Here is a 72,089-nt window from a genome sequence, read left to right as displayed (position 1 = left end):
CTAATTATTTTATATCCATGAGATCTTACAATATGTATCTTATTGTGTCTGCTTATTTCAACATGATATCTTCTAGGTTCAGCCATGTTGTCACCTGTATCACACTTCATTCCTTTTTGCAGCTGAATAATATTCCATTGTGCTTATATACCGGATTCTATTTATCCATTCATCAGCTGATGGACATGAGTTGCTTCCATCTTTTGGCAATTGTGAATAATGCCCCTATGAGCATCAGTGTGAATCTGTTCTAATCCCTGCTTTCAATTTTTTTGGTATATACTGGATTATATGGTAGTTGTATACTTTGTGAGAAACTGCCAAACTGTCATCCATGGTGACTGCACCATTTATCTTGCCAGTAGTAATAAATCAGTGTTCCTATTTCTCCACATCCTCTCCATTGGTCTTGTCTTTATTGGTCTTTTCTTTATAGGAAGGTTTTGATTATTGATTCAATCTCTTCAGTAGTAATTTGCTTGTTGATATCTTCTATTTCTTCTGGAGTAAATGTAACTAGTTTGTGTGTTTTGAAAAATTTGTCCATTAGATCTAGATTATTTCATTTGTTGGCATATAGTTGTTCAAAGTATCCATTTATAGTCCTTTATATTTCAACAAGGTCAGTAATAATGTCCCCCTTTCCATTTCTGCTATTTTTTTATTTGCATCCTATGTCTTTTTACCTTTGTCAGTCTAGCTAAAGATTTGTCAATTTTATTGACATTTTCAAAGAACCAATTTTTGGTTTAACTTACTCTCTTTTTTTTATAATCCAATCTTTGCAATTTCCTTATTTCTGAAGGTTTTGGGTTTAGTTTGTTCCTCTCTTTCTAGTTCCTCCAGATTTGAGATTAGGTCTCTGATTTGAAGTCTTTCCTCTTTTATAATGTAAGTATTTGGAGCTATAGATTTCCCTCTCACCACTGCCTGTACTGCATCCTATAAGTTTTGGTATGTTCTATTTTCATTTGCTTCAAGATATTTCCTGATTTTGCTTCTGATTTCTTTCTATTTTTATTATTATTATTTTTTGCATGGACAGGGACTAGGAATTGAACCTGAGTCTCTGGCATGGCTGGTGAGAACTCTGCCTGCTGAGCCACCGTAGCCCACCCCTGATTTCCTTTTTAACCAGTTGGTTGTTTAAGAGTATGTTGTTTAATTTCCAGATAGTTGTGAATTTTCCCATTTTCCCTCCATGATAGACATTTGCTTCATTCTGTTGTGGTCAGAGAATATACATTGCATGTTTTCATTGTTTTTAAATGTATTGAGACTGAATGACCCAACATATGGTCTATCTTGGAAAATGATCCATGTGCACTGGGTGCAGTATTCTATATATATCTTATATCCAGTTGATTTAGTGTATCATTTAAGTCCTTACCTCCTACTTGATTTCTAACTAGATGTTTTATCCATTATGGAGAGTCATGTGTCAGGTCACCTAGTATTAATGTAGAATCATCAATTTCTTCCTTAAAATATGTCAGTATTTGCTTCTGCCATATTGCCGTTGCAAATTTTATACATTTTTTTGTCCCTCACTTCTGTTAAAGTCTAATTTTGTAACTATTTGCTTTCTTGTGATGTGCCATATTGAACGTCTTCTCATTTCTATTCTAGATATATTTTCATCTGTTTTCCTTGTCATCATCATAGGTTAAGATTTATCATTTTAAATATGTAATAATTGTTTTTGGTTTGATGTCAACTTAAATTCAATAGCATGCATGTATACTTCTCCTATCCTCTGCCCTTGCACCATTTTTTCACTTGTTACCACTAATATCTTCATCCATTCTGCATGCCAAAATGTAGATTTATCACTACTTTTATGCCTTTATATTTCAGTATCTCTAAGAAGTAGGAAATGGTGTTGCATGCCATGCAATACAATACGGTAATACTGGCACTTAAAATTACCCAAATGATTGCCTTTAACTCCAGGCTTTATTTCCTTATGCTGCTTTGAATTACTGTCTAGTGTCTTTTTGTTTCATTCTGAAGAATTCCCTTTAGCATTACTTGTGGTGAATTCTTTCAGTTTTGATTACCTTAGAATGTCTTAATCTCTCTCTAATCTTTGAAGCAGGGTCTCACTATATATAAAATTATTGCCTGGCATATGTTTTCTTTCTGCACTTTAAGAATTTCAACCCACTATCTTCTTGCCTCCATGATTTCTAATGAAAAATCAGTGCTCAATCTTACCGGAATGCCTTTAAATGTAACACATTGCTTTTCTTTTGCAGCTTTCAGAATTCCCTCTTTTCCTTCAATTTCACCAATTCATACTTCTGCCACCTCCATTCTGTTCTTAAAGCCCTCCTAGGCATTTTTCATTTTATTGTGGCTTTCAACTCCAGTCATTCTCTTTACTTCCTTGGTAAAATTTCTATCTCTTTATTAGGCTCTCATATTGCTCATTCACTGTTTTCCAGTTATCTTGAAGTTCTTCCTCTGTACTTTCAATCATCTTATTAAGCATTTTAAAGATAATTTTTAAAATGTTTTCTTCGGCATGTACACATTCTCATGTTCTTCATTGGTGTTTTCTGTAGATTTAGCTTCTTCCTTTGGATGGATCATCATATCCTATTTCTTTGTTTGCCTTGTACTCTTTTGTTGAACACTGTATGTTATAATATTTTAAAATGTTATCTCTGGGTTTTACTCACTGGGATGTCTGTTTCTTGGTTTTGTAACCAGCCAGTGATTAGAAAAAGATTCTGCTGAGTTTCAAACTTCCTATCAGAAAGATCTGTCCAAGGCGAATGCACTGTGCAGGCTTTTCCACATCCTACCGTGCCAGTGTCTTGACCTGGGCTTCTGTTTGTTAGTTGTTTTGGAATTCCCCTCTACAAGCATCTGGTTGTCCCCTCTGTTTCCTAGTTGACAGACTTCTCTTTTCTGTCCATTTGAAACCAGTGTGCCTTAGTTCCAGCGTGTTCCACCTCTATAGTTTTTTATACTCCTTTCACTGTCTCAAGCTGCTCTTGCATGGAGGGCAAATTCTGCAAAGAGAGGCATTCTGGAGAAGACTTTCCCACATCAGACTTTCCCATCAAAAACAAGGCCATAAAGGGAGCACAGATTAGTTCCAAAGTATCCTGGCAAAGGGACCAGGAAGGGCACCATGATCTTCTCTGATGATTCCCATAAGGTGAGCTCTCGTGGCCTTCCCAGCAAATGCAGCTATTAAAAAAGCCCTGTATCTTTAAATCTCCACTACCTATGCACTTGTCTGGGAACTGTTGAAACAATGGCTGTCACCACCTTTGTCAGGGGTGGGTTGAAACATTAACTTCCTCTGTGCTGAGACCCAGCAATCCATATTCATGAATCAAAAGCCATGATTAGTCCCCAGCCATGTACAACCCTGTTCTTAGGGAAGAGGATTGTTATGTCTCTTTATGTTAGTAGCAGATTTCTAGGGACTGGACCCTGTGGTGGCTTGCAGTGAAAATGGGGGATGGGCACTTTAGCCACCATGTGGAGAGAACACTTTACAGTTCTTTACCATAATTAATCAGATTTTTCTTCCCACTCTTTCCTGGATACTGTGGATCATTCTTCTGATCTGACTGCACCTGGAGCTCCCTACTCTGCCATCTTGCCTGGAAGTTTCCTATTAATTTTGCTGTTCTAGTTTCTTTAGTTATGAAGTTACACTAGTGATTTGTGATCTTTCTTCTTTTTTAGTATAGGCATTTAAAGCTATAATTTTTCCTGTGAGCTCCACTCTCACTGCACCTTAAAAATTTTGGTATGATGTGTGTTTATTTACATTTCATTTCAAGATATTTCCTAAGATCCTTTACACTTTCATTTTTGAACGACTGTTTTTTTTTTTTTTTACTAGTGTGTTGTTTAGTTTACACGTATTTGTAAATTTTCCAGGTTTCTTTCTGTTATTGATTTCTATTTTTTTCCCATTGTGGTTCAGGAAGATACTTTGTCTGATATCAATATTATAACATTTATTAACGTTTTCATTTGTGGCCTAACATTGGTTTATGGATAGTGTTCCATGTGCACTGATAAAAATGTATATTCTGATGTTGTTGATTAATAGTATTTTTAAAGTCCTAGATTTAGTTATTACTCTTCTGTTTAGATGTTCTATCAGTTAATGAAGAGAGGTATTGAAGTCTACCAACCATTATTGTATAACAATTTCTCCCTTCTAAACTGCCAGATTTTATACAGTATATTATTTTGTATGGTACTGTGCCAATACTGTTATGTACAGAAAAGCCATGTTCTTTAATCCTCATTCAGTATTTCTGGATGAGATCTTTTTTATTGTTTCCATAGAGATATGATTCACCTAATTGTGTAAGGTAATTTTGGATTAGATGGTTTCCATGGAGATGTGTCTTTACCCATTCAAGGTGGGGTTGCTTACTGGAATGCTATAAAAGGGAACCATTTTGGAAAAAAAACGTTAAAACCATTAGAGTCACAAGAACCAACAGAACCCAAACAACCTGAGACCTTTGGAGCAGAAAGAAAATGTCCCTGGGGAAACTTTATGAACAGAGGAGAAAGAGCTACCAAACACGGGCTTCTGTCCTCCTAGCTGAGGAAGAAACCCAAACTTCATTAGCCCTTTCTTTGGAATTAAGGTATCTTTCCCTCAAAGTCTTAATTTGAACATTTTCAAAGCTTAGAACTCTGACTTAGCAACTTAATAAGTTCCATTTCTAAAAGCCACTCCATTTCTAGTATTTAACATTCCAGCAGCTTTTGGAAACTAAAAAATGTACAACATCCTTATAATTCTTATAAATTCTTGCTGGATTTTACTTTTTATCAATACATAACAAAATCTTTGTCTCTTGTAATATATACAATTTTTTACTTAAAATCTATTTTGTCTGAAAAGAATATAGCCCCTCTGGCTCTGTCTTTTTTTTTTTTTTTTTTATGTTGTATAGTGAGGTCACATTTCATTATTTTTCCATGTTAGTATCCCATTATTGCAGCATGATTTGTTGAATTTTTGTTTGGTTGATTTTCCTTTTTTGTGTGTGTGTGTTTGTTTGTTTTCAGGAACTGTGTGGACCGGGAATCAAACCCAGGTCTCCCGCATAGCGTGCAAGAATTCTCCCACTGAACGACCCTTGCACCCTCTCTGGCTCTCTTTTTATTACTATTTGAATGGAAAGTCAGTTCTCCGTGTTTGTATTTTCAACGTCTTTATGTCTTTGCACCTAGAATTGTTTTTTATAGCGAGCATAGATATGGATCATGCTTTCTCATCTAGTTTACCATCTCTGCCTAATACCTGAGGAGTTTACACCGCTGATATTTAAGAAATTACTGAGGAGGAAGTATTTACTTCTTTCATTTAGCTATTTATTTTCTGTATGATCAATTGAGTTTTGATCAGAGTCACAAGACAAAATAATAAAGAAAGAATATTCTTTTCAACAAATGGTTCTGGGATGATTCATATGCAAAAGAATGACATTGAATTCCTAACTATACTATATATAAAAATCTTACTCAAACTAGATCAAGTCCTTAAATATAAGAGGTAAAACTAAAAAACTCTTCAAATAAACAAAGGCATAAGTCTTTGTGACTGTGTATTTGGCAATGTTTCTTAGATATGGTATCAAAATCACTAGCAACAAAAGAAAAAATAAATGGGACTTTATAAAAACAAAAACAAACAAACAAACAACTGTTGCTTTGCATTTGATACCAGAAAGAAAATGAAAAAACAGCCTACAAAATGTGAACATAAATTTCCTAATCATATATGTGATAAGAGAATTGCATGAAGAATATACAAAGAACTCTTACAACTCAACAATAAAAAGACACATAGTCCAATTTTAAAATGGTGAAATGTTCTACATAAACATTCAAAGATTCAAAGCAGATGATAAAATCACATGTGGAGATGCACAGCATTAGTTATTTTGGAAGTGAAATATTCAATTCAAAATGAAATACTCTAAACTCAGTAGGATGGCTACCATGAAAAAGACAAACAGTAACAAGTTTTGATGATAAAGAGAAATTGGAACCTTCATACACTGCTGGTTCAAATATAAAGTGAAACAACTTTGTAAACCATGTTGGCAGTTTCTCCAAAAGTTAAACATAGAATTCCCACATGACTTAGCAATTCAGCTCCAGGGAACTGAATATATATGTTCATAGAAAAATTTGCACGTCAATGTTGATGTCAATTTTGTTCACCATAGCCAAGAAATGGAAATAATCAGTGTCCATTAATTGATGAATATAAGAAATACAATCTTGTATTTTCATAAATGGAATGTCATTTCACCCTAAAAAGAAATGAAGTATTGATATATGCTGCAATATGGATGGATCTTGACAACATGTTAAGTGAAAGAGTGTAGGCATTAAAGGCCAAGTATTACATAAACCACTTGCACAAAATACCTAGAATGAACAAATCCCTAGAGACAGAAAGTAGATTAGTGATTTCCAAGAGCTGGGCAGAGAAGGAAAATGGAAAGAAACTGTTAGTTTAGGATTTCTTTTTGAACAGATAAAATGCTATGGAATTAAATAGCAATGATGGTTATATAACTTTATAAATATTCAAAATCCATAATTGTATTATTTAAACATAAAATAAAATTTTAAAAGATTTTCTATTCTTCATCCATATCTCTGAAATTAGTTAAAATCAAAAGAAACTTGCAAACTGGTATAGTACCCTTCTACAGGTATTGGTGATTTTTTTTATATGACAGCACTATTTTGGGTATTTTGCATCCCACTTCCTCTCATTATTAAGAGTAGAATGACATTACACACCTGGGTGTAGAATTGGGCTGGTGGTTCCTGATAGAACATGGCATCTAAATAATTATTTTTTTAGCGATGTTTAACATACAGTTAAAGAAAAATTCAAGGAAGAGTCTTATTAACAATACATGCTTGGGATTATATTTTTATACATTTCATTTGTTCTGCATAATAGAAAAATCAACAGTGAGAAGAGAAACAGAATATTGTTTATTTCAGAATAGTCTCAATAATAAAAAACCCTGCTCAAAACTGATAATTAAATTGGGACAAGCACATGTTGGCATCAACCAAGTCTGCATGTTGTAATTTGAATATGCTCTGAAATATCACTTAACTTGAAAGTGAGTAGAGTCAAAGATAATCTACAGCAATTTAGCATAGTAGCAAATATTGTGTTGGGATATCCTCATTTTCAAAACCATGAGAGAGGGAAAAAACAAAATAATTCATACAAAAGAATAAATAATGCAAAACAAAGAGAACAGGATGGTTCTGCAAATGAAAAGTGTTTTCTGAGACTGTTAAAGAATCTGAAAGCCGTTTTGATGTCTTCTGGTATATGAATAATACTGCATAAGGAACTTCATAAAAAACGCTATCAGGAGAGGAACTGAAGTATAAAAAACAAGGAGCAGGGTGGTGCAAGGGTAGTTCAGTGGTAGAATTCTTGCCTGCTGTGCAGAGACCTGGGTTTGATTCCCAGGGCATGTACCGCTTCCCCCAAAATAAGGTATAATGTATGCATTTTTCAAAAAATAATTATTTGAGTATACAATATATGACAAGTACAATTCTAGACACTAAAACGCAGAAATGTGTTCATTTCTTTTGGTTTTGTTTTGATTTCTGGTATATAGATAATATAGAAAGTACATAAGTAAAATTCATAGCATATTAAATGGTATTTAAACCTTTGAAGCTCAAAAGGAGAGCTGGAAGAGATTGGAAAGGTGACTATTATACTGAGGGATATTTAAGAAAGCCTTCATTGAAGTGACATTTGAGCAAACAACTGAGGAAGCAGGGTTATGCATGGGTAACTATCATTAGAACATTCTACTCAGAAGCATGAATTAGTGCAAAGACCTGAGCTGGAAGTATGGCTGTGTTTTCAAGGAATAACAATTGGCTAGAGCAATTTAAGCAAGGGGACACTGGAGCATAAAAAGGGAAAATGTAAGAAAGTTGGTGGAACAAGATCATATATATCCTTCTAGCTCTCAGAAGTATATCGTCTACTGTTACTCTCAAGGACTTTGTCTGTCTGAGTGAAGCTGTCAGAGGCTTTTGAGTAGTGCAGCATAACAATTGCATTACGTATTAACAGAATTACTCTGGCTACTGCGCCAGTAATTCCTTACATGATCTCTGTGTTCTCTCAGTGTTTCTCTGAGAGCTGAAGCTCAGCCCTTATGGCATCAAATGTCATGAGCAGGATAGTATGTTTGCTGTTTCAGGGCATAATGAGGAGTTTATATATTAATAATTAGGCAAATGTTTAACTGGTTTGAAGCAATATAGGAAATTCAGTCAATTCCGAATTTTTATCCAAAATGATAAAATAGCTAATTGATTACCTGGACTTCCAGGAAGTATGAAAAATCAAGTATACCCTTTAATATTCTTTAAGGTATCACATTAGTTTATGAATTGTTCTGTTAAACAATAAATCACTACCATTAAATGATTAAATGCATGTCATATACTACATGTATTATTAACATACAGTCTATGTAATCTTACAAGTAAACTTCTTTATGTTCTTCATATATTGAATGTTTGTTAATAATTTGAGAAATGGAATTTAAAAAAATGGAAGTTAAATGTGAAAAGAGATAAAGTAATGGACATTTATGTAAATAAACTAGTCACTAATTTTTACATTTATATATTTAAACATTCTCTTATCCCCCTGAATATGATTATAGCTTAATTATTTCCAAGTCTGACTTCCCTAGATCAATGTAACCATCTTCTTGATTATACTGCACATTAGATGAATAAAAATCTTTCACACATTAAGGTTAAAATCTTAAAAAAAATCTCCTCCATTTTGCCACTCACTTGTAGCAAAGAAACTTTCTCTATACTCTTGAATAATGCCTTTAAATATCAAGATAAAGTATCTTGCTGCATTAACTTATTTTTCCAAAAATTAACTTCTTTTCTGTAATCCTCTCTGTTTTTAACTTATTTGTCCTCTCTGTGACATTTTAGCGGTTGACTTCTGCTTCTGTTTGAAACTCCACATTCCAATGGATTCCATGAAACTATTTTCTCCCTATTCTAATTTTTGACTTCTCTCTTGTTTGAAGCTTACCTTTTTCTACTGCTCCTTAAATATTAGTTATATTTGAAATTTCCTCTGGAAATTTTTTTGCTCTCACTCTTCACTTACTTTTTAGGCAAACTTAACAATGTTTATCTTTATTTGCTACAAATGTGTCTGCAATTCTTAAATCCAAAGCATCTGAGCAGAAATTTATGTTGAACTTTAAGCTTTTAGCTACATGTGTAAATGCACTAAAAATGCAAATTTAGACTGAACTCTTTCCAATCATTGCTTCTCTAAATCTAATGCGCATGCTTTATTTATAATTCAATAAATTGTGCTGCTTAGTTCCCCAAACTAAGTTCTAGAAATTTTCCTTAATACCTCCCATTTTATATCAATTTAATCCCTGGTCATATAAATTATTTCCTCTTAGAGCTTTCATCTTCACCCTTCTCCTCTCTACTCTCCCATAGCTACTCTAGATTGAAATCATAACATCTCTCTCCTTTATTTGTACTAATATATATGATATATAGATTCTATATTGGCTAGGATGGAAGAGTAAGGTAAATGAAGAAAGATACCCAATGATTCAGTTGCTTAAAGAACAAAGATATTTCTCTTTTTTTCTCACATACAAATTCCAAAGCAGGCAATGATATCTACAAGTCAGCCTGTTTTCTTTCCAAATTTCCTTTCTTCATACCTTAAGATCTTTTGTTATTTACATAGATGATGCCTGTCCATTTCCAGTTTCACCCAGAGGATAGGAACTAAAAACCAAAACAGGAAGAAGACATACCCTGAGACTTAAGCCTAAGCTTCCAAAGTGGCATTCATTGCTTCTGCTCACATCTTATTGGCAAGAACTTAACACACCACATTTAATGCAAAGAAAACCAGAAAATGTAGTTAGGTACACAGGAAGAAAGGAGAACGTATTTTGGAAACAACCAAAAATATTTACCACTCAACCCATTGTTTCAACACAGTATCTTTCATCCTTACCAAACCATCCTACACCCATAAAATCTTCAAAGTTTTTTAGTGGCTCTCTATAAATTACAGGGGAAATATCAGACTTAATATATTATATTAGTACTTGATATTCATGCTTGCATTCAAATCAAGCCTAACTATATCTCATTCTACTTGAATTTGTACTCCCAAAATTCTGAAGTATGTATGATTCATGAAGTGAGATGCTCTTATTCGTGCTGCTTCTTCGCTTCCTCCTCCCCATTACTCCATATTCTTTTAATTCTTCACCTTATTGTTCTATCCATTTTTTTTTTCAAAACTGATTACCAGATGTTGGAATGTCTGCTCCAACTTTGGCAATATAAAACATTCTATCCATCCTTCAAGTTTCAGTTATTCTAATATTTCTTCAAGAAGAATTAAAGACATTTAAGTTTCCATTTAATTTGCATAGACTCTAATTATCATTCTTTTTAATATTTAGTATTGACACATCAAATTCTGTAGCAGGCTATAAACTCTTTGATATTAGGACCCATGTCTGTTCATATTGATAGTGTAGGCTCATTTAATAAATAATGCTGAGCAACTACTTCAATCAATGAAATACTGTTCTATGGGGAGCAAAACATTTAATATGCATTTTATTCAATCTCAGTAGGATTATACATAAAAATCCTAACAATGAAATATGATATCAGCATAAAAAGTCCACAGAAAGTTTGACAATATTAAGCATTTTTCGCTGTGTAAAATTATATGTTTTTTTCATATTTTCAAATTGAATTGCATTAGCTAGTATTTGTTTTGTTTCATACATAAGCTACTTGTGTTAGATTTACAAAGATTCCCAGTATTTATTCATAACAATAGTCTTATGTTTGGTATTCTTGCATATTTTAATATTTTTTTAAAATCAGCAATATATTTGCATGTCCTTGCACACACATTTAAAATAATAGCAATGATAAAATGTATCTCACAATCTCATTTTACTAGTACTGTTCATTGATTCCATGCTTTTTCCATTACTCCACATATTATGCATAGTTTCCTGATTGTGAGAGATCTACATGAAGATACATTTCCAGGCAATCCGAACAAGTCATTAATTTTCACTTATGACTAAAAGTGCTAATGTCCCATCAAGTGTAGTTCCCTAGTTGTGATCGCTGAACACAATATTTGCTTTCAGCAGTTTCAATGCTTACCACTAAATATATAAATCAGAGAAATGCCAGACATATCAATCTCCAAGTATAAATTTCCACTGCATAAGTTTGAAATGCAACCTGAGTAATAACTTGCCAAAAAAAAAATTATAATAAATAAAGGGAGGTAGGAGAATTGCATCATTCAGTTAATGAGGATTTAAGGGAAGTTCCCTGGGTAGATGAAAGTTTATGCAATATTTTGATTAGGAAATAAGTATGGATGATATAAACTTCATTCATTTCAGTTTGCATTTTGTGTATTGTCTGTTTAAAGCCTTGACTTATTTGCTACTTGATTTGGGATTTTCCCTGTCCAGAAAGATTTTAAAAATATCTAATTAGATAATGATAGACAAAATACTTTGCCCCCAAATTTTCTGTGAACATCAAAATGCCCAGTAAATATCATTGGTTTATCTCCCACTTGACTATGGGTTTTTTGAGAGGTATTGTGTCATACTAGAAACATAGATGATTCTTGTTGAAGAATGAATGCTAGTTATTTTATTTTTTTTTTATTGGCATCTTTTCTATTAACCCAATACTCCTAATGTTTTTGCTCTGCTTTGGTTTGGATGATAACTCTCTAAAGATTGGCTATGAGTCCAAAACAGAATATGCAAGTCTGGTATTTATTAACAATTGTCCTCAAAACTGTCTGTCATCTGGATTTCTGAACATTGTTTTTAGAATTGTCATCGTGCCTGTCATCTTATCCTTTAGTTTCCATTGGAAAATCTTAACACAAACTACTGAAATTTTTTGACAGCTCCCAGTTTTTTGTGCTTCTTCAGTCATAATCTGTGTGCTGTATCCTGGTGCTGGTTCTTCCCTACAACCTGACATAATTTTGTCTTTTAGACAACAGGCTTTCCCATTCCATTCAGTGTATCGCTATTCCTTTGCCCCGGGAACTAGGTTCCTTTATGATGTCTCATTTATCGCTGACCAAATTTTGAGTGGTGCTTATTTATTTGTGTAAAATATCTTTAAATATCTTATTTATACGATATTGTAATTTACAAATATCATTAAAATTAGAAGGAAAAATGAAAAATTACTAGGCTATTAGATTTCAACTATTAGAAAGTTTAACTTCTAGAGTGCAGATTGTTTAAAAGGTCCTCTATTGGAAAACCTCAGGTTATAAATTGAATTTAATATACAGAAAGTCAGTGGGCTGGGCCATGCGATCTTGGCTCAGTGGCAGAATTCTCAGCTGCCATGTCCGAGATCCGGGTTTGATTCCTGGTGCCTGCCCATGCAAACAACAACAACGAAAAAGTCAGTGGACTGTCAGTATGGTATATTCCAAATAAAAATGATGACAAGGAAAATAAGTTTCTGATTCAGAAGATACTCAGTATGAGTTGGATTCTAATTAGAGTCCACTTATTACAATTGAGGCCTTGTGATTAAAATAAGTTTGCTTGAATATGGGCAAAAAAACCCACCCCATTTCGTATAAAAGTGGACTGATATGGCATTAGTTAATGAAATTTTTAAAATGAGAATTAATGGCGAAATGGCAACTCAGATTAAACATTGCAACATTTCTCTGGAAATTTTTTCTAGACTATTTTTACCAAAATTTAAAAGTATCTGCTTAAGTAGATACATTTCATAACATAAACATCTATATCCAAAGGATGAATTCTGAATGGCAAATCCGAAACAACTAGTAACAAGCACCTATCAGAGATTAGAAAGCCCAGTGTCCTATTAGAAAGGAATCAGCATTTTAGTACGATAATAGAATAATTTCCTTACGTGATAATTCTTTAAATAACTGTGATAGTTATCCATTGATGCATTAGTAATTTTTCCAATATTGAGAGTTTTAAATACACATTTATTATCTCACAGTTTCTGTGACTCAGGAATCTGGCCACATATTAGCTGGGTCATCTACTTCAGGATGCCTCACATTCTGCAATCCAGATGTCACCTGAGGCTGGTCATCTCAAGACTTGACTGAAGCAGCATCCATTTCCGAGCTTATTTATGTAGCTGTTGACGGGATTCAATTCTTCACATACTCTTAGACTGAGAGACTCAGTATCTCTCCGGCTGTTGCTAAGAGCCTGTTCTCAGTTCCCTGCTATTTGGGCTTCATCAACACGTGAGCCTGCTTCCTCAAAGCTGCCAAATCAAGAAGGCAAGACAGAGAATGCCATTGATCTAAAGTCACAGTCTTTTGTCATCTGATTATGGGTGCTGCCCTTCATCACTTTCACTATATTTTATTCATCACAAGCAAATCACTAGATTTAGCCCACACTCAAAAGGAGATGATTACATAAGGCATCAAAAACAGGAAGTGGAAATTATGGGAGCCATAACATTAACTGACTTATGCAATGACCTTGCCACTTTAGTATTAGCTCTCTTCTCAGAAGAGAGCTTCCTTTTCAAGCCCTCTCATGAACAAAAGCATGACTCTTCAGTATTACTAGAGGTGCTCTCCTCCTCCCTTCAAATTTCTAAAATTGTGCATTTTTGTCATTCGCTTTATAATAAATTTTATGTTTCTGTAAGAAATAAGCCAAATAAAGAACTGTTTACTAAATAAGCCAAAAATTGAATTAAATAGATCAGTAATTTCATATAAAATCACAATTAATATTAAAATTGTATGAATCAAGATAGATCATTAAAAATTAAACTCTACATATTCACTATAAATATGAGGTTTAATAAATGCTCTTAATGATAGAATTTAAATGTTTAAAAATAGCTACAAAGCAGGATTGTATTATGTATTTACTCTGCAATATCATATTATAAATATGTTGAGACAAATTAAAACTTAACTTCCAATATATTCATTATTAAACACTTTCTTTTAATAATAATAAAATAATAATGAAAAGCAGTATATATTATGCAGTTTTTAAAAAGGTAGAAATAACTATATCAATTTCCTAATCATTTACTCTATCCTTGGCTCTCTAAAATCAAATTCCTTTCTATAGGATATTACAGAGAATTAATAAGTAAATGAGAAAAACTATTTTACAGTGGAACTATAAACATTTCTCTTTGCCGTAGAACAATTTCCTGAGTTCAGTGGAATAAACTGGAGTCCACACAAAGAATGGAATTCCTGCTGAATCAAGGAGGCAGAGATCGGAAATATGGAGTAGGTAGTAAAAATTGCAGAGAAGAAGTCCGATGAGGATGAAGATTTGCAGAGAGAATCTCTGACACCTTATGAAGATCCCCTGTGAGGCCCTATTGAATGCCTGTCCTGCATATGATAAGCATCAGACTACCCAAGGACTACCAGTGGGTTAGCAACACAGATTTAAGATAAAGAAATACTGAAAGACTTTGGAGTTCCTGTGCAGATAGAAAGGAAAGACATCATGATTCCTTTCATAACATCTTGAGATTTAACTGAGGTCTAGGAAAGTTGTCTTCTTAGGCATAAAGACTAAGCCTTTAGAAAAGCTTCCTGAAAACCCTACCCAAATGAGGAATAAAATCAAGCTTTGGCTTGATGCATAGAGGAGACAGAATTTGGAAGTGGACTATTGCCTAGACATAAAAGCCCTGGAAAGCCTTGTGTGATCTACAGATTGACTTCATAAAACGTAAAATTAAGTCTGTATTAATTGAAGATGTATCATCAGCATTCAATCTGCCTAGAAGAACAAAAATCAATACTTTTCAAAAGAAGGTAATGAACAAAGCCACTTTAATGCATCATATATGTCAAATATAAAATATACAAAATCTGATGATATGCAAAGAAATAGGACTTCATCAAAAGCCACAGAAAAATGCCAATAGAAACTTACCTTGAGTTAGGCTATAATATTCAAAAATATATAGATGTTGACTCTTAATAAGTGAGGAAATAAAATAAAAACTTAGGAAAATAAAAACAAAGAAGCTTCTAGATTCACATCTAACATTTAAAGAGCTAGAAGTTGCTATTCTTATCTCTGCCATAAGAAAAAACTGAACAAACTGAAATTCAGTGATTTTTGTTGGACCCATTAGAGAGCTGAAGTTGGGGAGGCAACCTCTACAGTGATTTCCCAAGAAGCAGGTACACCAGAGATAAAGACAGGGTCTGCTGATCTTGAGCAAGTCCTCTGGAGCCATACTAAAAGGAACACTCCAACAGTAAGTTTGATGATTTACTAAGGCTGAATATGGATTAGCATGAGAGTGAGAAACTCCTGCAGCCTCAACGTCAGAGAGGCCCCCAGACTTTCATAGGGTTTCACCTCCAGGACCCGCCATTCCCTCGCGTGGGATTTGGGATTTGGCTGCCAGGCACAGCAGTAAGAGAGCTTGCAGAGCAGTCTGTTGAAGACAAGGTTGAGAAAGAAGGGTGAGACTCCAGGGTCAGTGTCCATAAGCAAAACGGACCATTTGACCCCTTTTGATTTTGTGCTCTTTTTTTTTTGGAATGGGCAGGCTCCAGGAATCTCTGGCATGCAGGCAAGAACTCTGCCACTAAGCCACCCTTTGTTACTTATTTTTAAATCCTGGAAGAGATGGGAATGGACAGATAGAGCACCTCAGAATTAATTCTCCTCTATAGTCTCAGAACGTATTTCAGTGTTCCTTAATTTATTAAAATAAAATATAATAGTATTTAAGTAGCTCAATTTATGAAATATGCAGTTTCTTCTCCTACATAATACCTTTTTCCATTTTTTTTTCAAACAGATCTCTGGAAAAATCCCTTTAAAAAGGTAAAAACAGACATGGTAAATTTACACTAGCACCATGACGATGTCCGTGGATAAGGAATGTGGAAAATGCATTAAAATAAAAATGATCATTTAGCAGGATGCAATGGATTAGAAAATTATTGAATATTTGAATGGATATACTATTGCATTTAAAATTTTTGTTTAATTAATTGTATTTACCGTAAGTACAAATATGGTTACCTATAAAATAATACAAATTAATTGCATCTCCAAATACTAGCAGCAGACAGGAAAAATAATATGAGGTAAAAAAAAAAAAAACTTACAATATCACCAAAACATGAAATAACAATTGAGAATATTGAAACTGGTGTGAAAAAACTTTAAGATATTAAAGAAGAAATTAAAGAAGACCTGCATAAATGAGTTAATGCTATGAATTTATAAATTTGAGTATTCAACACTTAAAGATTTCATTCCTACCTATATTAGTTTATAGATTTTGTGTCATCTTAGTTAAAATCACACAAGTGGGCATGCTTGCATGTATTTGGATATGTATTCATATGAATTTTGATAAACAGAATATAAAATTTATAGATAAAGGACTACAAATAGGCAAAAGCAACACAGTGGGTGAAATAACAGGATAATCAGAGCAATGGACAAGCACAGGAAATGACCAACACATGCATGGATATTTAATTTATGAGAAAAAAAAATGGTACTGCAAAGCAGCAGTGAGAAAAGAACCAGTGTTTCAACAAATGGCTTTAGTCCAATCAAACACAAGAAAAAAAGTGAAATTTGCTCATTCTGAAACTATTCTTATAATTATTTCCTCAAAAGGGAAAAAAGACATAAAAAGAAGAGCAATAAAATGTATAGAGAATAATAAACAAGATATACTGTTTTAGTATAGATTTCAATTGAAAACCTTGACTATATTAAATCTACCATGTATTAGAAAACACAATTAAATGACTAAAAAGTCAAGGCACAGTATGAGGAGAATGCTGACATTGCATATATTTGTATATTGGAAAAAGCACTCATAACTTGAACATGAAAGTACCCACTATAAAGCAAAAAAGAAAAAAAAAAAACTCAATGGAAACCATTGGATTCCTAAGAAATTCAAACAGCACTTCAGAAAGATACTGAATGGCCAATAAATATATGAAAAAGACTCACAACCTTAACAGGACATAGGAAAATGCAAAAGAAAACCATAGCGAGATATAACACACATCCTCCTGTCAGCTAATAACAAAAACATATTCAAAATGCTGTGATTGGAAGACCCTCATGTCCCCGGCACCTTCCCCAGCTTTTGTGGACTGAGGCTCTTTGAATATCTTGATTCCATCTGTACTTCTTCTTCCTTAGACCCTGAAACTCAGCTCTCTCAGCTGCTGATTCATCACAACAGAACCCGAGGTCTCAGCATCCTAAAGTCTGGGACACCATCCCATAACCTGGTTACCCACTTTGCCTCCATTTCCAGATGTTTCAGTTCATTAATTCAGGACATCTATGTTATTCTTGTGATAACTCTATTTTTATGAGAAAGGATATTGTAGCTAGGACAGCTTGGAGGCTAGTTTACCAAACCATGGGAGCCTTTGAGGAAAACCATGATCAGGCCTTTGGAAGGGGTTGAATCACTGTCAAGTGACTAGGAAGGAATGGTGCCCAGTCCTGATGGTAGTCCCAAGCAGACCCTTTTATTGTCATCTTCAACACAAAGGGAAAAAATAAAAGACACCCAATTCCCAATTTTTGGCTTGGAGGATGGATGGCAATTCCAGTCACTATTGTTATGAATGTAAATTGGTTGACCATGATGGCAACAAATTTGACTCCACTTATATGAATATATTTGCATTAAATTGAGGTACATACCTCAACAAAGACATGCTTATCCTCTTAATCACTGCCCCATGTGTGTGAACCCATTGTGGATGGGTCCACTGGAAGATGTTAGTGTTTGCCATGATGTAGCCCGACTGAATTTGGGTGGGTCTTAGTCTATATTATTGAGGCTTAGGAGAATTCGCTAGTATTAAGGAACTAAGAAATATGTGACAAAAGTTACAGATAGCCACTGCGAGAAGCTGCAGGTCAACAAAAACCTGAAGAGCAAAGAAGAGAGAAGACGTGGGTATGTGACAAGAAGATATGAGAGTCAAGGAACTTCAAAGATTGCCAGCCAGCCAGCCAGCACTAGAATGCCACAGAATCTGTAAGGAAACAAGCCTTGTTGATACCTTGATTTTGGACTTCTATTCTCAAAACCATGAGTCAATACATTTCTGTTATTTAAGTCAATTCATTGAATATTATTGGTCGCAGTAGTATGGCAGGCTAAGACAATATTTAGTCATAATATGCATGCTCAAGCACTAAGATATGTACAAGAATGCTTATAGTAGCATCAAATCAGAGACCCACACAGATGTCCATCAAAACTAAAATATATGAAAAATTGAGAAAACACACCAATAAAAATTAGCAGATGATATGTACATGCAAGTCAAGCAAAAGAAATTAGATATTCAAGAAAATGCAGTGTATGAATCAATTTTTATAATACATTATGCCGTGCACATTTTTTCTGTATATTTTTCTTTATATGTGGTGTATTTCACAATTAAAATTTTAAATATTTATAAAGATCATTCATTTATAAGCTCACAAATCTCTTAAGATTTAGCTGTGCAATTGATCATTTCACTCTCTGGTATTAGTGTAATTTCTAATTGGCTGCAAGGCACCCAGATTTTCGCATTCCAAATTATTCCATATATTTCTTCCTTAAACACCATATTGTTTATACAACTGCCCTGCACCATATTCATAGTATAAACAAATAAAGATCCATTCCAGAATTCATTTTTTTCTCATTAAATTTGCATGTTTCTTAATCTTCCCTTCCCATGTCTTTTTCATCACCATATATTGTTTATATTTTATCACCTTAAAATTACACACATATAGTTCCATGCATGAGTCCCTTTTTGCCCAAAGATAACCCAGGAAAGTTACTAAATATGAATCATCGTTGCTTCCAAGTATATTTATTTTACAAAACATATTTTAAACACATTTTCATTGCTTTTGAACTGAATATGTGTTATAGATTCATCCCATCAATTCTATGTATGTACATATATATATATGCCATTTTCAATTATTATCAACTTGCCAGTCTTATATCAATAATTGAAAGATGAGGACCAAATAAGTTAGAAAATATAGTTTATTCCCTCTTCACACTGAGTACTGTGAGCTCATGAATAATGTGATTGGCTGTATTTGGTGTCATATATAGCCAGTACTGAGTGTACATATTTGAATGATCAGTCTATTGGTGCTAAATATTTCAAGACCTTGGAATTAACGTTCATGATAAACTATCCATTTTAAGAAATTTATAATAGGGTATGTGCTAGATTTAGATTTTGTGTTTTGGTGGGTGGATTCTTCCCTTCTAATCAAAAGCTAATTATTATCATTTGTTCTTTTTCACAGGCAACATGCCATATTTCAAGCATGTTTCCTTTATCATGAAATGAATCATGAAATTTTCTTAAAACACAAAAACTATTTCTGAGGATCTGACACCAATAGCAGTGAATAAAACACACTAGCATATGATAAATTATAGTTAAACATCTGAGTACTTTTGACAACCATGTATTAGTTATCACAGTGTGTTATTAATTCCTCATGGTATTTTATGCATATGGTTTGAAAGACAGTAGGGTTGTAGAAATTTCACTGCATTTATATCAATGTTAAGTCATCAAAAATTTTCTATCAGCAAGCATAAGTGAATGGTGGTTTATGAAATTGTCTTAACATATCAATATAACAACACTCAGTCAAATGAACAGAGTGTAGATATGAGGGTTAATGAAAACCCATTTGGATACCAAGGAGTAGTAATTTAGAATGAGTTATGTTTTTGAAATACAGGTAACCTACATGCATACAGATGTAAAAACGTTTTATGTTTCCTACTGAAATCTCACTATTTTAAATGTCCTTTAAACAATTATAGCTATTGAATGAGAAGTAAATCCTGCCTAAGATTAGCGTAAATATTATAGCATTTTCTTACAGAGTTAAATGAGAAGAAACTTGTAGCAGGACAGCTAGTTATTGTTAGGAGACCTTCTAGTGATGATTTTTTTCATTCAGTGATCAAAAATAGGAAGAAAATTAATTTTTCTGATGCCATATCTATGCTCAATAAAACCATGGAGAAATAACAATGCTAAAATTTGAGAAACTATGAGGAAAATAAAATAATATTCCAGTTACAGTTTGCTAAGACAATATAAAGAGAACACAGAAAGGATGTTGGTTTTATAATAAAAATAAGGATATATTATCAAATAAATGTAATATGGGAATATAAGATGGATAGAAAATAGTACATGCAATAAAACTTCATGTCAAATTGACTGTAATACTCCCTATTGTAATTTGGAGGCTGCATGTACCCCAGAAAAGGCCATGTTCCTTTCATTCATTCCTGTGGGTACAGAACTGTTGTAGGCGAGACTTAACATTATTTAAATTGAGATGTGGCCTACCCCATTCAATTCGAGTCCTAATCTGCATATTGGAGTCCTTTTTAAGAGCACAAAACAGGGAAGTTAAGAGATGAAATCAAGAGAAGCTCAGAGAGAAAAGCCCCAGGGGAGTTGAAAGAGGACCCACAGATGCTTAGAGAAGAAGCCACTGAATCCAGAAGCTCAAAGCCATGAAACTCAGGAGTGAAGGACCAGCAGACACTGGCCATGTGCCCTCCCCTGTGACAGATGTCTCAGGTGCCAGCAGTCTGTCTTCAGAGACCAGGTATCTTCCTGTTGATGCCTTGAGTTGGACAATTTCATGACCTAAGAAGTGCAAACTGTAAATTAGTAAAGCCCCACTGTAAATGCCAACCCGTTTCTTCTGTGTTGAATTCTGGTAGTTTTGCCAAACCTAAATACTCACAGAGAAGATTTAAAAGGAATGTGAATTCTTTCTAATAAAAATTAATATATTAATTTATATTATAGCTGGTTAATCTAGAATTCAAATATATGTCGCTTATATATAGTTTGGACAACACAAAAGAATTAACAACTTTAAAATGCTAAAAACTACTGTGGAAGCTGCCATCTTTGTCGAGCAATTGATGAGTTGCAATTGGCCTGAATCGCAGTTACATGCATTTAATCAATATAAGTGACTTCAATGGTTTTCTGATTATTGGCTGCATGTCTCACAGTCAATCACAGCTTGGTTCAATGGGTAGCCTGATCATTAAATCACAACTTCAGATCACTGTCATCTCAGCAAAACTTAAAGAAAATAAAAATGATTGGTTTCAACCAAGTCCTTATGTGGAAGTCACAGTAGATGGACAAAGAAGACAGAAAAATGCAATATGAACAGTCCCAAATGGAAGCGACCTTTGCAGTTATTGTTACTCCTGTGAGTAAATTCCATTTTCATGTGGTGGAGTAACCAGACGCTGAAATCTGATGTTTTGTTGGAAAGTGTTGTGTTTGATATTTATGAAACATTAAAGTCTAATAATATGAAACTTGTGGAAGTAGTTGTGACTTTGCAGCTTGTAGGTGACAAAGAATCAACAGAGACAATAGGAGACTTGTCAGTTTGTCTTGATGGGCTTCAATTAGATTCAGAAGTGTTTACTAATGGTGAAACTACATGTTCAGAAAGTGCTTCACAGAATGATGATGGCTCTAGACCCAAGGATGAAACAAGAACAAACACAAACATATCAGATGACCCTGAAGATGCAGGGTCTCATGAAAATAGGAGGATCAGTGGGAATAATTCTCCACCACTCTCAAATGGTGGTTTTAAACCTTGTAGGCCTCCAAGACCTTCATGACCACCTCCACTTACCCCATGTACACCAACATCTATTAATCGCTCACCATCTGCCATTTCAGAAAGTAATGGATGTAGCACAGGCTCTTTGCCACCAACAAATGCAAATACAAATACATCTAAAGGAGCAACATCTGGACTGATAATTCCTCTTACTATATCTGGAGGCTCAGGCCCTAGGCCATTAAATCCTGCAACTTAAGCTCCACTACCATCTGAATGAGAACAGAAAGTGGATCAGCATGGGTGAGTTTGCTATGTAGATCATGTTGGAAAAAGAACAACATAGGATAGACCAAATGTTCTATCTGTTCTCCTGGATGAGAACAACGGGTTGACAACATGGGACCTATTTGCTATGTTGACCATTTCACATGAACAGCAACATGGCAAAGGCTAATATTGGAATATGTCTGAAACTATGAACAGTGGCTGCTACAAAGCAGTCAAGTTCAAAGAGCAATGCAGCAGTTTGACCACTGATTCATTTATGGAAATCACTATTTGTTTGCTACATCACAGAGTAAAGAATTTGATCCCCCTTGGTCCCCTACCACCTGAATGGGAGAAGAGAACCAACAGTAATGGCAGAATATATTGTGTAATACTCATATTACACAATGGGAAGACCCCCAACGTCAAGGTCAATTAAATGAAAAGACCTTACCTGGGAAATGAGAATCATAGTGGATGGAATTCCATATGTAGTGGACCACAATAGAAGAACAACCATTTATATAGATAGCCACACAGGAAAATCTGTCCTAGACAATGGGCCCCAGAGAACCTGTGTTTGGGACTTCAAGGCAAACTTCAGTATTTTCGGTTTGGGTATTGTCATCTTGCCATGCCATAGCATTTAAGATTACAGTGATGAGAAAAACATTGCTTGAGGATTCTTTTTAACAGATAATGAGCTTCAGTCCCCAAGGTCTGTGAAATGCTTGTAGATGATTTTTTGAGGAGAAAAAGGTTTAGATTATGGTGGTCTAGTAAAGGAATGGTTCTCTCTTTATCACATGAGGTGCTGAACCCAACATATTGCCTGTTTGAATATACAGGGAAGAATAATTACTGCTTGCAGATATACCCTACTTCTCACATAAAACGAGATTAACTGAAATATTTTTGTTTTATAGGCAGTTTTATTGCCATGGCTCTGTTCCATGGGAAATTCATAGACACAGGTTTTTCTTTGCCATTCTGTAAGAGTATCTTGGACAAACCAGTTGGACTCAAGGATTAAGAATCTATTAATCCAGAATTTTACAATTGTCTCATCTGTTTAATGAAAACAATATTGAAGAATGTGATTTGGAAATAAACTTCTCAGTTGGAAAGGAAATTCTAGGAGAAATTAAGAGTCATGAATTGAAACCCAAAGTTGGCAATATTCTTATAACAGTAGAAAATAAAGAATAATGTATCAGAATGATTGCTGAGTAGAGGTTGTCTCAAGGTATTGAAGAACAGACACAAGCTTTCTTTGAAGGCTTTAATGAAAGTCTTCCCCAGCAGTATTTGCAATATTTTGATGCAAAGGAATTAACCGTCCTTTTATGGTGAAAGCAAGTGACCAGTTTGAATGACTGGCAAAGACATGCAATATACCATCATTACACTAGGACAAGCAAACAAATCATGTGGTTTTGACAGTGTGCTAAAGAAATTGATAATGAAAAGAGAATGAGATTTCTGCAGTTATTTACTGAAACATACAGATTTCAGTTGGAGGATTGGTCACCTAATGGTGAGTAATGGACCACAGAAGTTTTGCATTGAAAAAGTTGGAAAAACAAATTACTTGCCCAGAAGATTTATCTGTTTTAAATTCCTGGACCTGCTACCCTACAAGAGCTATGAGCAACTAAAGGAAAAGCTGTTGTTTGCCATTGAAGAAACAGAAGGATTTGGATAAGGATCCTGAGAATTTGTACCACAGAAAGACAAGAATTTATTTGCAGTGTTTGTCCTATTTCTTCTCTATATATTTGCAGCTTGGGATCTCCCTTACTCCATTTCTTCTTTAATTTAATTTAAATGGCCACCTGTATATATCTTCCCTGCTATTTTAGAAAAATAGGAGCTGAATATCTGAATAATCAGAGGTTATATAAAAATACTGCAATAGATAGCAGACATAAATATCTACCAAATGTTAATTTAAATTTTTGTTCAAATTGAGCATTTGGAAATAGATTTATTATAAGTGTTTAATTACAGCAAGTTCTTAAATCTGAACTAAATTGCTTTTAGCGTCCTTTTTTTGTAATCATTGTAAATGTTAATAAATCCTGTTAATTTTTAACGGCATGTTATATTGAAATAAAAACAAAGTAAAATGAAAAAAAAAAAACTACTATGGAAAATGTATATATTTGGGGTCTGCTTTTAGCAGCCCTGCCAGAAAGCATATTTCTTTAATCCTTCCACCATTGCAAAAAAATAGAATTTGAGAGAGAATCAGAGAGATAGAGAGGGAAGGAAAGCCTCACCAGTTTATTTTTAATTATATATATGAAATGTAGATATATAATAGTAAAAATACTGGTAATCTGAAAAGAAGGCAAGATATTTATTTTTTTGTTCACAACAACACTTAAGTAACTTGTAGTAACTAACCATGAATATTTAAAAGTTAAAACTTTGTTGCTATTTCATTTTTTTAAAAATCTAAATGAAGGGGCCTGAGTGACCTTATATATTAAAGCAGAAAGAAGAAACAAGTCAAAGTTTTTTCTTTAAAATTGTGAAAAATTTTGAAGTAGCCTTCATATCAGCTGCTTTATCTTCACCCATGTAGTCAAGTGAATCTATAAAGTCAACTCACACAGACTCTGTAGAATACATTTCGTGAGCTATACCTATTGATAATAATTTGACAAGCATTTTCCTCAGGTGATATTGAAAGAGAAAGCTTATTAGGAATGAATTAACTCTTCTGCTTTGCAACATTTTGCTTAGTCAACAAAATAATTTACTTCTGTTGTGTAAAAATATGAAGAATGTAAAAATTCAATAGGTGTACCTTGTCAACACCAAATTTGATATCCAGAGGAAAGAATATTAATTAGATGAACAAGTAAAATATAATATTGACTACATAACAGTAGGGTGTTCTAGTTTGTTAGCTGCTGGGATGCAATATACCAGAAATGGAATGGCTTTTAAAAAGGGGAATTTAATAAATTGCTAGTTTACAGTTCTAAGGCTGAGAAAATGTCCCTATTAAAGCAAGTCTATAAAAATATCCAAATTAAGACACCAACAAGAGCTTACCTTCAATCAAGAAATGAAGTTCAGGGTTTCTTTCTCAAATGGAAAGGCACATGGCAAACATGGCGAGGTCTGCTAGCTTTCTCTCCAGACTTCTTGTTTCATGAAGCTCGCCTAGGGACGTATTCCTTCTTCATCTCCAAAGGTTTCTGGTGGTGTGGCTGTCTGCTTCCAGGATCTCATCATTCTGTCATCATTCTCTGTTCTCTCAGAAACTTAAGCCTTTTTCAAAATGCTTATTCTTTTTAAGGATTCCAGTAAAGTAATCAAGCTCTACCTGGAATGGATGGAGTCACATCTTTCTCTATTCAAAAATTCATACTCCCAATTGGGTGAGTCATATCTCCATAGTGATAACCTAATCAAGTTTCCAACATACAGCGCTGAATAGGGTTTATGAGAAATGGTTGCTCTGACATGATTAGATTAGAATTAAGCCTTGGCTTTTCTGGGGTGCACAAATCCTTTCAAACCAACACATTCTACCCTCTGGACCCCAAAGAAGACATGGTTTTCCCATACACAAAATACATTCATTCCATCACAATACCAGAAAACCTTAAACCATTTCAGTAACAATACAAATACAATACAAGATTAACACTAGTATAAAGTCTCTTCAAAGTTAGTTACAGGCATGGTCTGTTGTAGGGCAATATTCTCCCTTGGCTCAGGACCTGTAATACTCAGAAAAAGTTATTTGCTGCCAACATACAAAGGAGCAACAGTCATAGGATACATATACCTATTTCCATAGGGACAAAGGAACACAGGAGTCACTGGACCCAAGCAATTTCGAAAACCTGTGGGGCAAACTCCATTAGATTTCAAAGTCTGAGAGTCATTTATCTTTAGGGCTTTAGAAAGCAGCAGTCCCACCCTTTCCAAAGGCCTACACACTGGCCTGCCTTTCTCTGAATGCAACTTTAAGAGACATGGGGTGACCACCTTTATCTCAGCTGCACTCTCTTCAAGCATCAGGGCTGAGCCCAGGCCCTCTGCCATCTCCAGGGCAAATGCTGAACCCCTCCATGTGGTGACAGCCAGGATCTCCCCAATCCCCAAGGGATGTGCTCCACCCTCTCCAAGGCCCAACGCAGCACCACTCTTCCACAGCAGCAGGTGGAAGGCCCATCCTCTGCCTTTGGGGCAAGCTCACCCTCTCCAAGTGCTTGGGTAGGTCCATTCTCCTGGTCTGAGGTGTTTTTACTTTAGAATTTAGGTGTGCATAAGGTTTATAAGAGAAATGTAATTAATACAGAAAGTTTGGAAGAATTTTCTTTGAGCAAAGCGTCAGCTGCACCTAAATTGCAATTTGAATGACTATATTCAATAAACCATATAATTAAAATCATCACATGCCTTTATCTTTCCATTAGTTAAGTGAAGCTGACTTCCAATTCATTCCTTTTTGATTGCTCTGTTACCACCTCACACTCCAGCCAAAGCCATTTCCCAGTAGTATTTGAGGAGTGAGCCAGGTGTTAATTGAGGCCTGGTCAAATTCCAGGGCAACTTGTAAGCACTTTCAGACATTTGTTTGAGGCCAACCTCAATGTAATTGAGGTGGTATCAAGAATCTCAATAGAAAAATGAACTTCACACCAAGAATCCTCTCCCAAGAAAACATTACTTACATTGGCTGATGGGAAAGAAGACTATGATTGGCAAATTTACATTTGACTTTCCTATTTGCAAGTATTGGCAGATATGTTTTCATAGCACAGTTTTGAAGGAAGGTAAATGTATATAGCAACTACTCTCCTGATTTTTACCCTGTTGAAATATATATATACACATATATATGTATATATGTAAAATTGTTAAATCTATAAAAGAATGCAGCCCTCAAGTATTTTATTGTTAGCTTACTAATTAAAAAAAGAAAGAAATATGTACCAAAAAGCTACCAAATCTGAAAGATGCAAAGGTAAATTGCTCTCAATCTAGTAGCCATACAGAATTGTAAATAAATGAAAAATGATGTAAAGCAACTATACATCAAAAGTCATGAAAACATGCTCTTTCAAAGAAGATGAGGTTGTTTAGCTGAACTTTGAAGAGAATTTAGTTTTTAAAAGGAAAACAATGCATGCAAAGTCATAAAATTTGATAGGGCATTATTCTAGTTTGCTAGCTGCTGGAATGCAATACACCAGAAATGGAATGACTTTTTAAAAAGGGATATTCAATAAGCTACAAGTTGACAGTTCTAAGGCCATGAAAATGTCTCAATTAAAGCATCCAGGGAAAGATACCTTGGTTCAAGATGGCCAATGATGTTCAGCGTTTCTCTCTCTGCTGGAAGGGCACAAGACAAACATGGTGGCATCTGCTGGCTTTATCTCCAGGCCTCTTGTTTCATGAAGCTTCCTGGGAGGTGTTTTCCATCTTCCTCTCCAAAGGTTGCTGGCTGATGGACTCCGTGGTTCTCTCAGCCTCGTGGCTCTGTTTGGCTCTGTGGTGGCTTTCTCGTTGTTCTCAAAAATCACTCTGCTTTGTGGTTCTGCAGTGCTCTGAAGCTTTCTGCAAAATACTTCTTCTTTTATAGGATTCCAATAAACTTATTAAGATCCACCGGGAATGGGTGGAGACTTAGCTCCACCTAATCAAGTTTAATACGTACACTTAGTCACATCTTTGTGGAGAAAATCTAATTAAAGTTTCCAACATCCAGTACTGAATAGGGATTAGAAGAAATGGCTGCCTTTACAAAATGGAATTAGGATTAAAACATGGCTTTTCTAGGGTACATACATCCTTTCAAACCGACATAAGCATAAAACACAAATGTGCTAGGCCTGGAACAACAACAAAAATCATAGTATAAATTGTTATTTGGCACTGTATTAGTTTCTTATTACTGCATTAACAAATTACTACAGTTCAGCTGCTTAAAACAGCACAATGTTATTATCTCATTGTTTTGGTAGGTCAGAAGTCCCAGGGTAGCTGATATTGGTTCTTTGTTCAAGGTCTCACAAGGCTGATATTAAGTTGTTCTCTAGCCTGTGTGTATTTCTGGGTTAGGGTCCTCTTCCAAGCATTCTCAGGTGTCTGTAGAATCTAGTTCCTTACAATTGTAGAACTGAAGACTCATCTCTTCCTGGGGGCTTCGCTCAGCACCTGGAGGCCCCTGTCAGTTCCTTGCTATGTAGCCCAATCTAATAGATACACGTCCCAATCTCTGAATCTACTTTCAGGATGATGCAAGCCCTTTTAATGGCCCTGCTGATTAGTTTAGACATATCTGAATAATATCACTTTTGATGAACTAAAATCAACTGTAAGTAAAATGAGGGCAGGAGTGATATCCCATCATATTCATAAGTTTTACCTACATATATATGGAGGCAATTGCACAAGCTATATACCCCAGAGGGCAAGAATCTTGGGGCCATCTTAAAATTCTGCATCACATTATATAAAGGAAGAATTTGATCAGATGTTGAAGAATAATTTATGGCATAAGTAGAATGCACTTCCGTTAGTATTCAATAAAGTAACAAAGGATTCTTAAATATATTTAAAATAATTTTATAAAAAATCATATTCATATTTTAAAGATAAGTATACAGATTTTATACTCATAGTAAAACACTAATTTAAAATTTAGCATTATGTTACAATACACACAAAACCAAGGTAGCGAGTGGGCCACGGTGGCTCAGCAGCAGAGTTCTTACCTGCCGTGCTGGTGACCCATGTTTGTTTCCCAGTGCCTGCCCATGTAAACCAAAACACAATAATAAATAAATAAATAAATAAACAAGGTTGTTCCTTGAGTAGTAATTCAATATGCTCAACTAACCCTCTTCATAAAATTAATGTTTTAGACTGATTTTTTAGCAGGTGTAATCTTGTAAAGTTCACCTGAAGTTACATAATTTTTCATGCTCCATGTTTCCCTAGGAAATGCTTTAGAAATAAAATAGCTATATGAATACCTTCCTATTTGTAATATCAGGAAAGTACTCTAAATGATAGAGGATCATTATGGTCTCTTGCACCAAATAGTTGTTTTAAAAAAGCAGAGATTTGAGATTAAATGATCTTTCTTTATAAGGTTAAAAAGATCTACCAAGCCAGGTTGAGTCAACCATTATTAATTCTAGGTATATAAATCTAAATCCAACCAAACATTGGGTAAACGAATTAGGAAGCATCTATAAAAAATGGCTTTTGAAGACTGTATTTCTCATCAGGTATGCTGCTTCTCAAAACCTGAGCCTTAAATGATTTTGAAATATCAGAGATATATCTGTGCAATAAAAATATGCTTTGAATGAGATAAGAGGAAATGATATACATCTATTGACTTTAATGAGGAAATAATCTTATTAACTGAGGAGAAATTAATAAGATTTCCCATAGATGTTTGGTGATTTTTATGATAAGTCTGTGCTATTTTAACAGTAAATCACAGAAAATCAGGAGATCATGTTTCCATCTGTGTTGGAGGATGCAAGATTTGCTATTCCATTTTTAAAAGTCTTATTTTCTACTTACATTTCTGACATATAAGAAATAAGAAATGCTAGTTATGAAGTGACTAATTCTTTAAAAGCCATCTGCATTCTCACTGGGTGTTATGCTGACAATTGGTATTATAAAGTCTGCTTATTAGTGGTTCCAATTAGCTAATATGTAGTGCACCATGCTGGTAAGTTTTCTAATCTGCCATGTAAAATCTATGCTGGGTTTTCAATAGTATGACCTGCTAGTAAAACAAAGCCAGTGCATAAAGTATTTGCCAGTTTGAAACTTCCATGTACCACAGAAAAGCCATGTTCTTTAATCCCCATTTGATATTACTGTGTGCAATCCTTCTTATTATTTCCATGGAGATGTGACCCACCCAATTGTGGGTGGTAACTTCTGTTTAGGTGGTTTCACTGGAGATATGTCTCCACCCATTGAAGGTGGAGTTGCTTACTGGAGCTCTTTAAGAGGAAACCATTTTGGAAAAAGCTTTATAGCTGACAGAGACAGAGACCTTTGGAGATGCAGAAGGAAAATGTCCCTGGGGAATCCTTATGAAACAAGAAGTCATGAGAGAATGTTAGCAGACGTGGTTGTGTGCCTTCCCAGCTCACTGAGATGTCCCAAAACGAAAGACCCTAGCAGATGCCCGCCACATAACTTCCCAGCGGACAGAGGTATTCCAGATGGTATCAGCTTTTTTTGAATGAAGGTAATCTCTTGTTGGTGCCTTAGTCTGGATATTTTCACAGCCTTGAAAGTAAATTTACCACTTAATGAATTCAGTTTTTAAAAGCCATTCCATTTCTGTTACATTGCATTCTGGCAACTTTAACAAACTAAAAGAAAGTCACATACAGAAATTTTCAGGCATCACTGAAGTCACCTAGAATTGGGCTCAGGATACATACTGTGTCAGGATAGATATCCTAATAAAAATTGGATATAACTCCAAGACACTATTAATATTTAATAGAGTAGTTAAGGACAAATTTTGATGTTTTTCCATATATAGATGCTGTTTTGGTTTACTAATGCTTCTGGAAATGCAATATAACAGAAATAGATTGGCTTGTTTTATTTTTGTTGTTTGTTTGTTTGTTTGTTGTTGTTGTTGTTTTCCACATGGGCAGGCACTCGGAAGCGAACCCAGGTCTCCGGCACAGCAGGCAAAAACTCTGCCTACTGAGCTACCGTGGCCCCACCTAGCCTCCATGACCTGCCTGGATTGGTTTTTATGAAGGGAATTTATTAACAGTTTTAAGGCCATAAAAATATCCAAACTAAAGAATCTAGAGGAAGATGCTTTGACTCAGGAAAGGTTGATGGTGCTCAGAACACTTGTGTCCGCTGTGAAGGCATATAGCTAGCATCTGATGGTCCCTTGGCTTCTGGTTGCAAACAGCTTCCCGAGGGTGTTTTCTGTCTGCATCTCCAAATGTCTCTGTTTTGACTCTGAGATTTTGCCAAAATGATTCCCTTTTAAAGAGATCCAGTAGGCCTACTAAGATCCATCTTGAATGGGCAGAGATACATCTCCATAGAAACCATCTAACCAAAGGTCCCACCCACAATTGGGTGGGTTGCATCTCCATGGAAACAACCTAATCAAAAGTCTGTCTATAGGTCTGTCTCCACAAGACTGGATTAGGAAAATAATATGGCTTTTGTCAAATACATAACAGTTTCAAACCAGCACAGATGCAAATTTTATAATGAAAATCTTTAGTTTAAGGCAAAAATTCTACACCCCCAGTTTTCATATCCTGTATAATAATTAATATATTAATATAAATTATTTATCCTGTTCAATATTTCAAACACAATAGTGTGGCAAATCAATGAAATAAGAGTTTTCTATCCCTGCCTCTAAATAAATCCTTAACACTTTAGCGAGAAACGTTTCAAGCCAAAAATAAAATCATAATCCAAAAAACAATAATTAATACTCTTGAATTAGTTATATTTAAAGAAGAGCACAATGAATAAACTTTCATGGACTATAACCAAATTTTCATTGGCTGAAACCACACCAAATCCTGTTATCTCAAATATTAAATCTCAACCAATATTTCAATCAACTTGGATCACATAAAAACAATCAGATAAGTAAATTAGATAAATGTATAAATATATACATAAGCACATCACCTGTTATGTAAACAAGGAAGAACACTTTTTAACCATTTCTATTGCTCCTAAGAAGAATCATAGTATTTTCACATATATACCTTCAGTTAAGCTGTATCAGAGCATTTGCCTGTTGTAACTTGTTAAATGTTAGGAAATTCAGCAGTGTAACTCCAAAAGTTTCAACAATAGGATCTGATGTGGTAGGTAGATGACGTTCACAGTAATTAACTGCATGTAGTAAATTCAAATAGATTAACAGTTGGAAAAAAAAAAGATTTACTAGTGTCAACTCACATTGTCAAAATCAGACATATTGGGGAAAATTCCCATTTGAGACAAAATAAACCTTTCTTCTTCTAATTGACATGTTTTTACATTTATTTATTGAGTACTGTACAGTTATAATGTGCACATTTTAGATACACTTATTTACCTCTGGTTTTGAAGTTAAGATAGACCAGAGAAGAATAAAATACATGATCTTTGACTTTTGAATTTTTAGTAAAATAACTTCAAATTGGCCATTACTGGAATATAATGAAAAGACATATTTTAGAGAGTGTTACTCAGTTATTGTACCTATGTTTCTTTAATTCTACGAGGTTGGGGCTGTGATTGTAGAATATACTATTTCAGTTTTATATGACTGAAATTCTGCCAAAAATCATAAGAAGTAAATGAATATACTGAATAATCAACTTTGTGGTCCATCATTCAGATCCTGCAGGGAATGCAATGTTCTGAGAGATTACTGTCTTCTCGGATTCAACAGTTAATATTAGAAGGAAACTGTACTATTGACAATTCTAAAATCTTTACTATATGTAGGCAAATAGAGAATTTAATTCAAAAATAGAGTCCACATCCATATCAATTTTTCACTCTGTCCTTTTCCTGTTAAAGATTATGGCTAAATGACCAAAAATACCTAATGATTGTTTATTATCACCTAACCCTCCAATCAAAAATACTCCATTATAGGGCATTTAACTCTACAGAAACAACTCGCTTTTTGTGCAAAAAAGAAAAAAGAAAGAAAAGAAGAAAGAAAAGAAGGAAGGAAGGAAAGAAGGAAGGAAGGAAGGAAGGAAGGAAGGAAGGAAGGAAGGAAGGAAGGAAGGAAGGAAGGAAGGAAGGAAGGAAGGAAGGAAGGAAGGAAGGAAGGAAAAGAGAGGAAACATTTAGAATGTCTCTAAGATGTCATCATTGCACTTAATCCATACTAGAGGTTGTCTTTGTTGCATGCCTTGTCCTGACATAATCTTTCTGGAAATTAGTAAATGTCCTTCTTGGACACTTTCTTCAGTTATTTGTTATAAGGAATAAAATCACAGTGGCAGGATGTAATAAAATCATATGTGTTAAAATATTACATGAAGAAAAAGAAATGTGAATCAAAAGGCTCAGACCTTTCAACAAGGCTCATTTGCCTTACAGCACTGTCTTTTTCTGCTCCATGTATCGAAATCAAGTTAGAAAATGTCGCTAGTCTACTTCTGTTGAGCCTGATATATCAGAAACGATGGCCCTCATACTCCTTAAATCACTTCCTCCTAAAAATCTTTCATCCATAAAACAGGGATATTAAACTTTTAAAAGAAGTGTCTTGTACATAATTTATCTATAAGCGCTAGCTATTATTGTTATGACAGTGTTGTTGATTACTCACAGAAGATGAAATTAATCATTATTGATCATCTCTTTTACCAAACTGAAAGCATTGAATCATACCATATTATCTCGCCTTCATTGCAAGTACAAAGGAAAACTATACAAAACATATAAAATAAACCATATTTGCATGATTTCCATGTTAACACTTTTTAATCCTCCATACCCAAGAAGATACCTCTTTTCAATCTCCTACAGCAAAAATATAATCACAGTTATATTCATCAAATAACATTAAGCGGCTTTTTTTGAATGTGCCTTGATAGGATCTCAAGATTCTGGCATTCAAGTTACTAAGATCAAAATTCACACAGTGTTTTAATAATTTTAATAAAAGTTGATGATCATTGTGCTTCCACTAATGTATTCTAATTTCCTGATATCTTTAAATATTTCTCCATGAATCTTTTATAATAAGGAGTGTAGTTAAATAAATATTCAAAAACCCATGAATTTTAAAGGAATAATAACATGTCCCAAGTTTTCTCTACTTTGATATTTCTTTGATTCCTAGGGATTTTTAACAAGAGAGTTAAGATGCAAGTGCAAGACAAGTCTAGCAAATGTACCATTTTTCAAATTTTTCTGATAATCTTTATTAAAATAGAACATGGTACATTTCCAAATGTTTTAAAAAACTTCAAAAAAGATTTTTATAACAAGAAAGCAATCATAAATAAATTTAATAGCAAATGTGATATGTATTTTACTGATATTAGCAGTTGCAAAAACATATTGTTATTCTTGCTTCTCAAAATTTAAAGAGTATTTATGACATAAAACATCTTTGGGTATGTGAAATTCAAGTAGTATTAATTACAGTGAAGTAGCTGCATTTAGACTATTTCTATATTGTAATTTAAAAAATAATAATAAAACATAAGGTAAGTAATCCAATCATAGTTTACTGTGTTAAAATTTCAAAATGTGGCTGTAGAAATATCTTAAAAATTATGATTCACTATATTAAATATCAGTTTGTCTATGAGTAAACTGCATTTTTCACTTCATCATTATTGTATACCAGTTTGTAATAAATCTGCATGTTATCCTTGATTTTACAAATTTAAATTGCCCAAACAGATTGATAGGAATCATCTATAGATTGAGGTCATTAATTCCTTTACTTCATATTTTCATACCTTAAATTGTGTAATATTTTAAATTCTAAAAATAAAAATCCATTATCTAATATTATCCACAGCATAATTTAGATTGCTGTATACATTTTAATGCATTTGCATTTATGAATACGTTTATTTACAAATATATGTATTGACTATCAAATGACCAAGCTGAAACTTCCATACTGGGAAAGAAAATGAAGAACATCTAAAAACAAGGTGAAATTCCAACACATTTAAGAAGACAATGTTACTGAAGAGAAAAATAAACAATTTATTAGAGGTGCTGTATTAGTTAGCGGTCTCTAGAGAAACAGAATTGACTGGTGATTTTCTGCAAACATTATGAGATTTTTAATACAAATTGTTTCACGTGACTTTGGGGACGCACAAGTCTAAATTCTGTAGATAGGCTTCAAGCTGTGAACTCTGATGATGAAGGTTTCAGTGCCTTCCCAGGAGAAGCTGATTGATTGAAGTAGGGCTAGAAATCCTCCTTCTGATTGCTGAAATCATCATTTCTTTTAAAGCCTTCAACTGATTGGATGGGACCTCTCTCATTGTTGAAGGCAATCTCCACAATTGATTACAGATGTAATTAGCCATAGGTGCAAACAACTTACTGATAATTTATATTCACAAAATATTCTCACAGTAACAGTCAGGCCAGTACTCTTGCTTACCAAAACAACTGGACACCATAAACTAGCCAAGTTGACCCATGAATTTAACAATCACTTTCCATCTTGTATCAACTCGGGACCCATGCACATCTCTTTAAGCCACACTAAATCTCTAAGTAAAAACAATAGCAGTCATATTTCTGCATAGCAATACTCGACTGTCTTGCATACATCCAGAAATGCACTAATTCTCCTTAGAATAGGGTGCATATCCTTGGGTAATATTCATTTTACACATGTTATCCTATAACTTAAATGCCGAGACGTGAAACTAATACAACTCATTTCATATGATAATGTGGATAAGATAGGGAAGAAAATAAAGATATTGGTTTTATGTGCATATATAAATATTTCATAACAAAACAAGGAAAAAATGCTCATAACCACTACAGTCCTTTTTTTCTGTAACTGGCTGTGTGGTCATAGTTTTTGTCATTAACTTCTTCCACTACCTATTCCATATTCCCTTTACCCTCAGCAAACTCCTAAATTGGGCATGCTTCTTTGTTTGGTGATGTGCCAGTTTGAGAATGTTATGCAACCCAGATATAAAACCATGTTTTAATCCTGATCCAATCTTGTGGGAACACCCTTTGTTTTAATCCTGTTTCAGTACTGTGAGTGAGAAACTTTTGATTAGATTATCCCCACTGAGATGTGACACGCCCAATTGTGGATTTGACCTTTGATTAGATTGAGGCATGACTCCACCCATACCAGGTGGGTCTTGAGCAGTTTACTGGAAACCTTTAAAAGAGGAAATATTTTGGAAAGAGTCAGAAATGACAGAACCCTTAGAGCCGACAGAGAGAGAGCTAACACAGACGCTGATACTTGGAGAACAGAGACATAGATGTTTGGAGATAACTGGATCCCAGGAGATGTCACCATGAGACACTAAGCAAGCCAGTACCTGAAGAGAGCCAAGGGAAGCCAAGAGATGAAGACAGCCCAAGAGAAGCAAAGTGAGGAAATCCTTCAGGAGCAGAGGATACAAGCAATCGACCCAAGAGTAAGGGACCAGCAAATGCCAGCATGTGACTTCCCAGCTGACAGAGGTGTTCTGTACCCATCAACCTTCCTTGAATTAAGGTATCTTTCCCTGGATGCCTTACTTGGGACATTTTTATAGGCTTAGAACTATAAACTTGTAACTTATTAAATTTCCCCTTCTCAAAACCTTTCCAGTTCTGATTTATCATATTCAGGAAGCTTCCAAACTCGAACAAGTGGGGTGCCCAAAACATTCATTTCTGAAGTTTCTGGGTCCTTGGTAGTCCTCCCTAGGTGGATGTTACAATTTTCCATTGAGTTTAATCACAGGGAATGGTAGTACCAGGAGAGGCTGTAGGGGACTGTATTAGTTAGGGTTCTCTAGAGAAACAGAATCAACAGGGAACACTTGCAAATATAAAATTTATGAAAGTGTCTCACGTGACCGTAGGAATGCAGAGTCCAAAATCCACAGGGCAGGCTGCGAAGCTGATGACTCCAATGGATGGCCTGGATGAACTCCACAGGAGAGGCTCACCAGCCAAAGCAGGAATGGAACCTGTCTCCTCTGAGTCCTCCTTAAAAGGCTTCCCATGATTGGATTTAGCATCACTAATTGCTGAAGACACTCCCCTTTGGCTGATTACAAATGGAATCAGCTGTGGATGTAGCTGACGTGATCATGACCTAATCCTATGAAATGTCCTCATTGTAACAGACAGGCCAGCGCTTGCCCAATCAGATGAACAGGTACCACAACTTGGCCAAGTTGACACCTGTCCCTAACCATGACAGTCCACCCCTTGTCAACTTGGCACATATATATATATATATATCACCTTAGACCATACTTAATTTCCAAATGAAAACAAATAAGCACACATTTTTTCTTTTACCTGACAATACTCAACTGTTCTGCATATAACTGGAAACACATTAAATCTCTCCAGAATAGCATGCAAATCCTTGGGCAACATTCATTCTTAAACTTGATATCTTACAACTTAAATAGTATAACACAAACAAAACAGCATTACAGTCCTCGTTTCTGTAACTGATCACGTGGTTGAAGTTCATATTTATCACTACCTTCTTCCACTACCCATTCCATGTTCCCTTTCCCCTCAGCAAGCACTTCAGCTGGCTGTGGTTCTTTGCCTGGTGGGGTGACCCAAACCTTCATTCCTGAAGTCTCAGAGCCATTAGTGGTCCTGCCTGGATTGTGGTGTTGCAGTTTTCCATTGATTTTAATCACAGGGCATGGGAGTACTAATAGACGCCCCAGGGGATCTCCTATATTCCAAGAAAACTCTTCTTTACCTCCATTCTGTAGTTGCAGTCCTACTTCCTTCTGATAGTCAGGGTCAATTACCCCAGACAATAATGTAATCCCCTTCTTGGTGTGTTGATCCAGAGGCATAAGTAGCCCAAAGTGGCCAGGTGGCAATCTTAACTTCCAGTTCAGTGGTATCACTGTTGTTTCTCCTGGAGAAAGCACACCCCGTTTTGGAGCTAAAACCTGTAGACCAGCAAAACTCAGGGTAGCAGGGACAGGAAGCAAAAATTTTCCTAGTGGATCAGTAGGAGTAATAGTGAGTGGCACCACACCCATTTCCACCCCTTGGTTCCTGGACCCATGGATCCTGGCTATGGGAGAAACAGCACCATACAGCGGACGCTGATTCAGAGCATACACAGCTTCCTGGAGAACATTTCCTCAGCCTTTCAAGTTTTCGCCACCTAGCTGGCACCGTAATTGAGTTTTCAAAAGGCCATTCCACCGTTCTATCAATCCAGCAGCTTCTGGATGATGGGGAACATGGTAAGACCAGAGAATTCCATGAGCATGTGCCCATTTCCACACTTCATTTGCTGTGAAGTGTGTTCCTTGATCCAAAGCAATACTATGTGGAATACCATGATGATGGATAAGGCATTCTGTAAGCCCACGGATAGTAGTTTTGGCAGAAGCATTGAATGCAGGGAAAGCAAACCCATATCCAGAGTATGTGTCTATTCCAGTTAGAACAAATCGCTGCCCCTTCCATGAAGGGAGTGGTCCAATGTAATCAACCTGCCACCATGTAGCTGGCTGGTCACCTCGGGGAATGGTGCCATATCGGGGGCTGAGTGTGGGTCTCTGCTGCTGGCAGATTGGGCACTCAGCAGTGGCTGTAGCCAGGTCAGCCTTGGTGAGTGGAAGTCCATGTTGCTGAGCCCATGCATAACCTCCATCCCTACCACCATGACCACTTTGTTCATGAGCCCATTGGGCAATAACAGGAGTTGCTGGGGAAAGAGGCTGACTGGTATCCATAGAACGGGCCATCTTATCCACTTGATTATTAAAATCTTCCTCTGCTGAAGTCACCCTCTGGTGTGCATTCACATGGGACACAAATATCTTCATGTTTTTAGCCCACTCAGAAAGGTCTATCCACATAATTCTTCCCCAGACCTCTTTGTCACCAATTTTCCAATTATGGTCTTTCCAAGTCCCTGACCATCCAGCCAAACCATTAGCAACAGCCCATGAGTCAGTATACAAATGTACCTCTGGCCAGTTTTCCTTCCAAGCAAAATGAACAACCAGGTGCACTGCTCTAAGTTCTGCCCACTGGGAGGATTTCCCCTCACCACTGTCCTTCAAGGACACCCCAGAAAGGGGTTGTAATGCTGCAGCTGTCCACTTTTGGGTGGTACCTGCATATCGTGCTGAACCATCTGTAAACCAGGCCCGAGTTTTCTCTTCCTCAGTCAATTCACTGTAAGGAACACCCCAAGAGGCCATAGCTCTGGTCTGGGAAGGAGAAGGTAATGTGGCAGCAGGAGTGGAAACCATGGGCATTTGTGCCACTTCTTCATGTAACTTACTTGTGCCTTCAGGACCTGCTCTGGCTCTATCTCGTATATACCATTTCCACTTTACAATAGAGTGCTGCTGTGCACGCCCAACTTTATGGCTTGGTGGGTCAGACAACACCCAACTCATGATAGGCAACTCAGGTCTCATGGTAACTTGGTGACCCATGGTTAAGCGTTCAGTCTCTACTAAGGCCCAGTAGCAGGCCAAAAGCTGTTTCTCAAAAGGAGAGTAGTTATCTGCAGCAGATGGTAAGGCTTGCTCCAAAATCCTAAGGGTCTGCGTTGTGATTCTCCTATGGGGGCCTGCCAAAGGCTCCAGACAGCATCTCTATTTGCCACTGACACTTCCAGCACCATTGGATCTGCTGGATCATATGGCCCAAGTGGCAGAGCAGCTTGCACAGCAGCCTGGACCTGTCGCAGAGCCTCCTCTTGTTCAGATCCCCACTCAAAATTAGCAGCTTTTCTGGTCACTCAATAAATGGGCCAGAGTAGCACACCCAAATGAGGAATATGCTGTCGCCAAAATCCAAAAAGACCAACTAGGCGTTGTGCCTCTTTTTTGGATGTGGGAGGGGCCAGATGCAGCAATTTATCCTTCACCTTAGAAGGGATATCTCGACATGCCCCACACCACTGGACACCTAAAAATTTTACTGAGGTGGAAGGCCCCTGTATTTTTGTTGGATTTATCTCCCATTCTCTGATACGCAAATGCCTTACCAGTAAATCTAGAGTAGTTGCTACTTCTTGCTCACTAGGTCCAATCAACATGATATCATCAATATAATGGACCAGTGTGATGTCTTGTGGGAGGGAGAAATGATCAAGGTCTCTGCAAACAAGATTATGACATAGGGCTGGAGAGTTGATATACCCCTGAGGTAGGACAGTGAAAGTATATTGCTGAACTTGCCAGCTGAAAGCAAACTGTTTCTGGTGGTCCTTACTAATAGCTATTGAGAAAAAAGCATTTGCCAGATCAATAGCTGCATACCAGGTACCAGGGGATGTATTGATTTGCTCAAGCAATGATACTACATCTGGAACAGCAGCTGCAATTGGAGTTACCACCTGGTTGAGTTTACGATAATCCACTGTCATTCTCCAAGACCCATCTGTTTTCTGCACAGGCCAAATAGGAGAGTTGAACGGGGATGTGGTGGGAATCACCACCCCTGCATCTTTCAAGTCCTTAAGAGTGGCAGTAATCTCTGCAATCCCTCCAGGAATACGGTATTGCTTTTGATTTACTATTTTGCTTGGTAGGGGCAGTTCTAGTGGCTTCCACTTGGCCTTTCCCACCATAATAGCCCTCACTGCATGAGTTAGAGAACCAACGTGGGGATTCTGCCAGTTGCTCAGTATGTCTATGCCAATTATACATTCTGGAACTGGGGAAATAACTACAGGATGGGTCCGGGGGCCCACTGGACCCACTGTGAGACGGACCTGAGCTAAAACTCCATTGATCACCTGGCTTCCATAAGCCCCCACTCTGACTGGTGGTCCAGAGTGACGTTTTGGTTCTCCTGGAACTAATGTCACTTCTGAACCAGTGTCTAATAATCCCCGAAATATCTGATCATTTCCTTTTCCCCAGTGCACAGTTACCCTGGTAAAAGGCCGTCGGTCTCCTTGGGGAAGACTTAGAGGAAGGTTAACAGTATAAATTTGTGGCAGTGTAACAGGTTTCTTCCCCACAGGGACCTGGCCTCCCCTTCATTCAAGGGGCTCAGGGTCTGTAAACTGTTTCAAGTCTGGAAATTGGTTAAGGGGCTGTGACTCTGTGTTTTTGTAATTCAGGTTAGACTTCTGTTCCCTTGACCTAGAACTCTTTTGTTTATACAGCTCCAACAAGAATTTAGTAGACTGCCCTTCTATTGTATTTCTAGGCACCCCATGATTTACTAGCCAATGCCACAAATCTCTGCGTGTCATATAATTTTGATGCCTCCTTTGAGTTTGTTGTCTATTATAATACCCATGTCTACCCTGTCTTTGGTGATTAAGTGCTGCCACCTGGCTTCTGCCAACTCGGGATCCTGTCATCCCCATTGTGTTTAAGGATTCCAGCTCAGTGACAGCAGTTCCTACAGTAATATCTGACCTACAGAGAAGTGCAACCACCGAGCTCTTGAGGGATGATGGTGCTAGTCTCACAAATTTATTTCTCACTGTTCTGGTAACAGGTGCATCCTCTGGACATTCCTGGGGTGTAAGAGTAGGCTTTGCATGATAAATCCACTCTAACATCTCTAAGCCTCTGGATCCCCTCATCTACATTATACCAGGGCAGTTCTGGCATTTCAACCTCAGGTAATGTTGGCCACCTTTTGATCCATGTTTCAACCAACCACCCAAACAAGCTGTTAACACCTTTTCTAACTGCTCTAGCTATAACACTGAATGCAGAATCTCTGCTTAGTGGGCCCATATCAATAAATTCAGCCTGATCCAGCCTTATATTTCTCCCACCATTATCCCACACTCTTAAAATCCATTGCCACACATATTCCCCTGATTTCTGTCTATATAAATTGGAAAACTCACACAGTTCTTTTGGAGTATAACATACCTCCTCATGTGTGATACTTTGTACCTCACCTGTAGGGGTCTGTTGGGACTTTAGTCTAGTTATAGGTCTAGAAGAAATGAGGGGTGGTGGGGGTGGGTCACAAAAAGAATTAGAAATATTTTCCAAGCCATTTGCTTCAGGCTTTCATTTGGGGTTTCATCTGGTGAAACAGGATTAATAACTCTAGGGCTAATCCCTTCAGGAGGAGGTTGGGTGGCCAATTCCTCAAGGCAGGCTGGAGGTGGGGCGGCTATGTCCTCAGGGCAGACTATTACAGGGTTATCTAAAGAAGGCTCAGCATGGTCTAGGGTTTCAACCTCACCCCCAACATCATTATCAATCCATATGTCACCATCCCATTTTTCAGGGTCCCACTCCTTTCCAATCAATGCCCTCACTTTAACGGCAGACACCATGCAAGACTGAGATTTCAGTTTACGTTGTAAAGTTGCTACTCTAACAATAAGATTCTGAGTCTGATTTTCAGAGATCTCAAGTCTACGGCTACAGGAAATAAAATTTTCCTTCAGGATACTCATAGAAACCTCTACATCTTTCAGACGGCACTTAAGCTTCTTGTTTGAAGCCTTAAGCCCATCCCTTTCACCCTTTAAAGTAGACAGTGTATCTAACAACAACCAACCAACATCTCTATAACTCTTATTTCTACAAAACTCTGTAAAGGTGTCAAAAACATTATCCCCCAGAGTCTGGCTTCGTACAAGCGAAGCATTAGGAGAATTGAATGATGATATTTTGACTATCTCCTTTGCCAACTCAGTCCATGGATTGGGAGTGTCATTCTGATTACAGGAATCAGAGTCCTTAGTGTCTCTGAGTCCAGTCAGAGTAGAAAACCATTCATAAAAACCCAATTTTAAGATTCTGTTCCTTAAGAACCACTCCTGGTACCAAGATGTATTAGTTAGGGTTCTCTAGAGAAACAGAATCAACAGGGAACACTTGCAAATATAAAATTTATGAAAGTGTCTCACGTGACCGTAGGAATGCAGAGTCCAAAATCCATAGGGCAGGCTGCGAAGCTGATGACTCCAATGGATGGCCTGGATGAACTCCACAGGAGAGGCTCACCAGCCAAAGCAGGAATGGAACCTGTCTCCTCTGAGTCCTCCTTAAAAGGCTTCCCATGATTGGATTTAGCATCACTAATTGCTGAAGACACTCCCCTTTGGCTGATTACAAGTGGAATCAGCTGTGGATGTAGCTGACGTGATCATGACCTAATCCTATGAAATGTCCTCATTGCAACAGACAGGCCAGCGCTTGCCCAATCAGATGAACAGGTACCACAACTTGGCCAAGTTGACACCTGTCCCTAACCATGACATGGTATGTACCATGGGAATGGTAGTACCAGGAGAGGCTGTAGGGGACCTTCTGCATTCCAGGTAAATTCTTGTTTACTTCCATTGTATAGTTGCAGTAGTAACTAAGTAGTCAGGATTAATCACCCTAGCCAGAACAGTAATTCCTTCCTTTACCTGTTAATTTGGAGGCATGAGGAGCCAAAAGTGGCCAAGCAGCAGTTCAAACTTCCAGTTCAATGGAGTCATTGTTGGGTCTTCCAGTGGAAGCCGACCTTGTTTTGGAACTAAGAATGGTAGACTAGCAAAGCTTCATGTTGCAGCAACAGAATGCAAAAATTTTTGTAGTGGATCACTAGGGATAATAGTGAGTGATGTCATTTTCATTTCCAGTTCTTGATTCCTGGACCCATGAATCCTGGCTATGAGAGACACAGAACCACAGAATGGATGCTGATTTAGAGCACACATAGACATCTGGAAAATATTTCCCCAACCTTGACACCTACTTCGCACTGTAGTTCAGACTTCAAAAGACCATTCCACCATTATAGCAATCTGGCTGATTCAGGATGGTGGTGAACATGGTAAGACCATGAGTTCCATGAGCATGTGCCATGCCAACATTTACTTTGCTGTGAACTGGTTCTTTGATCAGAGGAAATGCTGTGTGGAATACCATGATGGTGGATAAGGGCATTCTGTAAGTCCACAGATGTTAGCTTTGCCAAAAGCATCGTGTATAGGGAAGACAAACCCATAACTGGAGTATGTGTTCTATTCCAGTTAGAACAAATCACTGCCCCTTCCATAATGGAAGGGTCCAATGTAATCAACCTGTCATCATGTACCAGGCTGATTACCTTGGAAAATGGTGATATATTGTGGACTGAGTGTTAGTCTCTGCTAATGGCAGATTGAGCACTGAGCTGTGGCGTTAGCCCTTTTGGCTTTGGTGAGTGGAAGTCTGTGTTATTGAGCCCATGCATAACCTCCATCCCTACAACCATGGCAGGGCCACTGTTCATGAGCCCACTGGGCAATGACAGGAGTAGTTAGGGAAAGAGGCCAAGTATATACACAGAGTGGGTCATCCTATCAACTTTATTAAAATCTTCCCCTGATGAAGTTACCCTCTGGTGAACATTCACATAGGGTGCAAATATCTTAATGTTTTTTGCTCATTAACTCTTCATAAGACCCCTTTGTCACCAATTTTATAATCATATTCTTTCCAAGTACCTGACCGCTCAGAACCTTACCTCTTTAGAAACATTTGAGTAGCCATATCCAGTGGTGGTATTTTGTGTATCTCTATTTCTAACCCATGCCAGGAATATCTGCGCCATCTTGATTATGGTAAATGAGACATTAGTGCCTTTGAACCTAATTAGATAAGAGAATCAGTTCCAAAAATCCCAGAACCAATTTAGAAATCTCATCTTTAAGATGCCATTTCTCAAGAACCACCCAACTCTTGGTATCAAAGCCAAATTATTCAGCGTTTTCTAAAGAAACAGAACTGGTGGAAGATATCTGAAAATATTCTGAGTTTTTTTATGCAAATTGGCTCACATAACTGTGGGAATCTAGAAGTCCAAATTTCAGAGGGTAGGTTGAAAGCTGAGAACTCCAATGAGGGTGTTCAATACATTCCCTGGAGAAGCTGGCTAGCTAGAATAGAGATGAAAATTTTCTCTTCTGACTGCTGAAATAATCACTTCTCCTTTTAAAGACTTCAGCTGATTGGATGAGAAGTCACTCATTGCTAAAGGCAATCTCCTAAATTTATGGCCAGGGATAAGGATGCAATCAACTTATGATGATTTAAGTCCACAAAATGTCCTCATGGTAACAATCAGGTCAGTGCTTGCTTTATCAAACAACTGGATACTATCACCTGGACCAAGTTGACACAGAAACCTAACCATCACTGGCATCTATTGTACATTCAGACTTACATGACTTTACTTTGATCAATATGAAAAAACAAAACAAAAAACAGCAAAGCTATTTCACTTTTAGAAAATTTATTTATTCTCTCTTTAACATAGAACTGGTGTACCTGAAGACTTTGGCTGCTAATATAGATATGTTCCATTGAAAACATACAAGTGAAAGCTGACTACTTCCTAGTGACCAAATATTCTATAATTTGAAAAGTAGGATGAAAGCTGATCAAAGAGCATTTCCTAAATTATTGTTTAATAGCATTTTATGTTTTTTTTTTTATCACCAGTACCTTCATACATACTTTAAAACAAACACATTCTCATTTGAACTTCGCACTTTTTTTCTTCCCTCTATTGCTTCAAAAAGTTCAGGGCTAATTGATTTGGTTTCTTAAAGTACTAACCACCAGAGGGCCAATATTCCCTTAAATGAATTTTTCAGACAATTAGTTTGGTTGAGCCCCATTTATTTGTGCTCTACTATTTTCTTCTGCATACGTTAAAGTCCATGTAAGTACATTCTATTATATTCCATCACTCTCCTACCACTGAATTTTTTATTTTGTAACTAAGGAATTTCAATATAAGGCCAAAGAAAATTTCACATAAAATTAGAAGCACAGAATATATTTCTAGTTGTTTACTTTGTTATTTGAGCACTATTTTAAGCATTTAGAGGTTCTAACAAAATAATGGAGTAATAAGAATTTCTATTCTTCATGCTCTGTTAAAAGTCAATTACTTTCACAGCAGCATGTTTAACTAACAACTATATAAGAATTCAATTTTTTTCTGATCCAATAGCATTTTATCTTGAAACCTGATACAAACGTTTGTGTAGAAAGTATATACATTAGCCATTTTATGTCTGATAAACTAAAAAATATTTACGAATATTTGGGAAAAATAGAAATTTTAGTGTACATGTGCATGTGTTTTAGTTTATGATTATGTAATTATATTTATAGAAATGACCTTTTCACATGTCAAAAACTGTGAAATGTCTGACGATTTAATCCTACTTGCAATCTAACATGCTACTCTGCCACAGTTTCATGTATGCAAGTAGAAGCCACTAGGCACTTGGGTCAGAGACAAAGCATATTATCACTCACAGCAATGGTAGTAATAGGGTATCAGCACGTTCTTGTGCTGGTTCTCTAAGACCGAATTCCCATCTGTTTAGTTTGTACGTTGCTGGAATGGGATACACCAAAGCTGGAATGGCTTTTAAAGAGGGGAGTTTATTAAGTTACAAGTTCACAGTTCCAAGTCTATACAAATGTCCCAAGAAAGGTATCCAGGTAAAGATACCTTAATTCAAGGAAGCTCGATGGGTCAGGAACACCTCTGTCAGCTGGCAAGTCATGTGGCTGGCATTTGCTGGTATCCTTGCTCCCAGGCTTGATTGCATTCAACCTCTGTTTATGTGGGATTCCTCACTTTGCTTCTCTGGGGCTGGCTTTCATTTCTTGGCTTCCTGTGTCTCTCAAGATTCTGGCTTGCTTAAAATTTCATGATGATGTCTGCTGGTGTGGTAGTTAGATCCAGTTGTCAACTTGGCCAGGTGAAGGTGCCTAGATCTATTGCTGTGGACATTAGCCAATGGTGTGTGAACCTCATCTGTTGTTGATTACATCTGCAGTCAGCTAGGAGGCGTGCCTGCTGCAATGAAAGATGTTTGATTTAATTGGCTGGTGCTTAAATGAGAGAGCTCAATGTAGCATAGCCCAAGCAGCTCAGCATACCTCATCTCAGCACTTGCAGCTCAGCCCAGGCCTTTGGAGATGCAGAAAGAAATCACCCTGGGGAAAACTGTTGGAACCCAGAGGCCTGGAGAGAAGGCCAGCAGAGACCATCCTGTGTCTTCCCACATAAGAAAGAAACTCAATTGAAAGTTAGCTGCCTTTCCTCTGAAGAACTAACGAATAAATCCCCTTTTATTAAAAGCCAATTCGTCTCTGGTGTGTTGCATTCTGGCAGCTAGCAAACTAGAACAGCTGGGCTCCAAACATCTCCAAATATCTGTGTCTCTGGTCTCTGAAGCAGTTTCTCTCCAATCATCTACATTTGCTTTCTCTGTCAGCTGTGAGGCTTCTCTCATTTCTAACTCTCTCCAAAGTGTTTCCTCTTTAAAGGATTCCAGTAAACTAATGAAGACCTGCCTGGAATGGGTGGAGCCACATCGTCATCTAATCAAAAGATCACACCCACAATTAGGTATGCCAAATCTCTGTAGATATAATCTAATGAAAAATATTCCAACCCACAGTACTAAATCAGGATTAAAAGAAATGGCTGCTCCCACAGGATTGAATCAGGATTAAAACATGGCTTTTCTGGCATACGTAATATTTTCCAACTGGCACACCATTGTATGACAAAAAGAGGGTAACACCTATACCAGAAATGAATTGTATTATAAGCATGGAAACTTGAGCTTGGGGAATTCAAATATTTTATACTGGAGAGTAAGTATGTTGCCCTTTTCTAACAATGAGAAAATATCATTCTGTTGCAAGACTGTTTGCTATACAAACATCATTGTAAAGATAATGGGGCACTCTGCTTGTAAGATATGATGAAATGTGGGAGACCCATGAAGATTTATCTTCCAACAGTGTTTCTACTTGTTATTCTTTAGAAACAACTAACTATTCATAAAAGTCATAGACTCCTAACAGAGATATTGACATTTGCTTGTTGCATATTTTAATACACAGATGTGTTCAAGACTCTCCACTTGTTTAACCTACTGTGAAGAACAGAATAACTAAGAAAATCTGTCTGCATGGATTTCACATTGTCAAGATCAAATCACATACAAGAAGCTGTATTATATATGAAAGGAGTGTAAATTGATTGTCCTAAGACACTTTTTTATCTCTAATATACTGGCCCCACACTTATCTTCCATTTTCAAATCTCCATTCCAATATTTTTTAGAAAGGAGATTTTAGAAAATTTAAGGCCAAAATCAATGCTGCACATAGTTTATAATAAGAGATGCTATATGTATATACACATACACTCAGGACTTATTGATAAGGTGTATTTAGTTATACTTAGGACCTCTTAAGAAATAATATACTTTGAATTTTGTTGGTACATCCTTTAAATATATTACTCTTTGAAAAGTCACCTGGATTTATATGGCTGACTAAGAATTTATGATTCTGCCCATCTCTATTCCTTTCCATCAGAGAGAGTTGGCAGTGCTGAGTCTTGAAAATGCATGAGATCACTGGAACAATCTCTCAAACATTCTCCTGTGAAGGCACACATGGTGATGTGTACGTGGCACACCAAAGGATGAGACTTTATGCATCCTAAGGAGATCTAGTTGAGGCTCAGGAGGTTAAGAAAATCAACAAATTGTGTCACATTTATACTACTTACATGGCAACGGCACACCAGTAGAAAACTTCTGATTATGAAATTTCCTATAAAGGAAATCGCAATGACATCTTAGAGCTAATGTTGGGTACATCCAAGAGAACAAATTAAACAGCTAATTAATTTGTACTACATAAATTATCACTAAGCTATATTTATACTCATTGATTGACTGATATGCATGTGGAATAGAAGTACAATGTGATTGAGAGAAAGGCCCTGCCTCTTAGGTCCCTTGTGTATAAGATAAGAAAAATAAAGGAAACTACCATATGAAATTGTGATGATTAAGTGACAAAACTAATTACTTCAATTTATCTTCTTGAGACAATTATTTCAAGGGCACATATAAGGATGTTTATGTCATCATTCCATGAAAAGTCCTATTAACTGGAAGAATTGGATAGATTTTTAGATAGACACAATAAAATGGCATATAGACATGGAAACTAATGAATTAAAGATACAACAATTATTTTGAGCTATTCTCATAAGTTATTGTTGAATGATAAAAAAAATTGCAAAAAATACACTTGCACTCCTACAGAGAAATTATATTAATATCTTTACCAATGATGTGAGCAGGTTACTTTTCTCATACAGCATGTTAACAAATGTACAGTAATTTGCAACATGCAAGCACATATGCATAACTAGAGAAGTTCTATGTATGTTTCACCTTATTTTCCATATGATTTTCATTCTCACTTACTTTTTTAGTATTAATATTTAATATAGGAAATAATAATTCAGTAAAAATATGCAGGAACATTCAAGAATTTAATTAGCTCATGTTCTCCCTTATGGGAAGTTAGAATTGTAAAGTATACCCACGGCAAAATTTACACTATCATATGTGCACAATATCCAGGGACTGGAATTTTAACAACATATTTCAGAAATCCTATTGAAATAATTTTGATAATGAAATAGATTTGTCACATTATTTTAGTTTTGACTTAAGTTTAAAAATAAGTTCAGTTATTTTATTTTTGACAAAGAGGAAAGGGGGAACATAAATTTACTTAAAGATGTACCCTCATTGTTCCTTCATCCAGATGAACAAAATCTAGATATTTAACATTTAATCATACAAATTGTTTTTATAAATAAATTTATTTATTACATGTCCAGAACTTTCCCGAGATTCCTATTTATGTTTCAAAGAATACATGCTATTGATTCTTTTTTCAAGTTGTAGACTTTCACATATTTTAATGGCACTTATAATTAGGTATTTATTTCATTACTTAAATAGCAAATGTTAATTTCTAAAATGATGCAAATATTGGTTTAGATAAGTCAAACTAATGCAGCTGTTGTATATAAAGATAATACTGCATAGCTTTATTGATTCCTGCATATGTAGATCTTACAGTCTAGTGCAGAGAGAGTCATTAAACAATAACAATAAATACCTACCCAAATATGCCTGTAGCTATGAGTGTGTGCTCACATACATTTGTATCTTTAATTTTGAATTGGCATAAATATAACTATGGTGAACTTGGACAATTTGACTGAAACCCATCTCAAACCCTGTTCTAGTTTGCTAGCTGCCAGAATGCAATATACCAGAAACAGAATGGCTTTTAAAAAAGGGAATTTAATGAGTTGCTAGTTTACAGTTCCAAGGCCAAGAAAATGTCCCGATTAAAACAAGTCTATAGAAATGTCCAATCTAAGGCATCCAGATAAAGATACTTGGTTCAAGAAGGCCAATGAAGTCCAGTGTTTCTCTCTCAGGTGGAAGGGCACATGGCAAATATGGTGGTGTCTGCTGGCTTTCTCGTGGCTCTACAAAAAGGGACTCTCTCTAAAATGTTTTGTCCTTCAAAGAATTCCAGTAAGCAACTCCACCTTCAGTGGGAGGAGACATACCTCCATGGAAATCATCTAATCAAAAGTTACAACCCACAAGTGGGTGGGTCACATCTCCATGGGAACAATCAAAATGCTCTCACCCAGCAATAAGAATGAGGATTAAAGGACATGGCTTTTCTGGGGTCCACCACAGATTCAAACTGGCACAACCCCACTGGACCTGATTCAAACATATATAAATGTTGGATAGAACATTAGATTTAAAAATATACATTGTAGTTGAAAATTAAGTAACTAAAACCTCCACATTATATAAATAATGAATCAAGTCAATATTCAAATATACTGGAAGATTATGGGGATATTGGAAGCATATTGTCAGATTTGAAAGTTCAAAAATAAGACACTTTGGGAACAAGGGATTTGAAAAACAACACATTCATGATGCATAAAAGTAAATAAAGAAAAGTCAGCCAATATTTTAGAGAACAGAAATGAAGAAGGAGGAGGAGGAAGAAGATGAGGAGAATGGGAAAGGTTGGCTATGAGACAAACCAATAAAATAGTAAAGACAAAAGCAAATACATCAGCAATCAAAAGGAATGGTGCTAAAAGTTCTATATTCAAAATAAATCAAAGCAATAGGAGATCTATGTATCAATATATATTAAGCTTTATAGTAACAGACAATTCCTCTTTTATTCAAAATCCTTAAGAATATAGAAAATAAAGACATTCAGATCATTTTATATCACTAGCACAACTTGGGAGCTGTTCAGGAACAATGCCAGGAAAGTAACTGGGAGCATACAGACTATGTATTTTTTTGGTAAAAATGTTAAATAAAAATCACAGCTAAATCTAATAAACACATAACAGAATGATACATTTTAGAAATCAAATGCATACATACCCAAATAAATATTAGTAGAAAAGGAAATTACAGTGAAATCTTTGCAATATGTAATTTACATAAAATTAAAGTGTCCTTCATAGTAATATTTGCTACCCCCCTATGACAGTTACAGAAAAAGACAGGTAGCAAATGAAAAGAAGAAAATATTCTCTATGTGAACAAAAAATAAAACAAACAAAAGTGGAAAATGTAGTAAAGGAAAGACAGACAAAACTGAATAAATCTAAACCACTAAAGAAATTAAACTTCAAATTAAAGCTATCATTCCCACATATTCATCCCAATATTTAGCATAAATATATCAAATAGATAAATTTTACTAACAAGTTTTATAAATATTCAAATCAGTACTTCTTATCCTATTCAAACATGTTGAAATAAAGGTATTAAATTATTTTATAATACTAATACAACTGTGGAGAAATTTGAGGGAGCATAATTAAAATAGACCAATTTGGCAATGGTTGCAAAATTTGTAAATAAAACACAAGCAACTCAGATCATATGTATATAATAATAAAGTACAATTAAGAAGAATTTGGTTGAAGAATGCAAAGATATTTCAACTTTGTTTAATATAAATTAAACATTAACATATCAAATTTCTACAGACTGATGATTATACTGAGGAAGTACTGAATGTATTTTAAAACTGATTCCTAGTAAATACCAATAATATTGAAATGTAAAGGCACATTATTAACTGCTACAGAATACCTAGACTTAGAAAAGCTAGAAAAATATCATACATAATGGTAAAACATTTAAAATTTCCATACTCAGGTCAGGAAAAATCCTAGATCACTTTTACTGTGCAATACTGAACTGGATTTCCTGTTCAATGCCAGGTATTTGAGGAATTCCACAATTATTACCCGGGGTACTTTAGAAAGAGAAGTGGCAATATCTAGTAACCTTGAAAATATTTATATGTACTAGCAATTTTTCTTTTAAGCATATTCTCTAAGGAATCTTTTGTACATATACTTCAAGGGATGTTTACTAATGTTTGTAAGGATAAAAATTGGAAATTCTGAGCCTACCCACCAACATGGAAATGGATCATTAAATTTTAGAGCATGATGGAATGCTATGTAGTAGCTAAAGATTTAACCAGGATCAAGTGCATGTTGTAACATATAACTATGCACATATGTGCACACACGTAAATACATTGCATAATTTATCAATGCACATAGAGCAAAAGTATCAACACAGAACTTTCTGTTCCTGTGTAGAACATTGCCTGCATTCAAGAAGACTGAATTTGTGAGCAGTGTGCTTCTTCAAGGTCCTGCTGTTTCAGGGAGAGGTTAGATCCCTGTAGTTTCCTTCATCTGGCTGAAGTTAGGCCACAGATAAGCATTGTTTTCACAGATGAGTTCCCTTGTCTGGAAATAGTCAACCAAGGATCTCCATGCCTACTGGGCCAGATGCAGGAAGATACTTCTGTCTTACACTGACTCTCACTTTAACCTGAGCTCAGAGTGGCTGTTCTCTAGGTAATACTAATAATTACTTTAATTGACTTTTCATGGCCTATTTAATACAGATCTCACTTTACATTAAAAAAATATATATTGAGACACGCTAAAGTAATATGTGACTATAGTGCATCCCTAATGAAGACATTCAGAAAATTTATTTGAGAATGGTTTTAAAAGCCCAGATGGAACTTTTGTGTCCAAAGCTGATCTTCACCTTGAGCAAAGTGTACAATTGTAAAATAAGTCAAATAAAATACATTTATTTTAAGTTAAATTTAATGAATTTAAATTCATTACATTGGTTTCAAAACACTCTGCTTTAAAAGAACAGTAGATTTTCATTAAGAAAAGGAAAGTTAAAGATAATCTATTCTAGTCTATACTCCCATATCTTGACATTCCTCAAAGTTGCTATTCATTATGTGTTTGACTGCTCAGTCAGGAGCATGCCGCCCTCACTATGGCAGTGACTCTCTGAAACTGTCTAATTTAGAGGCCTAATTATTATAAAATTACTCATCACTCTAAGTGCATATCTGTTTTCTAACTATACTCTTTTAGATCTTCAGATAAAATACCTAAATCTCAGTCAGTATGGTAGTCTTTCAAATATTTGAAAACTTAAATTTATCTGGAAGTTTATGTTGGCTAAGGAGAACTGATTCCTTTAAAATGTGTCCTGTGACAAAGCTTCCATTCCTCTCCCTATCCTCACTACTGCTGTATTTTCCTTTGCCAGGGCTTCAAAAACAAATACCGAAGAAAAGACTTGTGCTGGATCAAGGAGCTGACAACGGATTTGGGACTGTGGTTGAAATGAGACATAAATCCAGGAACGATAATTCTTCAGGAGGAAGTATGTGGGGACTTTCAGTGCTGCCCTAAAGTTGTGATCAGGATAGTGAGAACATTCTCCATTAAGTTCCACAAGTAAATGGAAGAAAAAAGTGTAAAATGATCACATTTAACTGGAAGGAAATCCCATCAGAGAGGGCGGGTCATGGTGGCTCCGCAGGCAGAGTTCTTGCCTGCCATGCCAGATGCCTGGTTGATCCCCGGTGCCTGCCCATGCAGGAAAAAGAAAAATCCCATGAGAGTAAATTCATTAAAAACTGTGATATTTGTCATTACTAAAGTTATATCTATATAAAACTTGGGGGAGAGGAATAAAGCATCATCAATATCAAATTTTTCAATTACAAATAAAAAACAAATACGGGATCAGGGTGACTGGCGAGTGAAGCTCAGGAGAGAAGAGGCGGGCAAAGAAGCCGGGGGAGGGGGGATGGGGGTAGGGGGTGGGGAGCAGAACAGCCGGGGAGTAGCCGAAAGGGTGTGAGGAGCTGGAGGATAGGACTGAGGAGGCTGAGTGGTCCGACTTGAACTGGAGAGGAGAGGCGACCTGACGAGGAAGCGGTTGGGTAGGACAGCAGGTTCCCTGCAAATTTCTGGCCTGCCTGTCATTAAACTGAGGCTTTCAGCTGTAGGGAGCATGATTTTGATACACTGTCTGTCTCTAGCTGCTGTGCAAGGGCTTCTGAACGGTAGGAGGCGCCTTCTGAACATCGAATCGACGAAACTGCGGTAAGAACGGCTAGAGCGCGGATGGGAGGAGGGAAGGTTGGAGTAGAAGAAGAGTGGGGATGGGAAATTTGGGGGAGTGACAGCAGAAGGGAATATGTAAGTCCTGTTAGGACTCCCTTCGCGACAAGGGATATCTGCTTTGACATCTTGGAAAAAGACTTGCATGTGAAGTAGAAGGAGAACAGGGTGCTGGAACCACAGAACAACTTGATTGACCATTGAGATTACGAGCATGTAGAGGATGGAACTTTTCCTCCTTCGCCACTGCCGCTCCAGAGAGAGAGAGGATGCTGAAGGTGCTGATCCTGATGCAGAGGGGGAGGAACACCTGGCTCCTGTTCCTCTAAGGCAATTGTTGAAAGGAATTTACCTAAGTTGGATGCTCAGAGATTAATTTCAGAGACAGGGCTCCCAGCCTTGAGGCACATGTTTGACAAGGCAAAGTTCAAAGGTAAAGGTCATAAGGCGGAAGACTTGACGCTGATCAGGCACATGGAGCGCTGGACACATAGGCTAGTCCTTAAAATGCAGTTTGAGGATTTTATGAACTAAGTTGAATCTCTGGGAGGTAAAAAGCAAGTTCAGACCTGTTTAAAATGAATTTGACTAAATCTCCTTGTTTCACCTGAAAATTTTATTAGTAATAATGATGAAGTAGGGGAAAACAATGTCATGATGTAATTGCTATTGAATTTGAGGCCTTTTTGACAGATTCATATGAAAGTGACGAGTTTGCTTCTCAGACAAGTAGAAGCCTGACATAAGAGCAGCAACAAAGAAATGAGAGAAATAGACAACTGGCCTTGGAAAGAAGGCAGGCCACTGACAGCTACTGAATAGCTGTCAGTCCCAAGAAAGCGACTCCATAGAGAACGCACCTACAGCACAGACAGTTGAAGATGCTCATACAGGTGAAGATCAGAAAGAGGAGTCAAGTAGACTAAATGGAGACATTCTAACAATCCATGCGATGTTGCCGCCACCAATACTATAAATGTGGAGGAGGAATTCAAAGTAGAGAAAACACAACCAGACACATCCTTTAAAAAATACCCTAGTAACTATGTTTCATCTTGAAGTTAGATAAGACTCACCTAAGAGAGATAATGTATCTGCTAATTTACTAGTTGGGAGGTACTATGTATTTTATCTACTCTGAAAAAAATCCTTTTGTAGTAAAAACAAAAACAAAAACAAAAACATACATATATATATATATATATATATATATATATATATATAGTAATTAGATTCAGTTGTCAACTTGGCCAGGTGAAGGCAGCTAGTTCTGTTGCTGTGGACATGAGCCAATGGTATGTGAACCTCATCTGTGGCTAATTACATCTGCAGTTGGCAAGGAGGCATGCCTGCTGCAATGAATGACGTTTGACTTAATTGGCTGGTGCTTAAATGAGAGTGCACAACGTAGCACAGCCTGAACAGCTCGGCATTCTTCATCTTAGCATTCACAGCTCAGCCCAGGTTTTTGGAGATGCAGAAAGAAGCCATCCTGGGGAAAGTTGCTGGAACCCAGGGGTATGGAGAGAAGGCCAGCAGAGACCATCCTGTGCCTTCCCACGTAAGAAAGAACCTCAGTGGAAAGTTAGCTGCCTTTCCTCTGAAGAACTAACAAAATAAATCCCCTTTTATTAAAGCCAATCCATTTCTGGTGTGTTGCATTCCGGCAGCTAACAAACTAGAACAATATATATCCCATAAATTGGTTGGCTTAAACCACAGAAATCTATTGGCTTACAGTTTGGAGGCTACAACTCCAACATCAAAGTGTCATCAGGACTGTGCTTTCTCAGACGTCTGTATACTTCTGGTTGTCAGTCAGTGTCTGTCTCCATCACATGGCGATCTGTGTCTCTCTGTCTCCCGCTGTAGCTTTTGCATTTCTTTGTCCAATTTTCTTTTGCTTATAAGGATTCCACTCTTACCTTATTAAGAGCTACCCTGATTTAGTTAGCTTCATTTTAATAGGCTATTCTAAAATCCCATTTACAAATGAGTTCCACAAACAGGGTCAGGAGTTAGGACTTGACCATGTCTTTGTGGGGATTATCATTCAATTTGCCACTTACTGTTTGCAAAAATCTCAGTTTAGCATTCTTGTTAAATCATAACGCTCAGAACTGTGTGCAACACTTCAAATAAAGTCTGAGAACCAGATGGAAGAGCAGAAATGCTATCATTCTGTGAAAAATTTAGCACTAAATTAGCATCATTTAAGCATTAAATGATGTTGTCATAATCAATTTTACTTTCTGAAAAGAACAGTATATTTGTGCTGCTTGCCTGTGTTTTGCTTCCAGTTTTCCATGCAAAAAAAAAAAAAGCACGTAAAAATTATATTTGTGTAACTATTAACACCTTTGGGGGGGGGCAGCTAAATCTTAGTATAAAACCTGCAAATTGTACTTTGTATGAGTTTTTAAGCTATATTGTTTCTGGTTAGAAATTTTATAACTTTAAAAATATGTATATTGTTTTACTAATTTTCAGATATCTGAAACAATGTTTTCACCATCTCATCATATTTAATATATTAGTTATTCTTTCTGGGTTTGTGCTATCTGCCAATTTGATCAACAAAGTCTTCCTAAGTTTCAGTTTGTGAAAAGGGGAAGAGACAAAGAGGGACGCACTAAACTGAGGTATCTCTATCTTTGTATTCCCAAAACCAGCACTATGTAGTGAAATGAAATAATGTTTCTTGAATAATGAAACTTCTTTTAAGAGATTTCAGTTCATTCATCACTAACCTTTTAGTAAGTATGCTCAAACTACCCATGTATTCATTTAACTGAATTAGGATCAAGTCATTTTTCAAATATCCCAAATAGAAACTCACAACCAATTATTTAACCATGACGATACCTTTCTAATTAATTTCCCTTTCCCTATCCACTATTTCTATCCATCCTATTCTGTCTTGCCAGAGAAGTTTACCTAAATCCAAGTTCTAATTCAGATATTTATCAAGAAAATTAATGTAGCATAAAGAAATTATGTAGTAATTTTCTCCTGACATACCCTTCCCTTCAAAATTGATGAAATCTCCTGAAGTTAACATTTTTAACCTCTTTTTCATTTCTTCAAATGAATGCAACATACCTTAAACCACAAATCATTTCATAGAGCTTTCCTGGATTTCCCTTCATGTGAATAACATTAGTAACAGCAATATGCAGGTTTATTACCTTGGTGGAGCACAGTGACTAACAAATTTATGAAGAAAGGATGCATGTCAAGGCTGTATAATATTCCCTTAACGGCTCTGGCTAAATCTGGCAAAGTCAGGGTTTAAATGCAGTTTCCCTCATTTCAATTACTCTTCCCATAACTGCTGTAGTTCTCTCATCTTCTACGGTTTGTCATTTGTTTATGCCTCATCCATTTCAAGTAGGCAACATATACATACAGGTACAATTAAAGCTTTGTGTTTCTCAGATGGCTGTGATGGTTTGGTTTGTGTGTCAGCTTGGCCAGGTGATGTTCCTGCTTATCTGGTCAAGCAAGCAGGCCTAACCATGACTGTGAGGATAATTTGTGACCTTAAGTCATCAGTAAGTTGCTTCCAACTGTGACTTATTGCATCTACGATCAGCTAAGGAGAGTGCCTTCAACAATGAGAGGCATATAATCCAACCAGTTGATGGCTTTAAACGGAGAAGCCAGATTAGAGAATCTATCTGCTTCAACCAGCCTGCTTTCCTGGAAAATTTGGGCTCAGGCATTTACACAGTTGCATGAAACACTCTTATAAAATCTCATATGTGGGTGGCAGTGGCAGAATTCTTGTCTACCATGCTGGAGACCCAGGTTTGATTTCCAGAGTCTGCCCATGCCAAAAAAAAAGAAAAAGGAGCGTGACCATGCCAAAAAAAGATGAAAGAAAATTGTTAAAAAATCTCATATTTACTCATATCTCCTCTTAATTCTGTTTCCTAGAGAAATAATTCATGGAAATAAAGTCCCTTCCTCTTTACCTTTGTTTAATCTTCCTCTTGCCGCTCCACCCCTACATCTATGCTTTCTCTTTTCTCTTAATCTCTTTTTCCTACTCACCACTCCCTCCTTCTCTTCCTCACTTCCTCCCACCCTCTGTCCTCTCAGTTCAATGTTGGACTAAAATGGTTACTGTTTCAATTTTGTCATTGTTAAGTGTGAACCCCAGGGAACAGTTGGCCCACATTTCTCTTTATTTTGTCAAATTACTCTTTATTTCTAGAATTGTTCCTGAAGAAGATCATGAGCTAAACCCTTTACCTTTTAAACAGATGTTTCCTAACTTATTATTTAAATTCTGTATTGACCATACCATTGAATTTATTTTTATTTTTGAAGTTGTGGCTAATTATCTATAAATTAATAATTTAGTAATAACTTTTAAAGATTATTGGTTGCTAGCCAGAAAATTTTCGGTAAATAATTATTTTTATTTGTGCTTTGGTGTGCCTCTGACATTTCCTGATGTATAATATTTGTCATTTAAGTATTAGTTTTGGCCAAGTATTTAAAAAAATTTTATTGTGTAATATATATATATACAGAAAACTTATAAATTATATTATCTTATTCCACTACATTTCTTTCCCCCCTATTTGATCAGGAAGGCATTGCCAATCCCATGATGCCAGGGCCAGGCTTACCATTGGGAATCATGACCAACATAGCCAGGGAGACGTACACCCCTGAAAGTGGTGTCCTATGTAGGGGGGTAAGGAGGTGAGTTGACTTGCATGTTGGATCTTAGAAAGAGAGAGGTCACATCTAAGCAACAAAAGAGATTATCTGGAAGTGACTCTTAGGCATAATTCTAGGTGACTTAGTTTCCCCATTACAGACATAAATTTCATATGAGCAAACCTCAAGATCACAGGCTCAGTCTATTAGCTTGGGAGTCCCTAATACTTAGGAGATTATCAGGAATTTCCTAGGTAAATAAACTTAATAGTTCTTTTTTCCCCCATTCCCTCAAGGGAAATTTCATATATATATGCATATATAAATAGGCATATAATATAAAATATAATATTATGCATATAATATAAAAATATATATGCATATATAAAATTGCATATTTGTATATATATATATAATTATTATTATTATTATCTGCCCCATATACACTGGAATGTGTCAAGGTATTACATTAATCTATATAAGATTCAAGATCTCATTCCCTATTCTAGGCACCATGTGTTTAGGTTGTTTAAATGATTTTGCCCATCAGGTTAAGTTAGAAATTGTACATGTTACAGAAAATTTAAGTTTTTCATGAAATGGGTATCTGTTCCTTTGGCACCAAGAAACATACTAGTCAGCCTGTCAAATGTTGAAGAGAAACAGAAAATTCTGAAAGTGGCAAGAGAAAAACTATCTACTACATACAAAGGAAATCATATAAGACTACTCAACTAGCACCATGGAGGCGAGAAGGCAGTGGTATGATATATTTAAGATCCTGAAAGAGAAAGACTTCCAGCTAAGAATTCTGCAACCAGCCAAACTGTCCTTCAAAACTGAGTGAGAGTTTAAAGTTTTCTCGGACAAGTAAGTCCTGAAAAAAACCTGTCAATAAGAGACCAAACTTTTAAGAAATACTAAAAGGAGTTCTGCCACCTGAAAAAAGAAAAAAGAAAAAGACAGGAGAGGGAGTTCTGGAGGAGGGCACAGAATTGGAAAGCACCAGTAAGAGTAATATAAAGAATAAAAAAAAAAAAAGAAAGAGTAAAAAATTACATAGATTTGACAAATGAAATAAAAAAAAATAAAATGGTGGAATCAAGAAATGCCTTTTCAGTAATAACTTTGAATGTTAATGACCTAAAGTTACCCATTAAAAGATACAGATTGGTAGAATGGATTAAGAAATGAAATACAGCAATATGCTGCTTACAAGAGACTCATCTTAGACACAAGGATACAAATAGATTGAAAGTGAAAGGATGGGAAAAGATTGATTGTAACCAAAGAAAACAGAATAGCTATACTAATATTAGACAAACCTTTAAATGCAAAGAGGTCATAAGAGGCAGAAAAGGACACTATTATATAAATTAAAGAGACAATTCACCAAGAAGATACAGCAATCATAAATGTTTATGCTCCCAATCAAGAAACTCCAAAGTAAATGAGACAGACATTGGCAAAATTGAAGGGAGCAATGGATGTTTCAACAGTAATGGTAAGGGACTTCAATACAATACTTTCCTACATAGATAGAACAACCAGACAGAAGATCAACAAGGAAATAGAGAAGTTTAATAACTTGATAAATGATTAGACCCAACAGACATTTATAGGTTATTGCACCTCAAAACACAAGGATATACATTCTTCTCTAGTGCTCATGGAACATTCTCCAGGATAGATCATATCCTGAAGTACAAAACAGGTCTTTATAAATTTAAAAATATTGAAGTTATTCAAAGCACTTTCTCTGATCACAGTGGGATGAAGCTGGATCTCAGTAACCATCAAAAAACAAGAACATTTCCAAATATATAGAGATTAAATAACACACTCTTAAACAACAAGTGGGTCAAAGAAGAAATTGCTAGAGAAATCAGTAGCTATCTGGAGATGAATGAAAATGAGAATACAACTTATCAGAACTTATGGGATGCAGCAAAGGCTGTGCTGAAAGGGAAATTTACTGCCCTAAATGCTTGTATTAAAAAACAAGAAAAAGCAAAAATTGAGGACTTAACAACACACCTGGAGGAACTTGAGAAAGAACAACAAACAAAACCCAAAGCAAATAGAAGAAGAGAAATAGCAAAGATTAAAGCAGAGATAAGTGAATGGGAGAACAAAAGAACAATAAAAGAATCAATAAAACCAAAAATTGGTACTTTGAGAAAGTCAATAAAATTGATGGGCCACTAGCAAGAGTGACAAAGAAAAAAAGAGAGAGAATGCAAATAAACAAAATTAGAAATGGGAAGGGGAGTGTAACTACAGACCCTGAAGAAATAAAAAAAAAATCATAAGAGGATACTATGAACAACTGTATGCCAATAAGCCAGACAACTTAGACGAAAAGGACAAATTCCTGGAAACACACCAACAAGCTACACTGACTCAGGAAGAAATAGAAGATCTCAACAAACCAATCACAAGCAAAGAGACTCAATCAGTCATCAAAGATCTTCTTACAAAGAAAAGCCCAGGGCCAAATGGCTTGACAGGGGAATTTTATCAAACATTCCAAAAAGAATTAACGCCAATCCCACTCACACTTTTCAAAAAATTGAGGAAAAAGGAACTCTACCTAGATCATTTTATAAAGCTAATATCATTTTAATACCAAAACTGGGTAAAGATGCTTTAAGGAAAGAAAACTACAGGCCAATCTCCCTAATGAACATGAATGCAAAAATTCTCAACAAAATATTAGCAAATTGAATCCAAAATTGCATTAGAAGTAGTATACACATGACAAAGTGGGGTTTATACCAGGAATGCAAGGATGGTTCAACACAATAAAATTAATTGATGTAATACAGCACATTAACAAATCAAAAGGGAAAAATCACATGATCATCTCGATTGATGCTGGAAAAGCATTCAACAAAATTCAACATCCTTTTCTGGTTAAAACTCTCCAAACGATAGGAATCAAAGTAACTACCTCAATATGATAAAGGGAATATAACTAAAAAACTGAAAGCCAGCATAATATTCAATGGATGGAGACTGAAAGCTTTCCCTCTAAGATCAGGAATGAGACACGGGTGACCACTGTAGTCATTACTATTATCAACATTGTGCTAGAATTTCTAGCTAGAGCAATCAGGCAGGACAAATAAATAAAAGGCATCCAAATTGGAAAGAAAGAAGTAAAACTCTCATTATTTTGCAGATGATGTGCTTCAATACTTGGAATATCCTGAGAGATCTACAGCAAAGTTATTTGAACTAATAAATTCACCAAAGTGGTGGGATATAAAATTTATGTGTAAAAAACCAATAATGTTTCTATACACAAGCAATGACCTAGCTGAGAGTCAGTTAAGGTAAAAGTTCCATTCAAAATAGCAATTAAAAGAACCAAGTACTTAGGAATGAACTTAACTAGGGACATAAAGGACATGTAAATAGAAAACTATATAACATTGCTAAAAGAAATCAAAGCAGGTCTAAATAGGTGGAAAGACATTCCCTGCTCATGGATAGGAAAGCTAAATATAGTTAAGATGTCAATTCTCCCCAAATTGATCTACAGATTCAACACAGTACCAGTCAAAATTCCAACCTACATTGAAGACTTGGAAAAGCTAGTGACCTAATTCATCTGGAAGGGAAAGAGACCCCGAATAGCTAGAAGCATCCTAAAAAAGAAGAATGAAGTGGGAAGATTAATACTTTCTCACTTTAAAACCTATTATAAAGCCATAGTGATCAAAACAGCATGGTACTGGCACAAAGATAGAAGCATTGACCAATGGAATAAATTGAGAGTGAAAAAATAGACCACTAAATCTATGGTCAACTGATTTTTGACAAGGCCCCCAAATCCTCCAAACTGGGACAAAATAGTCTTTTCAATAATTGGGCATGGAAGAACTGGATATCAATAGACAAAAGAATGAAAGAGGACTCCTATCTTACACCCTATAAAAATTAAATTAAGGTGAATCAAGCACCTAAACATAAGAACTAGTACCAGAAAGCTTCTAGAAAGAAATGTAGGGAAAATTATTCAGGACCTAGTAATAGGAGGTAGCTTCCTAAACTTTATACCCAAAGCACAACCAACAGAAGAAAAAATAGATAAATGGGAACTTCTCAAAGTCAAATGCTTCTGTACTTCAAAAGACTTTGTCAGAAAGGTGAAGAGGCAGCCAACTCAATGTGAGAAAATATTTGGAAATCACATATCAGATAAAGGTTTGATTTCCTGTATATACAAAGAAATCATACAACTCAACAACAAAAGAACAAAAACCCAATTATAAAATGGGCCAAAGATATGAATAGGAATTTTTCTGAAGAACGAATATAAATTGCTCAAAAACACATGAAGAGATGGTCATTTTCATTGGCTGTAAGCAAAATGCAGACCAAGACTATAATGAGATATCACCTCACATCTATAAGAATGGCTGCTATTTGATCAAACAGGAAAGTATAAATGTTGGAGAAGAAATGCAGAAATTGGGACACTTATACACTGTTGGTAGGAATGTATAATGGTGCAGCCACTATGAAAGATAGTTTCCCAGTTCCTTAAGAAACTAAATATCGAGATGCCCTATGACCCAGCAATAGCACTACTTGGCATATACCCAGAAGAGCTGAAAACAATGACACAAATAGACATTTGTACAGTGGTGGTCATAGCAGCATTATTCATAATTGCCAAAAGATGGAAATAAACCAAATGCCCATCAACAGATGAGTGGATCAAAAAAATGTGGTATATATATATATGATGGAATATTATGCAGCAGTAAGGTGAAATAACATCTTGAAGCACATGACAGGATGGATGAGGCTTGAGGACCTAATGCTGAGTGAAATAAGCCACACACAAAAGGATAGATAATGTATGATTCCACTTTTATGTCCAGCATAAAGGTAAAATCAAAGGCTTATAATACAGAATATATGGTACTTAGAGATACACCGAAGCTAGAGAAGGGTGAACTGTTAGCTAACGAGGTTGAAATTCAATGTAAGGGAATAGATAGGATTGAAAGTAGTTCTCTAATATTACCATATTGAAGATGAGCAAGATTGAAAGGGGTTGTACTAACCTACATGTCCCACTGATTAACACTAGGAATATAAATTAGTTATTGCAAGAATTTTTTCAAAGATATGATTTGTGTACAAAGAGTGTTTATGTTCAGGGTACAGGGGGGAAACTGTTATTGCATGCTATTGATATTGGTTAAAAGGAAAACCTGAGCACTACCACAGAACAGCAGAGGCAAATAATGGGGACAGGACAAGAGTTAAGAGGAGGTTAGATTTCCCATTAGATGAGGTTGTGTTTATTGGTTTTCTTTCTCTTGGGGACAGTGAAATTATCTAAAATTGAGAATGTTGATGGACTGTGGATTTTGAGAACTATACATGATGCCCAATAAATACAGGTGGCTGAGGATGGCAAATGATGGTGTATGCTTATGAATGAAAGTTGTGTTACTACAAAAAGGAACAAAATCAGGAGGCATGCAATGATGTGAATGAACAAGTGGGACATTTGGTGAGGCAAAATAAGTCAGAAACAAAAGAATAATAGCATGGTCACCTTTAGAAAATGCTTGTAAGAAAATAGGGGCCTAGATTGTAAACTTTTAGAGCAGACACATTAAGTCCAGAGTGGTGATTATTATTTCTGGATTTTGAAGTATATATATATATACACATCACCTGATATTTAGAGATAAGGAGATAAGAATGAAGCCAATGGGTTGAAGTTAATGTGATTCAGAACACAGAGATAAGAAGACAGTATCTATATTTTAGAACCACACATTCTCTTTGAGACCAAAGGAAGGAAGGTTTATTTGGTTGGAACTGAATTTTTCTGTAGTGCATAATCTAACTCAACCTATCTGTATAGTTTATTTGAACAGTTGAAATACAGGAATCCCAGAATAAGAAACAAATCCTTTAATCCTGTATAGATTATTGTAATGCATGGATACATCCTAGAGTACATTAAACAGATATTCAAAAAAGTATTGGCAAAGTCCCTTGAGGGATAGAAGAAAGAATATGGAACTATTAAACCTTACCATCAGGGAATCCCCTGATACTGTGTCAAACTTTAAGGACACCCTAATCAGTAGCCCATGCCTTCGATCATGAGGCTTATTCTTGTGAAGTTTATGTAGGTAGCAGAAAAGCTTAAACTACCAATAGACATACCTAAGAGTTACTTCGGGAGGACCTCTTTTGTTGCTCAGATGTGACCTCACTCTCTCTAAGCCCATCTCTGCAAGTGAAATTATTGTCCTCCCTACTACATGGGACATGATATTCAGTAGTAAAAGCCTCCCTGGCAACATGGGAAATGACTCCCAGGGATATATCCAGCCCTGGTACCATGGGATCAACAATTCCATCCTGACCAAAATGGGGAAAAGAAGTGTAACAAATGAAGTATCAGTGGCAGGTACAGTTCAAACAGAGTCTAGAGTCTACTCTGGAGGGTGCTCTAATGTAAGCTTTGGTTAAACCTTGCTACCTACCATAACCTGCCAACCTCTAATGAGGACCATTTCAGCTAATCCTAAAGAACACCTAGGACAATATAAAAGATTCCACAAGGGTTCCATGTACTAGGGTGAGTTTCCAGGAGCCTACAACCACGAGATGGTTCTCAGGTCCACATAAGTCATGAAACCTAGAGGTCCCAGCCTCTCCAGAACATCAGATAGTTCAATCTCCCTACCCCATATTAGTGACAGGTCTTTCCAATATGAAAAATTTAGAATGGTCATAGCCCAAACACCCCTGAAGAGTGAGATGGAAAGATCAAAAGTGATGGTGGAGTTATACAGTGAAGATAGGATTTAACAAATAAATATGAATGTTGAATTATTAAATTGTTATCTTTTTGGTCTCCAGTATCTTAGAGCAGCTAGAACTAAAAACCTAAAATTGTGGAATTGTAACCCATGTCAAACTCTAAAATATGTTCTACAACTAATTGTGATGCTGTTTTGAAATGTATTGCTTTCTTGTACATATGTTATTTTTCACAAAAAAGAAGGAAATAAGTCAACTGTGATAATTAAAAATATATATATTTAAGCCTTCTAACCTATATTCTGGAACAGCTAGAAGGGAAAATCTGAGAGTATCATATGGTAGCCTGTGATAGACTCTGGGATCTGTCCTGTAACTACTCATTGAAGAGTGCTTTGAAAGCTATTAATTTTTTATTTCTTTGCTTAGTATATATGTTATACTATACAATTAAAAAGTTTAAAAAATATATATATATATGTAACAGTAGTGTAATTTCCTAATAATGAAATTTCTAAGACACAAAGTATAAAGTCACTTAAAATGTTGTTTTTTGATAGAAATTTTGAAACACTGTATATTCCATTCTATAATGATTGAGAAATGGAATTTAACCATTAATCTGCAAAAATAATATTTTCTTTATGCTGATTTACATTTATTTAATTTGTTAATAAATGAGTAATGTTTTATGTGTCTTGTAATCTTTTGATTTTTGTATTAAATTTATTAATAATTTCAAAGATTTCTTTACTAATTAAAGCATTAGCTTTATATCTGCCTTATAATATTGACATATTTATTCTCAGGGTATCATTTGCTTTTGGTTTGGCTTACTGTATTTTATCACATCAATATTTTTATTTGATGTACAACAATTGATGATTAGATATTTATGGTTTCTTTTGTTAATACCCTACTGAGAAAACCATCCCTTTGTCTCTTATTATGAATAGATTCCCCCAATCCTTTTTTTGGGTGTGTGTGCTATATGGTGGGGTCACATTTCATTATTTTTCCATGTGAGTATCCCATTATTACAGCACCATTTGTTGAGTTTTTTCTTTTGTTTGTATATTTTTGTTTGTTGTGCTTGTTTGTTTTTTAGGAAGTGCATGCCCCCAGTCCTATTTTTAATATGGTTTCTTCCCAAGTTCTAAATATTGATGTCGAGGAGCTAGAGAGATCACTGCAAACATTTTAAGCTGGGTCAGTTAGTCCAACCCAGATTTGTCATGTTCAGACAATACCCGTAAAGAGCTATAAAGGGGAAAGGTTTATGGTGTTAGATGTTCTTGTTACATAGGTTAAAAATCATCATCAAATTCCCTCCTATTATTTCTAATATATTTTAATACTCAATATTTGGAACCATAAGATTTTGGCTTTTAATAATGATGAAAATCCTGAAAACAAACTTTTCTTATCAATGAAAATGATACCTTCTGCTGGATAGTCATGAGAACACACTCCACCTTTGACCTTTAATATATTCATGGCTCTTAAGAATCAGGAATATTCATGATTCTTAAGTTACCTGAACAATCCCTGACATACCTCCTTCACTACATATAATATCTATCCCTCATTGCTTCCTTCTTCAGAACTTTAAATCTCTTTAATTTTTTTGCAATTCAAAATGGTGCTCAATGGCATCTTAATGTTATTTGAGGTAATCAATCTGCTGCAAAGTTTATGTTATGCTAAAATAAAATGGAAAATCTTTCAGCACCAATAAGATTTTATAATTCCCTTCAGTTTTTCAATCAGAGAAATAATTATATTCACAGTAGAGCAAATGTACATTGCCAAGCTTATGGCTTCTATAAGTTCACTTTTCTAGATATTCTTAATACATCCAGCTTTTCTTATAAAGATTGGGCCTTTCAAAAGTCTTTCAGGCTCATGATTTTATTCACAGATTTTCTGCTGGGAAAATATTGTGACTTACTACAGTGGAGATGATGATGACAAGGATACACAGCTTGCTTTAAAAATGTGAGTCAAGATGCAATCCTATTAGGATAGCTGATACATTACTGCAGTTCAAGCTACTGTATGTCTTCTCATCTCAGCCAAATTAGTATTTTTGCTGGCACCTGCATGTAAATTAATGTGTAGGTTTGAAATCAGATTAAATTTTAGATAATCTTTCCAAGGAAACTTTTTGAATATTTGAATAGCAAGGTTAAATTGTGAAGAGTACCTGCATTTTTCTGATACATGTGTATTTAAGTGTATTTTAGAATGAGTCTTTCAATCTTAAGATACAACTAAATTAAATTAAATTAAACTGAATAAATTAAATTTTTATTTTATGTTTCCTTTGCTCTGTTCTTTTTTCCATGAATGCCAGTTTTACTTAAGTTGGACTTCCATCTCCTGCTGTTCACATTTATCACCCCCTCTTAAATGATATGTTCATTAATTTAAAATATTTTATGAAAGGGCAATATTATTAAGTAAATTTCATTTGTTATTGATTTTTGTTTTTACAAATGTAATTTTCACATTAAATTCTGTCTTTGTTTTGTACCTAAATTCATCTATTTTTTGCTCATCTCAGTTTGCTAATTACTTCACTTTTTATTTTCTTCTTCCATAGATTTAAAGTAACCTGTGAAGCATATTATCTAAATTTAGTTCCAATTGTTAAAAATATTGTATATAGTTTTTCATTGTAAGGTTCCATGTGTCTCTGATTGCACATTTTATAAAATAATAGTATTTAAACTTATTAGTTTTCCTTCAAGATAGTGAACTGTACAATAGTGATCTTCTTGCTTACTCTAATTCTTAAGGTTTTTGCCAAACAATCAAAACCTACCAACTAGGGAATACATTAATGGCTCAATTTTATTCTATAAATTTTAAAATTCAAAATTTAAGGTACATTTCTCTTATTTCTTATCAAGAAATGGAATAACTCTTAGCAAGTTCCAAATGCTACCCTTTAATTTTATGTTAAACAGTCTAAAGATAATTAAATTATTGTTATGTTAATTGAATTTGTAATAGATTAAATATTTTAAAATATGAGATATTTCAGAAGACATTGTGCTAGATGAATGTTCTAATAATATTATCAAAATTTACTGAACTTTTACTTTACGCTATATATAATTTAAATGTTTTACATATATTATGTTGACTATTCCTCTTAAAAACTAAAGACAGATATGAGTGTTATAGTTTTAATGTTAAATTTTGCAAATGAAGAAACTGAGGCTTAGGCAAGTGAAAAAAAAATCAAACACCTAGTCTGTAGCAAACTGTGTTGGAAAGATCCAACTCTAACTTTACCATTCTCATAAAACTCTTTTTGGGTCCAATATGTAAAAAAACAAAAGTTTTCTCTTCAATGTAATTTTGCACAGTTATTTACTTTTTACTTTTCTTATCATCTCACATTTTTGCCTCAAATCATTTTTGTTTGATCAAATATTTAATGCAATATAGTATATATTTTAAAAACCAAAACTGCCTTTTACTATATTGCAAAATATTTATTAATGTGTTATTTTTACTGAAATGTCTTTTTGAACCTGTGACTTTGCAGCATTTGGACATGGTTATATGTCTTCCCTTGTTTACAGGAGCAGTTTTTGTTTAATTTATTTAATACAATTAACTTGTAGGCATTTTTAAAAGTCACCGTATTTTGAATTTGGAAAATAATTGATAATCAGGAAAGCAGAATTTAGATCCTTAGAGCTCAAAGATGGATGCATTGCTTAAATTTTCCATGCAACAAATAAACAAAAACTGTATTAGTTACACCAGAAATATTTATTATTTTTCATGTCTCTGTAGGCTGGATGAGTAGTTATTTTGTTCTGGGGAGACTTAGGTATGTATTCTGTAGGATGCCTCAAGGCATATTTAATGGTTGGCAGACTGGTTAATCTTTGGAACCTCAGTCACATATCAGACGATTTCCTCAATAACAGTGTCAGGGTCCTCTGTCTTTTAGTGGGCCAACCTGCACTAATTCACGTGACGTGACTGAAAGTTTCCAAAGACCAGGAAGATGAGGTAAGCCTTTTTTTCCAAATATATTTCTCCAATTTCTGTGTAAGTCACATTTGAACATGGCCCATTAGTTATAACAAGTCTCATGTCCAAGCCCATATTCAAAGGGATGGAAAATGCTATGTGCATAAAAAATGGGAATTATGCTTAGCCTTCAGATGGCTTCCAAGAGTTCTCTTCAATGAGCCAGAAAGTGATACGGAAAATGTCAATGATGAGACAGTCATTGTCTTATGCTATTTTTATTCATCCTCATTCTCTACATTGTCAGTTTATTTTATGTTATAAAATTGCATATATTACTAATATTGTTATTATTTACTTAAGTATGCATTTAATTAGCATGCCAGCTTGAAAGGATTTATGTACTCTAAAAAAGCCATGTTTTAATGCTAATCAATCTTGTGGGAACAACCATTTCTTCTAATCCTTATTCAGTTGGAAAATTGATTAGGTTATCTCCATGGCCATGTGACTCAATTAATTGTGGGTATTAAACTTGATTGGATGGAGATGTGTCTCCACCCATCTATGTGGGTCTTGATTAGTTTACTGGAATCATTTAAAAGAGGCGACATTTTGGAGAGAGTTCCTTTTTGAGAACGATGAGAAAGTCACAGCAAAGCCGAGCAGACCCATGAGGGCAGGAGAACCACAGAGTCCACCGGTCAGTGATCTTTGGATATGAAGAAGGAAAACACATCCTAGGGAGCTTTATGATAAAAGAGGCCTGGAGAGAAAGCTAGCAGATGCTGTCATGTTCACCATGTGCCTTTGCAGCTGCGAGAGGAATGCTGAATGTCGTTGGCCTTCTTTAACCAAGGTATCTCTCCCTGGATACGTTAGATTGGACATTTCTATAGTCTTGTTTATTTTGGAAAACTTCACAGCCTTAGAACTGTAAACTAGCAAACTATTACAATTAGGTTTTCTTTATTTCATTTCAACACATCAAGAGTCAGAGGATCACATATTCTAGGAATTTGGTTCTGAATGATACAGAATATATAGATCAAAGAACAGAGAACAATGAGAGTCAAGGCATCTAAGCAGATAGTAAGTGGAGGTATGTCTCTTCTACAGAACAATGCAGAAATAAGTCCATATCAACACATCCTAGTGCCAAAAACATAGTTCTTTATCTGGAACTTAGATGCTGTTCTACAGAGATGCCTTTTTTTCTAATAATCAGTTCTGGTTAAATTTATGCAAATCCTTATAGTTAACTCATAGTTGCAACAGGTGTGCCTGCATACACACGCACATACGCATACACACACAAACATGTTCCCCCAAAGCAACTGGATTTGAATGTAGTTGTTAAACAAAGAATAACACCTGGATGTTGGGTTTCAGTCTTCTCATGAAAAATATTTTCAGACTTCCTAGATCATCTTAAAATCCAAAGTATATTTGGCTTCTGTTTTTCACTAGTTCTTATCCATAACTTGGGCTTATATGGAAGCCTCCAGGTATCTTGACTAAAACTTTAGACTCTTACTTCAAAAGAAGTAGAATGTCACATAAATAAAATGGATACAATTCAATGCACATCTATTTAAGAGAACTTCATCACTAAAATGTCTGTTTAAAACTAGTTATGTAAACAATAGCCAGTTAAGCATTGTAAGTTATTTTCTTCTCTGTCTTTTTAAGTACTTTTACAGTCTCTAATAACAATAAAGAATGTTTTCTTCTCTGTGCACCTAGAAGCCATGTCTCTTAATAGTCCTTAAAAAATCTCATCTACTGCTTTGTTACTCTAATTTTAAATAATATAAGAACAGAAGAATGCTTACCAATATCCAGTCATTAAGAGTGCATCTGTTTTTAATTGTAAGCAAAGCTTTTATTAAAAATAAGCCATTTATTCAATACTTTCTAGTGTTTTTATATGCAAAAAATGATACAATTCCATAAATGTGCTTATACATTTATTTATCTTCACTAAGATTATGCAATAGAATTAATCAGTTTTCCTAATTTTCTTCATTCTATTATGCACCATCGAAGTTTTCCTATTCAGCTTAGTTATATTTTGCGTGTGTTTCTTCAAAATTATTTGTTCTTATTAACACATATATAAAATCATTGGTCTATTTTCCCCACATTATATTTCTTTTTAATTACTCTTATTTATTTTCTTTTCATCAAAGTAATGGGCCATGGTAGTATAAAGAAGCACTCCCCACCATGGTATTTTTTTACTATATTCTATTATAGGATATTTATCTTTGTAGACAAAATTCCTATCCCACAATATATCATCCCAAATATATTTTGTCCCAAATCTATCTTGTCTCACTGGGCTCAAAAACATCATTCACTTAGTTGCCAAATAACATCCATTAATTTGCAATTCATGACCAGAAATTTCTTTGTTTTAGAACCAAGTTT

At 35.6% G+C, this 72,089-nt stretch overlaps 2 pseudogenes; both read left to right on the top strand.

Moving 5' to 3' along the window:
• The first annotated feature begins 21,226 nt into the window (after positions 1–21,226).
• Positions 21,227–23,787, top strand: LOC143679461 (E3 ubiquitin-protein ligase Itchy homolog pseudogene; annotated as a pseudogene).
• A 30,395-nt stretch (positions 23,788–54,182) lies between these two features.
• LOC143680528 (TIMELESS-interacting protein pseudogene) lies at positions 54,183–55,238 on the top strand (annotated as a pseudogene).
• Positions 55,239–72,089: the final 16,851 nt, after the last annotated feature.

This window comes from Tamandua tetradactyla, chromosome 4 (assembly GCF_023851605.1).
Source record: "Tamandua tetradactyla isolate mTamTet1 chromosome 4, mTamTet1.pri, whole genome shotgun sequence".
Lineage (NCBI taxonomy): Eukaryota > Metazoa > Chordata > Mammalia > Pilosa > Myrmecophagidae > Tamandua > Tamandua tetradactyla.
This window is presented reverse-complemented; position numbering and strand designations above follow the sequence as displayed.